At 42.1% G+C, this 72,089-nt stretch overlaps 2 protein-coding genes across 4 annotated transcripts; one reads left to right on the top strand and one right to left on the bottom strand.

Moving 5' to 3' along the window:
• Window positions 1-34,288: 34,288 nt before the first annotated feature.
• Window positions 34,289-69,811, bottom strand: rnaset2 (ribonuclease T2). 3 transcript variants are annotated; one of them, XM_067236001.1, is made up of 10 exons: window positions 69,497-69,811; window positions 63,222-63,335; window positions 63,019-63,073; window positions 56,817-56,866; window positions 56,438-56,495; window positions 45,365-45,429; window positions 38,074-38,187; window positions 37,925-37,970; window positions 37,370-37,444; window positions 34,291-35,415 (listed from the first exon to the last, which is right to left on the bottom strand). In XM_067236001.1, exons 2-10 carry the CDS (start codon window positions 63,290-63,292, stop codon window positions 35,227-35,229), a joined length of 723 nt encoding a protein of 240 aa, XP_067092102.1. In that variant the 5' UTR covers window positions 63,293-63,335; window positions 69,497-69,811; the 3' UTR covers window positions 34,291-35,226. The 3 variants fall into 3 exon arrangements, with proteins under 3 accessions (XP_067092103.1, XP_067092102.1, XP_067092104.1); XM_067236002.1 differs by lacking the exons at window positions 63,019-63,073; window positions 63,222-63,335; window positions 69,497-69,811 and adding an exon at window positions 56,982-59,599 and having other exon boundaries at window positions 34,289-35,415; XM_067236003.1 differs by lacking the exons at window positions 63,019-63,073; window positions 63,222-63,335 and having other exon boundaries at window positions 69,497-69,810.
• Window positions 57,762-58,496, top strand: LOC136943249 (uncharacterized). The gene has a single exon (XM_067236510.1). The coding sequence runs from the start codon at window positions 57,762-57,764 to the stop codon at window positions 58,494-58,496; it is 735 nt and encodes a 244-aa protein (XP_067092611.1).
• Window positions 69,812-72,089: the final 2,278 nt, after the last annotated feature.

Raw genomic sequence — 72,089 nt, 5'->3', positions numbered from 1 at the left:
TAAGTGTTTGTTACGTTCCATTATGACTGCAGATATCTCTCACACAAGGTCTGTTGGTCATATGATGGGCTAGTAAGCAACAGGGTCATGCATCATTACTGTACCCTGCAGAAGTAAGTTGCAGTTAACAATAACATAACCCATGCCACATAACCCTGCATCCCTGTGCTGAGGGCCTAAACTTTAAGGGCATCTCTGAACAGTATACAAGACAAACAAAACAAACAATGACATCAATACATAAATGCTGCAATGACAGCAAAAAAATACAATATGGTGACAACAAAACAAAAAAGAGGAACAGGAACATGGAGAAGGCATACATTTGAATTAATTGAGACAGTGAGGTAGTGCTCCATGCAATACATAAGTGGTGTGTTACCGTGAAACTTTGTGACTTATACTAAATGGTGATGGGATGGAGAACGAGTACAACTACTTTAAGGTGTAATAATCTTGTAATGGCGGGCTCAGTGGGTACATGCGTTGATAGTTTCCCCAATGCCGCTGCAAGCCGTCCATCGTCATCTTCAGTCTCTCATTCTCGCGAGTCAGCACCTGGTTCCGGTGCTGAAATGCCATCACCTCATCTCTCTGACGCTTTTTCTTGTAGCGACGCCTCAACTGTTGAAGTGCCCGTCCTCTCCTTCTTGCAATATTGAAATGTTGTGATATCTTCTTGGACACTCGTCTCTGGAGGCTCTTAAACTTAGCCAGTGACACGTCTACAATCCGCCGTGTGGTCTCAGCGGTCCAGGGTCCGGTGAGCAGCTTGTCAGCTTGTCGTGTCTTCATCCGTGTCTCCATCTGGAATTCTCGTCCCGTTGGATCCTCTGCTTCAACTTCCATGCTCTGGACTCCTGGAGGTGGTGGTTGGTCATTGGATCGTAGCCTGGTGGTTCCTGGGTCATCGAGCCGCTGGATCCAGTGTGATGGTCCTGGTGAACTGAAAGGTGGTGGCCACACCGGGGCTTGGACCAGTAGGGCTGGTGGAGATGGGTCTCTGCCGGCGGTCTGGGTTGTTGGTCATTCAGCCGGTTGGGATCGTCTTCCATGTTCATCTTCACGTAGACCCAATCTCCAGGTGCAACCATCTGCAGGTTCTCTGGAATCTCTGCTTCCCTTTCCTTGGTGACACCTTTCACCTGTTGAAAACACTACCTTACGTATCTGTGTTAAGAGCAGTAGGTAGCTATGCAGCTCCCTTTCAAATTTTTCGTGGGGAGGACCCTTGATGGGTCCTCTCAAGTAAGGAACTGGAAGCGGTCTTCCAGTTGCCCTTTCATGCGGTGTTAGAAATGTTAGGCGGTTAGTGCTCGAGCGCATTGCCATTAGTGCCAGCGGTAAAGCCTGTACCCAGTTTAACTTGCCATCAGCCATAATCTTTGCTAGCTTGGTTTTCAAGATACCGTTGGCTCTCTCGACTGTTCCTTGTGACTGGGGATGATAGACACAGCCAAACCGTTGTCTGATTCCTAACATTTTCACTGCCAATTTGAATGTTTCAGCCACGAAATGTGGTCCATTGTCTGAGCTTATGCTATCCGGGATTCCGAATCTTGGAAAGACCTCTCTACACAGGAACTTGGCTACTGATCGGGAGTCTGGTCCTGCAGTTGGCACTGCCTCTACCCATCTACTGAACCGACAGATTACTACCAAGATGTATCTTAGTCTTCCTATACGTTGCGTCATGTCTACATAATCTATCATCAGATGTCTAAATGGTCCGTCTGGCGTTGGAATGTGTGAAATGGGAGCAGAAAATGTTTTCCTAACATTATAATGTGCACATTATTTGCATTCGTGTAATACTCTGTCAACTGTGGCTGCTAAATAAGGAGACCACCACACAGCTTGAAGGCGACGTATAATCTCCCCCCTGGCGCAATGATCACTACCATGCGCAATCCTTATAGCAGAATGCAACAATGCACTAGGCAAGACGAAATGTCCATGACTGCTCCTCCATAGACCCTTGTTGGGACCGTCTTGAGTGTTTTGTATGGCCCCTCGTTTCAACCATATGTCTTTTCCTGAGGGCTGACGCGGTCTTGTGCCAGCACAAGAGAAGATAAGGTTGTTAATGGGGCGGGGTCGTCAGCCACCTGTATGGGTCCCATTATTGCCCCTGTCCCTGTTGCTGCCTGTCTGGCTGCCTCATCGGCCATGTTGTTACCTCGGGCAATGAGAGTGTTCGTTTTTTGGTGGGCTGGGCATTTAACAATGGCCAGGGCTGTTGGAACATGCATGGCGTCTAACAGTTGTGAAATAGACTGTCCGTGGCTGATCACGGTACCATCGGCTCTGTGGAAGCCTCTCTGCTTCCATATGTTACCATACACATGACATACACCGTACGCATATGCAGAGTCAGTATAGACATTAAGACTCTTACCTCTTGCCAGCTGACATGCCGCTGCAAGAGCCTTTATCTCAGCCAGTTGGGCTGAACACGGTTGGTAAATTTTTACAGTTTGGATTATCTCAAAAGTGTCGTCATCTTTGAGCTGCACAATGCCGTAGCCAGCATGGTTACCTACTGCATCTCTATAGCAAGATCCATCCACAAACAATGTGAGGTCTGCTGCGATAGGCTCATTGTGGAGGTCCTCACGTGCACGCATGAAAACATCCGTGACATGAACACAATCGTGTGGTGTTCCCTCCACAGGTAACACCATCTTAGTTGCTGGGTTGACTGTGTCACATCTCTGTATGGTAAGTTCTGGGGCCGACAGTATCACCTCGTAGCCAGTCCTTCTGGCTTGTGTCAACACAAAGCGTGGGCTAGTGAGTAAGGCATATAGTTGAAGGGATGTATATAAAATTACTGGGTGTCCCATCGTTAATGTTGAAGCTTTCTTGAAAGCAAAAACAGCGGCTGCCAGTCCCTGATAGCAGGGTGGCAGTCCTGCCTCTACATTGTCTAGTTTTGTACTGTAATAGGCTAGTGGTTGTTTCCGTATGGGCGTGTCCTGTAACAATACAGCAGTAGCATATCCAGAGCGTTCCGCCACATACAGGTGAAATGGTTTTGAGTAGTCGGGATTGCCAAGGGCGGGGGCGGACTGCATGTCACTCTTAAGAGCCAAAAAAGCTCCCTCCGCCTCGTCGGTCCACTGCAATATAGCAGTATTACTATTCTGCCCTGCAGCCCTAATAAGGGCACGCAAAGGTGCAGTTTTGAGGGCATAATCACAAATCCATGGTCTGCTATATCCCGCCATTCCCAACAGGGTAAGCATTTGCCCTACCGTCTGAGGCTTCGGAGCTTTGGCTACCGCCTTAATCTGTGACAGAGCTATCTGTCTCTTATCTCCACTAAGCCGCCTGCCCAGATAATCGACTGTCGTCTGACAAAACTGCAACTTACTTTTACTGACCTTATGACCTCCAGCCAGCTGTTTTAACACTGTGACAGAGTCTCTCTCACACTGCTCCTTTGAACAGCTGCATACCAGGATATCATCTACATACTGAAGTACGGTACTATCAACCTGAAGATTCTGCAGGTCCTGGGCCAACACTCGATTAAACACAGCTGGGCTGTCCAAATATCCCTGGGGCAAGCGAGTGTACGTATGTCATTTGCTTGCCTCCATAGGTGAAAGCGAACAGGTATCTAGAGTCTGGATCTATGGGAATCGAGAAGAACGATCAATGACGGTGTACCATTTAGTACCCGGTGGAATGTTAGAGAGTAGTGTATGTGGATCTGGAACAATCGCCTTTGGAGTGTCTACAATGGAGTTAATAGCACGCAGATCATGAACCAATCGATAATCATTTGAGTGTGGCTTTTTTATTGGAAAGATGGGTGTGTTACAGGAGCTTTTAGTTTCTATAAGGACTCCTGCGTCCACTAAGCCCTTAATGGTCGGCCTAATCCCGTCTATGGCGTGTTGTCGGAGTGGATATTGTCTCTGGTAGGGCAATCTTACTCCCTTCTTTAGGTTTATGTGTATGGGCACTGCTGACTTTATGTAACCTACATCTGTTTTATGTTTTGACCATAATGTTGGAGGTACCTGTCCTAACAAATCCTCATGTTCTGAAAGTAAGCATTGTTTGGTTGGTGGTTGTACATTTAATATCACTGTCTCTGCTATCCCTACGTTGTAATTTTTTGCTGAAATCCTATAAAAGCGTGCGTCAGGGGATATGTGTATGTACTTATTGTTTGTGGGCCTCCAGTCTAACACCTGTAAAGCTGCTTTTATCATTGGTCCTAACTCTCTAGATCTATGTCCGTTGGCGGTCATTAGTGTGATGTGGGGCGCAGAATCTTGTATCTGATACCATTCTTGTAACTCTGGCGGGAGTGTTACAGTTGCGGCAGCTCCTTCGGGGCCTACAAATATATCCTGACTGATGATAGAATGTAGTTTTTTATTGATCAGTTCCTCCCAGCAGTTAGCATAGTCTGTTTGGTCTTGATGTTCGTCATAGAGGAGAGTGCAGTGGAGCGGCATTTGTTGTGGTATTGGTTTCCCTACTAGTGCTTGGATCCATGGCTCCCATTCTTCCCATGACTGGATCAGTGAAGATTCTTGAGGGGCCAACTGTAGCCAGTACGCTAGTGGTGGTGTCTGGCTGTGGGTATCTTGTGATGTTACATTCATTAGGGGACTTAAGGCATGCTGCAGGTCCTTTTCAACCGTCAGTGGCATCATCTGGTCTGCTGAGGGATCTTCTTGGAACTCCACTTGCAGGCCGCTTTGGGTGCACACGATATTGGCTTTTAATATGCAGTAAGTGGTATCACTTGTGTTTTCCCAGAAAAGCCTACAGTTCGGATGGATGAATTTGAGAGGGGGAGATTGAAGCCATTTTTTCCAATGCATGAGTACGTCGCTCCTGTGTCCACCATGAAGGCATGTTCTCGTCCTTGCACTGTAACTGGTATGGTGGGTACTTCTCGTGGTTGTAATGAGATGACTGCCGACATTTTTTCCCCCTCAGGCTTCTCTGGGCACCTCTATTGCCAGTCTGCCGCAGGCCCCACAGGTGGGTTTGTTGGACAGTCTTGATGGTAATGTCCTTGTTGTCCACATCCCCAGCACTTCCGTGCATTTTGTGGCTGATTGTTCGTCAGATTGGGGTTGGACTGTGTTTGTCCATCTTGCTGTGGGGGTTGGCCTGTCCTCCTCCCCCACGGGGTTTCCCACCACGTTGCGAAGGTCCTCCCTTTCCCCTCCAGGGTTGATCTGAGGAGCCAATGTGCACATGAATTGACGGCAGGGTGAGAGTTGGGGGGAGAACTGGTGCTGCCTGCACTGGTCCTGGTGGAGCAGGAGACTGGGGTGATGGCTGGAACATTACTGGGGCCTGGGGTGTCGGTTTCTCAGGAACCAGGGCCTGTGCTGTTATCACTGGGGCTTGTGTCTTGGCCTTGTCTTTTGCTTACACAGTTCTCCCAGCTGTAGTTGTGTTAGCTTGTTGACAAGTTGTTTGTTCAGTTCCTCTGCCTCCCGTTTTTCTTTTCTGCAGTTATCAACATGGTGGACTATGTGTTCTGAGAACAACGGCCAGTCCATTTTCATCAGGCCCACCACACCGTCCAGACGCTTTTGTACGTCTTGTGGCATTGCCTTCTTTGCCATCAGCATAAACAGTCTCTGTGTCGTGTTGTTGGTGTTCCAGGCAGCCCCAGTCTCGTCTCTCCATCTGCGTTGGAAAACATGCAGGAACTTTGATGGGCATTCGTCGTCTTTCAGTATTTCGCCATCCAGCTTGGAGGGATCCATCTTCTCTGGGTAGTGTTTCCTTAGCTCTGCCCACACTTGATTGCGGTGACCTCCGAACCCTACGCTGTCCGCTTGGTTTCCGGTCACCACTCTTGGCAGTTGTGCATTTTGGAAAATTTCTTCCGTTATCTGTTTTCCGGCCATGTGCATCAGCAGAGCCTTTATATCTCACAGAGCCAATGTCACCCCTGCTGTGCTCTCTTCCAATGCTGTTATCCATTTGTTAGCTCCATCAGTGAGTGTAGGCAGTCTCCCTGCCAGGCCTATCATGTCCATGAATGACCATGGTACGTACAAGGGATGTTGTCCAGCTCCTTTCACCACCAGGGGGCATTGCTGGGATAGATCGTCTGGATCCTCTGTTGTCCTCCCATCTAGGTGGTCAGTTAGGCTGGATCTTCTCCCAAGTCTTCCTCCGTCTCTTACCCACTGTTGTGGTTGTTCTTGGTGTGTGTGTCGCCTGCGTCGTTGTCCTTCGTCCGGAGCCCTCTCCATTTCCGCAGCCTGCTGTTGTCTAGCTTCAGTTCTTCCATGTTGCGGAGTGATGAGGCCTTCCAGGACTTAGGTGCAGGGCCCTCCTGTCGCTGAGCTGATGCCATGAGCTGTGGGGATCCTCGTTCGATCTGACTTCAGGTTCGACTTAGGTGTGGACCTCATAACATCGGGAAGTTGTATTTTTGTTGTTAGATTGTGTATTTCACTCTCCATCTTGCTTATTTTTTCTTTCCAGTCTTCACATTTCTGATTGAGGTTGTCCCACTCTTTGTGCTCGCTGCTTCTTTGTTTGGGGCGTGCCCCTGATCAGTGATGAGTTGCTTGTGGAGATGCTGTGTTTGTGTCCTCACACTCTTTTTGTTGGATTTCTCGACGGTCATGATGCCTTCACCTTCTCAGTTCATCTTCGATGGAATCTTTTCTTATTACTTCTTCCAGGTAATTCAGTCTGTCCACCAGGTGCGCCACGTCTGCCTTTGCTGCAGTTTTCTCTTGGTACTCCAGTCTGTCTCGAATGTCTTGTGACTGTTCACTGCTGCATGTCGACATCCTGTCCTCTTGCTCCATGCCAGCCTTGTCCGACTCTCTCCTGCTTGGTATCATCGCTTCTCTGGGCCCGGTGTGGATTTCTGGTAATTCTGATAATTCTGGTATTGTGTCCAGAGTGAAAGTAAAATCTCCATGTAGTTGTCCAGACCTCTTTCCTCCCTCGGGGCCTGTGTTCAGGACTGGATACAGTCCTGTTCTGAATGGATTCTTACTGTCCAAATATGGGGGTGGCTCAGGGGGCCACACTGGTGCCGTGGGGCTCTGTCCCGGTACTCCCTCTGTTCCTGCCACTGTTAGATAGGCTTTTTTCTCTGTTTTCTCTTGTATTTTCCTCGCTCTTTTAGTCATCTGGCGTCTACATCCTTCTCTCCTAAACCAATTCAACACTTCTCTTTCCCTTGTTTTCTTGCCTAATCTCTTGTCGCTGTGGTCTTCAGATTTATGATGTTTGATGTTGACCTCCATTTCCTCACAACATGCAAGATCAAAGGATCCTTCTTTCGGCCACATGCCATCTTTTCATAAAATGTTGAATTGACTTTTTGTCCTCTGGGTGGCGTTGTATTATTACCTCCATTGGAACCACCTGGCTGTCCATAGCTCCTCCCCTGTTTTTCCCGTGAATGATCCCCATGCAAGTTTGTTGTATTCTGCTGGCCAAGGACCTGGGAGGCTCCAGTTGGCAGTCCGTCTCCCCAACTTTCTTGATCTTTACCAAATAGCTCATTTACTGTCTCAGCTAGCTCCCTGGAGCTAGGGTGGTTTCCACACCAGTCTCTTTATCTATCGCTTAGGGAGGTCTGGTAGTACAATCCTACCACCCTATCCTTACTTAGCCCACTGGGAACAACGGTAATACTGAGTGAAGGATATGTGACTGGCTTGTCCCACACTACTAGTGTGTGCCATACTGGCACTTTTAAACGGAAGTCACTTGGATAGTGGCTACTGTGGTCTGCTCCAACCTGGGCCAGACCTGTAGAGTTAGTCAATTGTGTTACTGTTAAGACACGTCCGGGAAAAATTCTCTTCTAGGGCAGAATTTGTTACTAGGCAATCTGCCAAGTTTTTAAGTTTAACAGCTAAGCGTTCTGTCAATTCTCAGATATTCCAAATGTGTGTTATTTTTATTATTATTATTATTATCAAAAATACTACTGTCTGTATGCATTAATCAAGGTAGAATAAGTAAGAAGTAGTATTTTATATCACTGTTATCAGTATGCCAATTTTTAAAATGTCACACCGTATTCAAAACTGGAACTCTAGGATCCTTAAAGTGTTCGACAATAACTTTACTTGTTCATTCAGTTCTGTGTGTACTTTACTATAATCACAGTCCCCTGATACTTCCGATTGCTGTCAGTATTACACACAATCTCTAGTGCCTTTCTTCCTGTCTGACTATGGAGCCGCTTCCTGCTTCTTACACACACAACATTGCTCCTAGTTGTGAAAGCAGTCGTTCTCTTATCTTTTACAGGTGGCGCTACTCCCCGCCAAGCCCGCGTCTTTCGTTCGGTAACTTCAAACACAACTCAGCGAGTAACAAGGAATAGCGAGTCACAGAGAGAGGGTGCGAAAGTGTGTGACAGGGATCGAGAATGAATGTTTGTGTGTGTGTGCGTGAATGAGAGTGAGTGTTTGTGGAAGTATGTGTACGTGAGATGGACGTTAGTTTAAATATGGGTAAGAGTGTTTGTGGACGTGTGTACGTGAGTGTGTAACTGGGATGTGTACGTGAGATGGACGTTAGTTTAACCCTTGTGTTATCTTCGGGTCGTTCTGACCCATCAGTCATTGTGACCCACCGTCGTATTGCGACAACTTTACCGCATACAAAAACAAAAACAAGTGAAGCATTTTCTTTTAACCGTTGGGCTGTCTCAGACCCCCCACATTGCGAAGGTTAAAATAAAATTATTTTTATTTGTTTTTGTATTGGGTAAAATTGGGTAAACACAACGATGGTTCGTTATGAACCTTTGGGTTATGTGACCCGAAGGCAGCACAAGGGTTAAATATGTGTAAGAGTGTTTGTGGACGTGTGTGTACGTGAGTGTGTAACTGGGAATGAGTGGGTGGGTGTGAAAGTGTTTGTGGATATATGCGTGTGTGCGCGTGTGTGTGTGACTGGGAATGAGTGTGTGTGTGTTTTTGTGTGTGTGAGAGAAGAAGAGAGAGAGAGAAATAGAGACAGGGTGGGGGTTTTTGAAACGGGAAGAAAAGACAAAGAGTGAGAGGATGTGAATGTGTGTGTGTTTTCAGTGGTTATGTGTGTGTGATGAGAATGTGCGTGTGTGTGTGAGTGCGATGCGTGTTTTGTGGATGTATGTATGTGTGAGTATATGGAACTGGGAGTGAGTGTGTGTGTGTGCGTGAGGGAGTGAAAATGAGACAGACAGAATGTGAGTGTACGTGTTCGAGAGGGAGAGACAGGATGTGTGTGTGTGTGTGTCTGAGAGGGAGAGAGAAAAAGAGTCTATGAGATATGATCCGCTGATGCTTCTGAATATCACAATTTTTCCTAATCACTTATAACTGTTTCTAACCATCCACAAATATCAATGATTCAGGGATATGTTCAACCAACAACTTTGCATGTCTCACAACTTAGGATCCAAGAAAATCATGAAACATTGGAGTTGAGCTTGCCATCGGCTTACAAAACAGTTTTTTATTTATTTATCTTTATCTATAACTATGTGGTTTTCTGTCTGGGGCAGAATAAGTGTGGCTATTTACTTATATATTTTTTCGGGCCTCTTTCCATAACAACCCCACTTTATTCCTGGTTGGAGTGCCCAGGTTATTAGTGGTTCATTTCTCTGTCAAGCCTTACGGGCTCACAGAGATGTACAGGCTTTTCTTTTTTGTATTTTTTAGTTTTTTTTTTTAATCACCCGCTGCCTAAACGACAACCAGGCTGCGCTTGTCTCTGCCGGCCACGTCTATCACGTTTTAGGTGAAGGCGCGGAGTTCCAGGAGCAATACGCAGGTCTGGCTATCGCCCAGCCCAGCAGACAATTTGAAGCCTCTTGTCTTTCCTTACTCTACCACATTTAATGTTAATGTTCCTGGTGCATGTGCAGACTTCGCTGTTTTGTTTTTCTCTATTTACAGTAAATTACCGTCCTTTATATGTCTAATATCTACTCATTCTGATACAAAAGCATATTCACAAGCATTAAGTTCTGGCCAATGATGTTATCTATCGCTATTCCAGCGACGCGCGCAAATGTTATCTTATTTGACAAAGTACTTTAACTCTCTTTCAACCAAGAGAATCTGCCGGCTTATAGAGCTAAACTCGCTCTGGAAGGGCATCAAATGTACACCCGTACAAATAACTCCTGCCCTTTGCTGCCTGTCGAAGACCCCACGACACGCGCAATATCAGATGTCTTCCTTTGATAAACTGTCTCAGGAGACCATCTATACCATGTCTTCCTTTGATAAACTGTCTCAGGAGACCATCTATACCATGTCTTCCTTTGATAAACTGTCTCAGGAGACCATCTATACCATGTCTTCCTTTGATAAACTGTCTCAGGAGACCATCTATACCATGTCTTCCTTTGATAAACTGTCTCAGGAGACGATCTATACCATGTATAATTTCACACATTCAAACACACGACACACCCAATATTAGATGTCTTCCTTTGATAAACTGTCTCAGGAAACCCACTATATCACATATGTCTCACACATTCAAACACACGACACACCCGATATTAGATGTCTTCCTTTGATAAACTGTCTCAGGAGACCATCTATACCACATATCAAACCGAAAGCACACTATATATATATGCACTAACGCAAGCGCCAAATCAAGCCCATAGCAAAAGTTAGACAGACAAGGAACCAGCAGATTATAGTTGAACGTGACATAGCAGTGCAAGACATACAAAATACATACAACATACAGTATATTTGCAACAAACCTGGGTTTCAGTGCTCTGATAGTTTTATTACTTTAAATAAAAGAAATTGGTTCTTTTGAAGAAGAGATTGCACCAGTTTACCTGGCCTGCAGGGTGGGCTCACACCTCGGAAACACACAGAATTTAAGCAGATGTATATAAAAAACTCTGCTTACCTTATAAATTTGTTTGGCCAAGGTGTGTTCCAAGGTGCTCTCCTCCCACAGGCCCGTGGTGGATCTCTCAAACTTCTCCTGGTTGTAGCTCGCCAATTTGATGAAACAAAAGTTCTGTACATCTTCAGTCAATTCTCAAAATTTAAAAACGGCACTGGAACTCAGCAGGGTTGATGCAAAGTGTTTTATTGGTTCTCAGGTAACAAAGATTCCCAATAGAACGTGAGCCTGATCCCGGGATCAGACTGAAGTTTTCTCCGGACAATTTAACTTATATAGTCTTCTCCCCATTGTATGTTAATATGGTACGATATTTGTTGGTTTCGTAGACATTAGGTTATCTTACAAAGCGGATCCCTTGTCTCAGGGGATTCAAAACAGGTACTTTCCTACATAGACAATTCTTCCAATTAGGCTCTTTCTGACCTTGAACAGCCAGCTGCATTAGGCTTCTGGGCGAAAGGCCACAAATATGTCTCATAAGTCATAGCTGTGCGTCCTGGTCCTTTATGAAAGCATACACATGCTCCTCTCCCCCACTCTTCCTTTAATTATTTAAACCTTATTTTTGGGCTTCATGTCTCCTACTATTGTTTAGGAATAACAATAATCAGCAAACAGCTTTGCATCTGGTTTCCTATAATATAACTTGTAATAATATGGTTTCCAATAATATAGCATATACCAAAGAGTGATTACAAATATCTTTAAGTCCATAATCATTAACCATCTTCATAATTACAACAGTATTGATGTTTTTTTCCACAACAGTCCGTCAAGCTTAGCCTTACTGCCCCGTAACGCATAATAGATAGGGAAACTATTTTTTTATTTTTATTATCAACTTGTAATGTAAAGAAAATTATATTTTAGTCTGATTAGCGTAGTTGCTAGCTCAGCTAGTTGACCACATGGTGAGCTGCAGCCATTTTAAGGTGAAATTTACCACCCCGTAACATACCACCCCGTAATAAAGGGAGTGGTAGAGTGGTTCTTGTTGCCATTTAAATGTGAAAATTCATTGTTTATATAATTTATATCACATATATATATATTATATATTATAATAGTTTATCATAAAGAATAATGACATTCAATAATTTGCAGATTATCATGGCTCCACTAAGTAATGCAGAAAGACAAAGACGATTCCGTGCCCGCCGGGACGCAGATCAAGAGAGGAGGCAGATGTACCTAGAGAGTGAGCAGCAGAGATAGAGACGAGATGTAGAAGGAGGGAGGAAGAAGTTAGTTAAAGACTTAAATGAAAGAGACCAGAGACAGCTAAGAAAGAAGTGGAGGGAACAGAATAGAAGAAAAAAGCAGAAAAAGGCAATATTGGGGGTTTCAATACCCCTCCTGTATGTATGTTTCTCTTTGAATTACTTCTGATGACTTAACTTGAGAAAAGATGAGTTCTGAGTGGTTAAATGTTTACTTGATCACTTGATTATTTTAATTGATGTTCCAGTGTGGTCATCAACTGTTGATGAATTAAAGACAATGAGATTGTCTTGTCGAATTGATTGTCGAATTCTTGAATGTATGCCTACAGTCCTGGGGTCTCATTTATAAAACTGTGCGTGGGATTCTTACTAAAAGTGTACATACGCCCAAAAGCCTAAAATGGCGTACGCTCAGAAAAATTCAGATTTATAAAACCGTGCGTACGCACACCTGTACGCAGTGTTCCCTTTATAAATCACAGATTACCCACAAGTGTGCATACGTGAATCAGCATTGTACTCCGCCCTGAACACGCCCATTTTTAACCATAAATAGTCAATGCAAAGCACCTCATGAATGCTAATCTAGTATCTCATCATGACCATGGGATGCGATTGTTCTTTACGGTGAATCATAGCGCATGACAACTTCTCAGACACTGTTAGCCTATTGGTGGAGCCCGAAAACTCTGAAAATGTGGTGGCCGGTAGATCACCAATTACAAAAACTGTGCGAGTGGCGTCAACTGTGCCAGTGATACCGCGAGTCGAGATACAATTTGAAAACAAAAGCGTTTTGTTATGAACAGTAATCTATTAAAGTCTGGACTGATGACGTGGAGTGTAGCGATTGCACGGGAGCTTAACGACTGTATTTCCAGTTTTTGACATATGATTATATATGCACAGTATTAAATAAATATATTTAGTTATACACTGTATTATGCAGTTATTTAAAGGTAGGATATGTGATGTTATCTGCATTCCATGCAGTCGGGCATTTCCCCCGAGTTGATTGTACAAGGTGTTTATGGAACAATTATCACTCAGTACAAGCTAAAATAATACTGCTGGATTAAATCTTCATGATAATGATGAAACCGAGTGAAAAAAGTGTGTGAGGAAAACAAAATATATAAATATTACGAGTAATCGTTCTTCCCACATTTACTTTCTGCAGTCTGACGGTCAGGCAGTCTGCAGTACGGTCATCTGCGTCGCCAATTCCAACTGTTTCCAAAATGTGCGTAGGCCTACGGGAGGGTCAGAGTTTGCGTGGAGGACCGCACATTCTCCCGTCAAGTTTGTTTTTTATAAATCACAACCTTTGCGTGGAAAGTGGCGTACGCACATTTTCAGCCCCGTTTTGTGCGTACGCAAGCTTTATAAATGAGACCCCTGTTGACTAGCATATTTGCATTTTTAAGCGTTGTTTTAATAAATACCTTTTATATATAATTTGGATATTGCATTATTAAGTCATCCCATGTTGACATGTATACTCAAAATTAATAATGTTTTTGGTAAAAACACAATAAATGACATAGGAATAGTGAAAGTCAACCACCCCGTAACATGACTTACCAGCCTGTAACATGACTTACCACCCCATAACATTTCTAACAGTCTTTTTTATTTAAAAAACATTGAAAGGCAATGAAATGCCTTATAAATAAATGTGGTATGTGGATCAATTAATCACTGATTCTTGAGATAAGGGACAAAAGTACTTTTGAAAAGTGACAAACAAAAAATCAATACTACATTAATTTGAATTGGATATCTTCATAAACACGGGTCTCATCTATCATACAATGAAAAGGAACAGGTTTCTTATTTAGCCATTTTTTATAAAAATTGACATTTACTCACTGAGTAACTTGACATTTGTCAACTCCGTCTGACACATGAAAATATGTTTTTTTTTGTGTTTTATCAATTCAACAACACTGTAAAGTCTTTAAGTGTGTAGAAATGGTGTGCCTTAGCAAGGTTAAGTGATAAATTGCATTGTATACACTTTTAATATTATTTTACATTGTTTTGGAATTAGCTACTTTAAATTACCTTCATTTAGTTTACAAATGTTTTCATTTTTAATACATACAATCAGTGGTTTTGTGCACACAAGACACTGATGCATGTAGATAAGTTGGTGTTTTAATGTATGAACACACTCAATTGAACAAAAGAAACTCTTTTTTTTTTATAAAAATGAAAAACCTCCATCTTACGGTGTTGACACACAATTGACGGTGCTGACACACAATTGACGGTGTTGACAAACTAATCAAGAAACAAACTGATTAAAGACATTTACCTAGTTTTGACATGACAAAGGGAGAGAGTATCAAGGGAAAGTGTATCAAACTTAAAACAAAGAGTACCTGATGACAGAATCTTTAAGGCACACATGAAAATGTCAAAATGTTCCTGGTATCAAAAGAAGAAAGCAAATGTATCTGGAGACACATTTGCATCTAGATTTGAATTAAACTGTAAATTTTACAACTGATTTGCAAGAGGATACAATAGGCTGAGAACTAACTAAGAAAGGTATGTAATAGCGTTAACAGTGTACACATGTTGAAGTGTAACAGGATCCAGAATTCTCCCAATGTATTTCCTGACTCCTTCCAAAGGCTCACTGAAAATATGAAAAGTGAACAATTAGACTCATAATGTCAGTATTTCTGTAAATCTAAATTGGTTGAAATGTCTGTAATTCCAGCTCAGACAGGTAATTCATCTTTTTTTCTACAGGGCCTCAGGCAGGTAAGTTCTATGATGTGCTTCAATGGGCTCTATGCACGCTAGACTGTTAAGTCACGTCCGTCTTTCGAAAAGCCAAATAATACGGTTCAGAGTGTTCCGGTTTACTTCCTAGTTACTGTTTGTTGATAGCGAGATAGCGTCGTAGCAGCCATGATTAAAAATAAAAGTGTATACCAGAAACAACTAGAGAGTATACAATTTCTGGGGAAATTGTAGGGTGTGCTTGCTTGCGTCGGTTGCACAGGGGTCTGTATATTTTATATAAAAATGCATCGGGCTATACTATTTATAAAGATTACATAGATTTAAAAGCATCTTTTTTTTGCTGCTCATTTACAACTCAAAATACGAGTGAAGTGTAGAATGAAATATGATGTCTTCTCATTTCCCCTGCAAGAGGCAGCTGACAGGCTGAATCAAAACGAATACATTTGGCAGACCGGTGTAAAAATTGACCTAATCTCTATGACTTAAACGTCCTTTTAAGTTGTCCCTTCTCGTGATATTTTCAGGCATTTAGCCTACTCATATTGCATTCATTCATTAATAAAGAACCCCCTTTGAAGATTATTCTACGACTTTACCGGCAGAAGATAGAATCGCGATTCAAACAGTACCATCTGCTAACAGAAAATATGCCCCCAAAAACGTAAATAAGCTTGACATTTATTTAGTGGAAAATCGCTCATTCATAAAAAGCTCACTGGTAGCGATCATTGTCAGTAACAACGCAAAATGCGATATAGCCCTGTGTGGAGAAGCTGCCCCGGTAAATTCTACTACTACAGTACAGTACTAGACTACTGCTGTGTTCGTCTTGGTAGCGATTGCGTTGGTTGAATTCGATTTAACGTTCCGTTGTACGGTTTAGGCTGAAATTAATTATTTTCATGAACAGATTGACAAAGTTTAGGCTGTGGCAATGAAGTTCAGGTTAGTAGTCAGATTGTTTCAACTATTGAAAGACTTTTGAGTAAGGGGAGTGCCGAACATGTTCTGTCGCCGTTTGACTTGAACAGCTGAGGAGTTTTTGTTAGCTACTCACACTATTGTCTCGGGTAGGCTACAGCGTTGCAGTGAGCTACACTGGTTTGAAACCACAGGTAATGGTAATTTCACCAACAAATCGTTTACTAATGTCAGAATAAATCATACAACGAAAATGTATATGTGAGGAATGTTTTTTTTAACGATTGAAAACAGATACATCATAGACCACTGTAGTATGTGTTGCCCGGGCAACACAGGCTATAGTTAGCCTAGCTATCCCCCAAGTTAACAGATGCGAAACGAATGTTCTGCCAAAGGTAGTCACGCGTGTTTTCGTGACGTTAGTGACGCAGTGACGTTAGTAACGTCAGTGACTGTGGCTAGCAAATTAGCCACCGTTAGCTTCACTTTTCGCCACAAAAACCTCACTTAAGCCTAAACCATGCAACGGAACGTAAATTCCAATAGATGCAACTCAATCGCTACCAAGACGAAACTTTTGACACCTACGTTGTCTATGTAGGCCAAATATTGGCTGAGTTTTAGGGGGGCAAAAAGAATAATAATAATATATATGTGAGAGAACAAAGGTTGTGCTCTCGCCGAAGGCTTGAGCACACCCAAATAAAGCAGTACCATGAGCACTGCTGTGTGCCGGAGTGTACTGCGTCGTCAACATACAACGGCACTCTTAGTTTTCATTCATTTCCAAGCGATGAATCTCTGAGGAGACTGTGGCTGGTTAAAGTTCGTCGCGAACGTTATCAAGTGACTTCACACAGTAAGGTATGCAGCCTGCACTTTACTCCTCATGATCTATCAGAGGCAAAGTCAGAAGGTGGGAAGAGACGGCTCACGAAAGGAGCTGTTCCATTATTATTTAAATGGAACAACTTTGAAGTCCCCCCATCGAGACCCAGTGTATGGGACCGGGTGGAAAGACAGCCGCAGCTGGAGCCCACTGTGCCGTCTCCAGAACCCATGGAGTGCGCTGTTGTCGCAGACCACGACTACTGCTCTGTCCCTGAACCTGCAGGCCTGGACATGGCAGCGGTTAAAAACGAGGAACTCCAAAAAGAGATCGAGCTGTTACACAGAGTGTTGAAGGAACTGAAAATTCAGGCCACCTTCGGGTTACAGAGGTTTGCGGGATCCGACGACGACATTCGTTTCTACACAAGGTAAGTGGTATGTTTCATGACAGCAGTTAGTTGCAGTACTGTAGTTGAAACTAAACCTACAAACAATGTTATGCTATAGTCAAAGCAGCCCCTCTTTAGTAGTTATGGCAACATTTCTTGGCTGACGACTGTGGTGTTTGTTGTTGCTTGTAGATAGGGCTATGAGAGCGAGTATGGTGGGGAGATAACATACACGCACACATGGAGTTAGTGAAAAAGACAAAGAGAAGGACAAGAAGTGAGAGTAGGCTATAGGAAGGCTAGAGAAAAAGGAGATGTGGATGTAGAGTAATCTCTGTAAATCTGTTTGGTATCTATTCTCTGTAAAGTCTGTACGCTTTGTCTGTGTTTTCTTCTCATAGATTTGCCAGTTACCGGCATTTTATGATGTTTTGGGGACTGATTGAGCCATCAGTGCACAAAAAGATCCGAACGTCAAGGGTCCGAGCTGCTGAGAGGAGAAATGAACCAGTCTCAGTGGTCCGTCCTGCACACACGGTTTGTATTTGCATGTTTAGTTGGTGCATGTAGTTCTTTAACCCTGGTAACATTCTACATTGCCTTAACAAACATATTGTTTTATCTCAACAGTCATTACAACCCATAGACGAGCTGTTCCTCTTCCTGATGTACCTAGCGGCTGGCCTTCAAGAGAGGGACTTGGCCAACAGATTCGCAATACACCAGTCCACCGTAAGCCGCATCTTGTCCTCATGGACAAACTACCTCTACACACTCCTGGGCTCGGTGTGTATCTGGATGGAAAAATAGGATGTAAAAGCTCACCTCCCTGAAAAGTTCAAAGAATTCCCGGATACACAAGTAATTGTGGACTGCACAGAGCTCAAATGCCAGACACCATCTTCTCCTCTCCTCCAGAGTGAGATGTACTCGTCGTACAAATCTCACTGCACCATGAAGGGACTGATTGGGATGGCCCCTCATGGTGCAGTGACCTTTGTTTCCTCACTCTATGAGGGGTCTGTGAGCAACAAAGAGCTTTTTAGACGTTCAGGCTTAGCTGATCTCCTTACTGATGACATGGGCGTCATGGTTGACAAAGGCTTTCTGATATCAGATGTGGTCAAGTGCAAGGTCTACTGCCCCCCTTTTCTGCAGAAACGGAGCCAGATGCCGGCAGAATGCGTCCTCCAGACAAAAAATAGCACGTCTCAGAGTGCACGTTGAAAGAGTAATAAGGAGAGTGAAGGAGAACAAGTTATTTGACTCAGTCATACCACTGTCAATTGCTGGGAGCGTCAATGAAATGTATACTGTTGCTTGTTTGCTTGTGAACTACCAAAACAAACCCCTTGTCAGGGCATGGGCTAAATAAGAAGGGTCCCAACTGAAATGTTCTGTCCTGGAAGATCTCTTGTTACCATTTGTTAACCAATTTCTTGTTACTAATATTATCACACAGAGCCTTTTGTAAATATACGTATTTATTTTTAACAGTTGTTAATTGATGGCTTGTTGATTTCATATTGTAAATTAAACATCAATCTTACACATTACGTCTCATTGAGAGGTACTTTTGCATATAAACACCAAAGTAAAATGTATCACACTTTTGTCTGATTGAACTTCTTCATCTACATGTAATCGCTGTACAAAGAAATCATCTTCAGCCCAAACAAAAAAATCACACCAAGCAAGTCCTGTTATAAGAAGCTGTCCTTGCACTTGCCAAAAGTACACATGGCTTTTCCTTAGCTTGAAACTTCCATTTGACATCAACAAATACTTATAAATACACTCCACGTAACTTTTTACATTTGGACATTTAATTTCCACTAAACCGAATGATGGGGTTGCAGTGGGATTGTAAACAAGCCCATCTGGTGAAGTACCTAGCCATGGAACCTGTGGATGGATGACTAGTCCACAAGGTGAGTAATTGACATTTGTGCTGTTTGCATACTGTTTAGCTGCCTCGAATTCCATGTCCGATCCCCTCTTCATGTCTGCAGTCTGCCTGGTGCCATGAATCATTCTCTCGGCAAGAGATTCTGAGGTACTGTGGCCGCGCACATGACACACCTCCCTAAACCTTGATGACGTTATTCTTTGCTCTCGTAGCATGTGCCATTCCTGAGAAGAGCTCTGATCACGTGTGGAGACTTCAATTCTATGTGCCATCTCCATGGACACAGTCAGGCTTTGCAAATGCAACTGCTCCTCCTCTGTGCATACCCACACACACTCTGTTGGTGAAAGTTTGTGCGCCTCCAGGGGAAGATTGGGAGAGGGTGGAGCATTCGGATATCACACAATGTTTTTGGAGAGGAGTTTGGGCTGTTGATAGGATAAAACACTTCCTCTCTGCACCGGTCCAAACTCTGACTCTGCTAGTGTTTTGGTCGCACTCATACCCATTGTTGTCACCATTGGCCTATCTTGTAGATCTAGTCCACTGTATGCCTCTGTCACATGCAGCACAGACAGGTCAGGAAGTGGGCCAACCATCCCTCTCATCAGAGTACTCCTTTGAAGAAAACATAGCATTCAAATGTATATAACATGACACTATAAAATGTGAGGCAGCCACAACATATTTTTTACACTGTTTTACGGGTAAATGTGATGTAATTAAGCAATTTTGAATCTTGAACATTTACCGTAAGCCGTCTTAACACATCCGGCCTTGCACAGGCTTTGTAACCACCATCTTGCCAACTGGTCCTGGTTTTATACCCTGAGAAATAAGCAACAAATTAGGTGTTAATGACAAGTCTTCATTGTAAAATGTTTCACCTTCATCTGCATTGTAAAATCTGAGATTATGAAATTTACAGCTGTCCGTGGTTTGTGCCATTGTTGCTCCTCTTCTGTACAGCTTTGAACCGGTGGAACCACTGGCACACTGAGCTGGGAGAAGTGGGCTGTCTGGAACAGCAGAGCAACTGTGTGGTTGCACATGGCAGTACCAGCCACACATGAGCACCTGCACATCACCAAGATGACAGGCACTGTATCTTGGAGAACAATCTGTTGATAGATCATTTTCAGTCAGTACATATGAATATATTTGGCTTACAAACAAACTGTTGGCATGAGATGAAGCACCCTCCTTAAATGGTGTGTTCAAATAGAGACTTGTGGTCACAACAAGTACCCTGAAGACATACACTCCTATTTACCTTAAATGTACAAATCTTGAACTTAAATAGGGTGACCAGACGTCCTCTTTTACCCGGACATGTGCTCTTTTTGAGACCTAAAAAATTGATTCCAAAATCGTCCAGGATTTTGCCTCGTCGGATATTTGTTATCTGGTCACCCTAACTTAAACCTCTACGAACAGCTGAGCTTGAACGTCTCACAACAGTTGAACTCGAACCAATATACTACCAATGACACCCTACTTTCACTGTATGAGGTTTTTCGTGCTTCCTCATCGACCTGAAGCACGAAGCCCGCACAACTACCTCTCCTGTCGCCCTGTCTTTATTTGACACTATGAATTACACACACACAGATTACAGCAGAGTACTTCAAGTAACGTTACAATCATGTATAGGCTATATCGAATTATATACTTAAACATGTTAAATCATAAATTCTTAACTTAGCTGAAAAAATATTCACCTCACAGATACTAACGATACTATCGCTGAGGTAACGCAATGTTTACATTAGCCTACAACTAGCTAACGCTAGCTAGTTAACCGTGACGATACAAAAATACAAGAATGACAGACTCACCTTCGTATTCATGAATGTAGGAGGAGGCGTACATTTTAAACCCCTTCTCCATTTTGCTACTGGGTGCCTTTGATGATGATTTAGTCAGGCGATGGACGTCATTAATTGTCAGTTTTGGCAGCTCCGTCAGACATCTGGTATAAAACCGCGCCATTGTTTCAAAGTAGTTGGAGCGCCGGAAGTAAGTGAACCGTATTATTTGGCATTGTCGTGAACGTTCTACTTACGTGCATAGAGCCCATTTAAGTAAATATAGAGTTGTATCTGTCATTGCTGCCTTCAGTGTAGAGCAAAGCATTACATATTATATAATCATTTGTCTAACCTGCGGGACTTGGGCATTAGACAAGAGTTGTTGAACATGTCTACGCTCTATGAAGTCCATAACATCAGGGGTTATGGCATAGAGCTCCCTGGTCCGGCTCGCTTGGAGGGGACAAGCTGTCCCTGTCAGTTTCAAAAGGACATCTTTCACTGGACAGAAACAGACATCCCTCCTCCCATGTTTTGGGTGAAAATGGGCAGTAGGACCACAAGGATGCATAAACTCAACTTTCACGTCTTGGTTTTCTATATCTACATCAATGGACTTTCCTAACCACCAGTGATCATCGTACACTACTGCCTGCCAATCCCCTGTCTCAATGCTGTTGATATTTATATCAACAATAGCACCCTCAGGACCTTTCAATGGACCTTCCAGCCACCCTCAAGCACTGCGCTGACCAGCTGTCTCCGGTGTTTACCTACATCTTTAACACCTCCCTTGAGACATGCCATGTGCCAGCCTGTCTCAAGTCCTCCACCATCATCCCTGTGCCCAAAAAGCCAAGGCCAACAGGACATAATGACTACAGACCCGTCGCCCTGACCTCTGTGGTAATGAAGTCTTTCGAGCGCCTGGTGCTGGCACACCTTAAATACATCACTGACCCTCTACTGGACCCCCTGCAGCCTACAGAGCCAACAGGTCTGTGGACGATGCAGTTAACATGGCCTTCCACTTCACCCTACAGCACCTGGACTCCCCAGCATCCTATGCCAGGATCCTGTTTGTGGACTTCAGCTCTGCCTTCAATACCAGTCATCCGTCCGTCAAACTCCTGAAGTTTGCGGACGACACCACCCTTATTGGGCTCATCTCTGGTGGAGACGAGTCTGATTATAGGTGGGAAGCGGCCAACCTGGTGACCTGGTGCAGCCAGAACAACTTAGAGCTCAATGCTCTTAAGACAATGGAGATGGTTGTGGACTTCAGGAGGAACACAGCCCCACTCACCCCCATCACCCTGTGTGACTCCCCAGTCAACACTGTGGAGTCCTTCCGCTTCCTGGGCACTATCCTCTCCCAGGACCTCAAGTGGGAACTGAACATCAGCTCCCTCATCAAGAAAGCACAACAGAGGATGTACTTCCTTCGGCAGCTGAAGAAGTTCAACCTGCCAAAGACAATGATGGTGCACTTCTACTCAGCCATCATTGAGTCCATCCTCACCTCCTCCATCATCGTCTGGTACGCTGCTGCCACTGCCAAGGACAAGAGCAGACTGCAGCGTATCATCCGCACTGCTGAGAAGGTGATTGGCTGCAATCTGCCTACCCTCGAGGACCTGCACACCTCGAGGACCCTGAGGCGAGCGAGGAAGATTGTGGCCGACTCCTCCCACCCTGGACACTCCCTGTTTCAGTCACTCCCCTCCGGCAGAAGGCTGCGGTCCATCAGGACCAATACCTCACGCCACAAAAACAGTTTCTTCCCTTCCGCTGTTGGCCTCTTCAACAAGGCCAAGGGACCACACTGACTCTAATGACTTCTTGCTTAAAACACACTGCTTTTTGCACTGCATTACAATAATGGTGTACATTTGTATTTTTTTTAATATTTGTATTTTTATATTGTAATTTACTGTAATTATTATATCTGTAATATTGTAATTAACACTTAGTACTGCTAGTTTATGTACCCTTAGTATAGATAGTACACATATTAACATTTTAGGTATATGTTTATTGTATGCACCTCCCTGCCAAAGCAAATTCCTTGTCTGTGCAAACTTTCATGGCGAATAAATCCCATTCTGATTCTCCTCTTCCATTTCATCCACCAAATCTTCCATATCATCGACCGAATCCCCTGCTTCTCCCAACTCGTTTTCCATCTCCTCCATCAACATGGCCAATGGACGGCTCTTCCTGGCCCTTGCATCAGTCTGCTGCTCCTCTGAGCAGTCTCTTATACAAAGAGTAGCTGGGGAAAAGCATTGGCAATCCAATGGCTCACTGCAAAAACATGATAGCTGTCTGTGGCAGAAGCAATTTTGATGTGGGATTACCTGGTGTATTTGTCTTGTTGATGGAACCTGTTTGAGGTGTTGTGAAACAAGTGTGTCATATAGCTCCAAGTTCTCTTCCAAAATTTGATACAGTTTAACACCATTCAAACTGTTAGAGATCTTCTCAAAGAAATCTTTACCATCCACAACATCATTCCCCCGCAGAAGCAAGGAGTCTGCAGTTCTCTTTACTGTTCCTCCAATGCCGTCGGGGGCACCTTTTCCGTGGGATGTTGGGAAATAATTCCATGTGGTCCTGCTGAAGCCCAGAGTGGGTGGTACTTCAGACATGAGGTAGAAGTTCTTCTTATTCTTATACTGCTTACTGGGGCCATCTGACCAGAAGTGCACAGTAGTAACTGATGGATATTTAGTCCGTATATCTCTAAGGACAGGATCCATGTGAGTCCAGATTGCTGCTGCATCTTGTCTCTTAGACTCTGACACTGAGCAAAATGTCCCCTTTTCACCCTTGGTGTAATACATTCCAGTATGAAGAGTTAACTGAGGTAAGTTCTGGCCAAAATGGCAAGCCTGAATTTCAGAAGCATATTTACACTTCCAGGATTCTGAAAAATCAACATGAACAATTACTGTGTTCTCACTGCATGTTTTAATCAATTCTCTGTGTGCTTCTGCCTGATTGTGAACAAGGCACACGTGTTGTTGTCTCACTTCTAAGTTTCTCCTCATACAGATGAAGCAACTCTGAAAGACTCCCACTATGCAAGTTGAGTTTCATGTTGAAGTGGATCCCACTGGCTGTTTGGTCTTTAACTCGCTCCCACTGCCTCCATTGAACACTGATTCCACTTATCTCTGGAGCCAGAACTGTATGCTTGGTTTTGCACCGTAACAGGTGCGAAGAAGGCAGGCCTCAGTTGCTGGAGTGCAACAAACTAATTGAAAACTATTCTCCAGTTTGGTTGACTTTAAAGCACCCGATGACCTCAGAACCTGAAGCATCAAGTCTGCATTCTCATGATTCTCACGACACAGACATGTACTTCTGTCGGATGCCTTAGGTGGTGTTACATAGAAGGGCCTGAGAGTACAGAAGGATGAGTAACTGAGCTTCATACTCAGGTTCTTCTTGAGAAAGTCACTATGGAGGTTCAGCATTGAGTCTGTTAAAATCATCCTTTGATGTTTTATCTTGTTCCTGGTGATGGTGTCTGTTTTATCAGTTGTCATGCGAGATGAGTTTACAATGAACTCCTTAACAGTCTGGCTTATACGTTGGAGATATGTTGCCTTCTTATGTGTCGTCTGTTTTTTGTCACTCATTAACTTATAGCTAACACCAAACTGGCGAAGCATATGAAGAAGCCGATACTTCTTTAAAACCTTGCCTGATAATGCCAGTTGTCTGTGACCTGATTTTTCAACGGCTCGTCTCTGTGCCACAGGTGTTGTATTATTCCTTCTCAGCTCTTGGCAGAGAACATTGTGGAAAAGAAGAGATCTCTTAATGTTGGGGTTCCGAAGTTGGCTTCCCGTTAGCATCCTCTCTGTTTCTGTTCGTGGAGAATCTACAATAGTTTTATCTTTTTGTTTGACATTTGACTTTTCTATTTGAGCCTTCTTTTTCCGCCATTTCTGCTTTCTTAGTTTGTGTTGCTCTTTAGTTAATTTCTTAACCTTTTCTTTCATTACTTTTATCTCCCTTGCATGTCTTTTCCTGGTTTTTCTCCTCTCCCTCTCAGCTGCAAGGGCACGCCTGCTTGAAGTAGGCTCCTCAACAGTCTGGTCCAGAGGACTTTCTGGTGGGGTGTCTATTTAACTGACAGTTTTTGTCTAGCCATGTCTGCCTACACTACAGATAAAAACAATACTTTTTATTAAAGTTATTACTTGGCATTTGGGTATATTAAGATATTTTAAGTCAATCAACATGTATACTTATATCATATTATCATGTTATGTAGTTGTTATACATTACTTAATAAGTATTTCGGAGCACTTTTCCACTCCGTCAGCTTACATGTCAACTCCGTCAGCTTACATGTCAACACCGTCAGACAAAATATCTGACAAGAGTTGACGTCTGACGGAGTTGACAAAACAACATTTTTTTTCAACTTAATCATGTCTAGTAAATGGTAGCCATTTTGATTTTCCTCAGTTGCTAGCAGCCACTAAACTAAACCAGAATACCAACTTTTATTTCAAAATTCTTGATTGAAATCATACCTACTTTGAAGACAGTGTTGACACATAAAAGCTGTGACCACAGGGATTTCAACTTGTTTGCTGAATATAAAAAAAAAGTAAAACTTACGAGACCACGTGTTAAGCTGCTGCATCCATCAACAGAAAGAAGTCAAAGGGGGTCCTCAGGGTTAAAGCTGACCAAAATATGCCTGATTTATTTCTTTCATAGCTTTCATAATACAGTGCCGGTATTTTATAAAATGACTATGAAATAATATAAATAAATACAAAACAAAGGGTCTAAACATACACAAGTCTTTCATATCCAACTTATAAAGCCTTTTTAAATGAAATAATGTATTGTTTTTTAAGGCAAATTGCAACATTTTGATGGGGGACATGTTTTGTCCCTTATTTCAAGAATCAGTGTAATACATGCTACTTTTATTTGACGGGGAAGTAAAATAGCATATATTGTTAAAAGATTGGAGCCATTGATAGGCGAAATTCATATCTCAAGGAAAATAATCTAAATCATGAAAAACTACAATAAGATAACAAGCCTTTAACTTTCAGTATCAAATAAAGGACATTTTTCTGATAGGAATATATGACATTTTTGAAATTGTTTCATGAATTATGTTTTAAATGGTGTGTATCTTGTCCGTTACGGGGTGGTAAAAAAACCAACTGCCGGATCGTAATAAAATACATAAAAGTTTTAGGGATTTAATACCTGAGGTGGGAAAACATGTTTTTTTGGAGGTCTACTATGTCTTTCATAATGTGAGTGTCTTAAAAAACAGTTTTTCCTTGGAAAATAATTGAGGATTACAAAGTGTAAAAGGCACCCATCTCGTAGAATGACCCATTGGGCAATCCGGTGCAAAACGGTCCTAACCTGTTTGACGCCTTAAGTTTTTCTCTTCTACCGATATTTCCAAGCATTTAGCCTACTCATATTGCATTAATTCATTAAGAACCCCCTTTGAAACAAGCTATTGTAACACCATTGTCACCGGCAGTATTTCAGATGGAATCGCAATTCATACAGTACCATCTGCTGACTGAAAATATGCCCCCCAAAACGTACATAAGCTTGACATTTAGTTAGGGGGACATGGCTAATTCAAAAAAGGTTTGTTGGAAGCGATCATTGTCAGTAACAATGCCAAATTTGGTCTTAGTCTAGAGCCCTGCGTGGAGATGCTGACCCCGGTAAAATTGTGCTACGAACAAGCTAGCCTAGCTGCTGTTGCTAGCCAAACTTCACTGAGCAGCACTTGTGGTAGGTCCGTGTACCTTGTGGCCATTGGTTTTTCTAATTTGCAACCCGTGTTGACAAACGCAAAATAGGGCCGTAATATCGTTTTGTCACTTTAGTAAATCGAAAACACAAGTATAACGGCTTGTTTTTGGTTGTTTCGTTTTTTTGGAATAATGAAATAACCATATAACACAAATGGTATAACGAGCCATTAATCGTTGTTTTGATTATTCCATATCCTTTATGCTGATATCTGCAAAAGATGAAAAATAGGCTCGTAATATCGATTTGTCCATTTCGGAAGTCAGAACCAGATGATGGGGAAATGCGTGGTATCCATTGTTTTGTTTTATTTTGGAATAACGGAATAACCATATAACACAAATGGTATTACGAGCCATTTACTCGTTTGTTTGATTATTCCATATCCTTTATGCTGGTATCTGCAAAAAATCAAAAATAGCCTCGTAATAAATATCGTTTTGTCCATTTTGGATGTCAGAACCAGATTATGGGGAAAGGCTTGGTTTCCGTTGTTTTGTTTCATTTTGGAATTACGGAATATCCATAAAACACAAACGGTATAACGAGCCATTTACTCATTTGTTTGATCGGCCGTATTATGCATACTGGCACAAGTGAAAAAGAGAGAGGGGGGGAAATGTGAAACTATTGGGGGTGTTATTACTTGCGAACACCAGAGGGCAGCAACGACTAGCTTTAAAAAAAAAAATTCCTGTGATCTGCAGGCCTACAATCTTGACGACATGGCAGCAGGTTCTTTAGTAGAAGACACACACACCAAACTGAAGGCACATGTTGACCGCGTTTGCTAGTTGCTACTTAGTTAATAAATCTTTGATGAACCCAAGTTTCTTTAATATATATTAAGTTTCTTTAATATATATTAGAAACATTACAAGACGGGGCTCCAGTGTGTGTTCAAACAAGGCCAAAAGTGCCAGACGGTATCAATCACACCCGTGCAAGTAACACTCCACGCCCCAACCCTCCCTCCCCCCACCTAAATGACGCTTTCAGTTCTGTTGTACGTCTTAATGAAGTGCATTGAGGCAATCATAGTAAGAAAGTTGAGGTCATGTGGGATACCTTTGCAGTTTACATAGACACACAACTGACAGAGGCACTGTTGTGGATACTTTTTTCAAAGTTCTGATCATATTCCAAATTCAACTTCTTCAAAGTCCAAAAACAGCACGGAGCAGCAACGAGAGGGTTCCCAGGAAAATCTGATTTCCCTTTTGTCTGTGCTTCACCTTTTATATCCAACAAATTGCACCCCTGAACTTTTAAAACAGATCTATTGGCCTACTACAATTGTAAATATCCTATGACTTCTGCTCCAATTGGGCCTTGATGCAATGCCATCGAATAGTTTCTGCTGTTTCTGCCACGTTTTTGGGGACTAACCAGGGACCAAACCAGTAACTTGTGCCCAGTTCCTCTATTCTGCCCTACTACATGTGTTTTCCTACACCAGTTGCAATCAACCCTTGGTTATAGCCCTTCACCATTGCATGGTGCCATTCATTCTTCACAGGTCACACCCATCAAGTCAAAGTGAAAAGTAACTGGTCCAACTCCAACAAGGCCAAAAGTGCCAGACGGTATCAGTTGAAAAAGACAATCACACCCGTGCAAGAAACCCTCCCCAACACTCCCTCCCCCCACCTAAATTACTGCTTTCAGCTCCGTTGTACGTTTTAATGAAGTGCATTGAGGCAATCATAGTGAGCAAGTTGAGGTCATGTAGGCTACCTTTGCAGTTTACATAGACACACAACTGACACTGTTGTGGATACTTTTCTGTTCTGATCATATTCTATGTCCAAATTCAACTTTTAAAAAATCCAAAAACAGCTTAATGAAGAACTTTAATTAAGTGCATCGAGGCAATCATTGAGCAAATCGTCCCTTTTTATTTATAAAAAAACATAATATTATTTTCTCATGTAACTTTTATTCAGTTTGGATTAAATGTAGAGTTAACTTGAACAATTTCTGTTCTGCTTGTGGCGATTTGTATATCAGCCTACACTTCTGTGCTTAAAGTTAGTATACTAGCTTTAGGGGGGGGGGGGGGGGGCAGCAGTTACATTGAGGCCAGAGGTTCTGTTAGAGGGGCCAGTTACATTAAACATTATTGTTGTCATATAGTTTTCTTCACTGCAGTGCAGGCATTAACAGGCAAAAGCAGTGGCACCCCCAGAAATGTTTTTTAGGAGTGGCCAGATGGGGCCACTGAAATCCTGGGGTGGCTTTCCAAAATCACAAGCCATAACTGAATTTCAGCAATTGTATTATGCTGTTGTAGTATTTAGGTTAGTTGAAAACAGCAGCGGACTTTGGAAGGGTGACAGGATCTGAGTGTGGAGATACGTGGATTTATATGCCGGAATGTTTTATATACAGTACACAGTCATCTTTTGTGCAGGATACAGAGAGAATAGAATATAGAGACTTGTTTAAACAATTGGAAAGCGTGAGAAGGTAAAGAAGTGAGTGGAGAAAAGAGAAGCAGAAAAGTGCAACACCCTCCCATTACCATTATATCTAATTCACTCTCCTGAGTCTCATCTGTGTTGTATGTCTGCAAACTGCTATAGTATGGGCCTACACAAAAGTTATTAAGTCATTGGACTTGTGTGGGAGGGTTTGACAAGTGTGATGACTGTCTTCCTCCACAGATACCATGGGCTTGGACATGGAGTTGGACCAGTTACTTTTCACTTTGACTTGATGGGTGTGACCTGTGAAGAATGAATGGCACCATGCAATGGTGAAGGGCTATAACCAAGGGTTGATTGCAACTGGTGTTGGAAAACACATGTAGTAGGGCAGAATAGAGGAACTGGGCACAAGTTACTGCTTTGGTCCCTGGTTAGTCCCCAAAAACGTGGCAGAAACAGCAGAAACTATTCGACGGCATTGCATCAAGGCCCAATTGGAGCAGAAGTCATAGGATATTTACAATTGTAGTAGGCCAATAGATCTGTTTTAAAAGTTCAGGGGTGTAATTTGTTGGATATAAAAGGTGAAGCACAGACAAAAGGGAAATCAGATTTTCCTGGGAACCCTCTCGTTGCTGCTCCGTGCTGTTTTTGGACTTTGAAGAAGTTGAATTTGGAATATGATCAGAACTTTGAAAAAAGTATCCACAACAGTGCCTCTGTCAGTTGTGTGTCTATGTAAACTGCAAAGGTATCCCACATGACCTCAACTTTCTTACTATGATTGCCTCAATGCACTTCATTAAGACGTACAACAGAGCTGAAAGCGTAATTTAGGTGGGGGGAGGGAGGGTTGGGGCGTGGAGTGTTACTTGCACGGGTTGCACGATCTCTCAATCACCCTGGGATCTGCGACGGTGACCCCTTCATCCTCTGCCAGGAACCTTGGGGTTACCATGGACGACGAGCTCTCCCTCACGGCCCACATTGCTGCGGTCTCCCGGTCGTGTAGATTCACCCTCTACAACATCCGGAAGATCAGGAGATACCTGTCTGAGCACTCCACCCAGCTGCTAGTCCAAGCACTCGTCCTCTCCAAGTTGGACTATTGCAACTCTCTGCTCGCTGGTCTCCCAGCATGTGCAACCCGCCCTCTTCAGAGGATTCAGAACGCGGCGGCCCGCCTGGTCTACAATCTACCCAGACGCTCCCATGTTACCCCGCTCCTCATCTCTCTCCACTGGCTACCTATCATGGCCCGTATCAGATTCAAGACCCTGGTATTGACCTTCCGAGCAGTGAACGGGACTGCACCCGTCTACATCAAGTCTCTCCTGCAGCCTTACACCCCCACCCGTCACCTAAGGTCTTCTTCAGACAACCGCCTGGTGGTCCCACCGCTCAAGACCGGCCGGTCCCAACACAAGCTCTTCTCCTGTCTGGCCCCCCAGTGGTGGAATCAACTCCCCACCTCCATCAGAGACACTGACTGTCTCTCCACCTTCAAGAAAAGGCTCAAGACGCACTTGTTCCGGGAGTACAACGGTACTTAGGAACGGTTCGTTTGACCCGATGTTAGTTTCCTCAAGGATCACAATGACTCTTGCTTAGAGACTTGTTGCTCTTGTGGTTAGTGGTAACTGATTTAAAAATGTTGTTCTCGCTGTGATATATTGTTTTATTACTGTTGCTTGCTTTTTTTTTCCACAGGTACACTTGCACTTATAGCTGTTCATGTTGTTTAATTGTAACTTGTTTAACTACATGCTCTTAAGGTTCTTCCCTTTGGCACTTACTTTGGTTGATCACAATGTGTGCTTCATGTTTTGGCTACTCGCGATGTTTTTTGGCTATCTTGTTGTTATGATCAGTGACCTATGCACTTTGTAAAGCTCTCTCTTGGAAGTCGCTTTGGATAAAAGCGTCTGCTAAATGAATAAATGTAAATGTAAATGTGTGATTGATACCGTCTGGCACTTTTGGCCTTGTTTGAACACACACTGGAGCCCCGTCATGTAATGTTTCTAATATATATTAAAGAAACTTAATATATATTAAAGAAACTTGGGTTCATCAAAGATTTATTAACTAAGTAGCAACTAGCAAACGCGGTCAACATGTGCCTTCAGTTTGGTGTGTGTGTCTTCTACTAAAGAACCTGCTGCCATGTCTTCAAGATTGTAGGCCTGCAGATCACAGGATTTTTTTTTTTTAAAGCTAATCGTTGCTGCCCTCTGGTGTTCGCAAGTAATAACACCCCCAATAGTTTCACATTTTTCCCCCTCTCTCTCTTTTTCACTTGTGCCAGTATGCATAATACGGCCGATCAAACAAATGAGTAAATGGCTCGTTATACCGTTTGTGTTTTAAGGATATTCCGTAATTCCAAAATGAAACAAAACAACGGAAACCAAGCCTTTCCCCATAATCTGGTTCTGACATCCAAAATGGACAAAACGATATTACGAGGCTATTTTTCATCTTTTGCAGATACCAGCATAAAGGATATGGAATAATCAAACAAACGAGTAAATGCCTCGTAATACCATTTGTGTTATATGGTTATTCCGTTATTCCAAAATAAAACAAAACAACGGATACCACGCATTTCCCCATCATCTGGTTCTGACTTCCGAAATGGACAAATCGATACTACGAGCCTATTTTTCATCTTTTGCAGACATCAGCATAAAGGATATGGAATAATCAAAACAACGATTAATGGCTCGTTATACCATTTGTGTTATATGGTTATTTCATTATTCCAAAAAAAACGAAACAACCAAAACAAGCCGTTATACTTAAATGTGTGTTTGATTTACTAAAGTGACAAAACGATATTACGGCCCTATTTTACGTTTGACAACACGGGTTGCAAATTAGAAAAACCAATGGCCACAAGGTACACGGACCTTTTTTGTTCCTCATGTGAAATGAGGCATAAGTAATGAATTTCAGAATTTTGGGACAAATGGGTTGGGGCGTGGCCTGTAGCGCCACCTTCTGTCTAAAGTGGCCGATGTTTGGTATGGTAGTTACTAATGTGCTGCAATTTCAACATGCCAAATTTCACAACTGTTTACATTACTGGTCTAGGGATGCCATTGACTCCCATTAAACTAGAATAAGAATTATAATACTTACAATAACAATAGGTTTCCTCTTGGCAGAGGAACCCTAATAATAAGAATACTAACAAAAACAATATATATGAGAGAGAACAAAGGTTGTGCCCTTGTCAAAGTAAGGGTGAAATCCCCACCAGTCAAGTGTGAATTAGTGCAGCTATTAAGCAGAATAAAAAAAGGTTTTGATGTACCCGCCAAGACAGCACCGGCCCCCCCTACATTGGAAAATAAAGTCTGAACCAGAGAAGAGAAACTCTGTACAAGAACACCCTGTCCCCCTGTCGTTTTCAACTTGCAACACAACTTCCAGTCCAGCATTATGCACTTTAACCTTTCCATACCTCCACCATTCTCCTTGACCCCTGCTCCCCAGAGTTTCTGCTGTTTGAGAACATGATGCACCACTTCAGCTACAATCTGTTCTATTTAGTAGAATCTAATAACATCTGTTGATGTAATGTCTTTGTTAAATCAGTTTAATCAGCATTGTTGCAAGTTCAGTTTTTTCCCATGTAACAGTAAATGGAGGGAGGGAATTTTATATTAATATAACTTTACAAATATTGTATACTTGACTATTTTACACAAGACTACTAATCATTTCAAACAAGAGGACAGGATCACATCCACCACAAAGGTGACCATTGACAGTTTGAGCTGACAATTCACGTGCACATTTTTTATTAAATAATACTTTTTACGTCAGGAATATTTTGTATCCAGTCAACACTGACTTCAAGATCATAGATTAAATACTATTTCCTGAGATTAGCGATTTCTTTATTTTTATTTTTTAACTTTCTTTAAAAGGTAAAGGGTGTGGAAGCGGCCCACGGCCCACATTGCTGCGGTCTCCCGGTCGTGTAGATTCACCCTCTACAACATCCGGAAGATCAGGAGATACCTGTCTGAGCACTCCACCCAGCTGCTAGTCCAAGCACTCGTCCTCTCCAAGTTGGACTATTGCAACTCTCTGCTCGCTGGTCTCCCAGCATGTGCAACCCGCCCTCTTCAGAGGATTCAGAACGCGGCGGCCCGCCTGGTCTACAATCTACCCAGACGCTCCCATGTTACCCCGCTCCTCATCTCTCTCCACTGGCTACCTATCATGGCCCGTATCAGATTCAAGACCCTGGTATTGACCTTCCGAGCAGTGAACGGGACTGCACCCGTCTACATCAAGTCTCTCCTGCAGCCTTACACCCCCACCCGCCACCTACGGTCTTCTTCAGACAACCGCCTGGTGGTCCCACCGCTCAAGACCGCCCGGTCCCAACACAAGCTCTTCTCCTGTCTGGCCCCCCAGTGGTGGAATCAACTCCCCACCTCCATCAGAGACACTGACTGTCTCTCCACCTTCAAGAAAAGGCTCAAGACGCACTTGTTCCGGGAGTACAACGGTACTTAGGAACGGTTCGCTTGACCCGATGTTAGTTTCCTCAAGGATCACAATGACTCTTGCTTAGAGACTTGTTGCTCTTGTGGTTAGTGGTAACTGATTTAAATTTTTGGTTCTCACTGTGATATATTGTTTTATTACTGTTGCTTGCTTTTTCCCACAGGTACACTTGCACTTATAGCTGTTCATGTTGTTTGGTTGTGACTTGTTTAACTACATGCTCTTATGGTTCTTCCCTTTGGCACTTACTTTGGTTGTTCACAATGTGTGCTTCATGTTTTGGCTACTCGCAATGTTTTTTGGCTATCTTGTTGTTATGATCAGTGACCTATGCACTTTGTAAAGCTCTCTCTTGGAAGTCGCTTTGGATAAAAGCGTCTGCTAAATGAATAAATGTAAATGTAAATGTAAGTAGGCCTGACATTATTAGAGTAATCTGGTGATAGTTTGAGGTTTTACATACATAGAAATATTATGAAACACAATTTTCCTAACTTTGAACGGGTAGTTTCACCCGGTCCCTAATGCAATGCTACAAAGTAGCGTTTTCCGAATGTGAGACGAATGTCGAATATGAAACTAACTTCACCACATTCATAAAGGCGTTGGTTGGCGCCGAAAATGGCTGCCTAGGTAGGCTCTCCTGCCAAAATAAATTCCTTGTCTGTGCAAACTTTCATGGCGAATAAAAACCCATTCTGATTCTGATCTGTTAGCAACAGATCAGAATCAGTAGTTGCAACACCGATGTCCATATGGTTGTGGGTGGAGTTAATATTTCAAAGGAATTCTCACTATATAGGGGTAGCGTACCACCATTCAAATATGTGTATCTCTTTCAAATGTGTATCTTTTTCAAATAATTTTACACTGCCCCCTCCAAAGTTTATGGTCTGCACTTTCATGATCTGTAAAAAAGAATTAAATGACCATGAACTAGGCCTATATGCGGACCAGAATACCAGCACCTTTCACAAATGTCACAGCTGCCCCAATAAAATGTACATCAAAAGGAGTACCATAGTTATCGGTATTGGCTACTACGGTACAATATCCAGAGCATCTTCCAAAGACCCTTAAGTATTGACATTTCCATCTGCCCACTAAGAAAAAGCAGACTTGAGAGCATTAATCCTGGAAAACCATTTCTTCAACAGGGATCCATATAAATTATTTCTTTGTCTTTAAAAAAGAACTTTATTATTGGACAATTAAGTCAACCACACAGATCGAGTATAACATAGAGTCTGCCTGTGGTAGGCCCTGCCTTAAAGGTGTGCTTCCTTCTAGTGGCTAAACATGATTGAACATTCATAATACACCAATCAACTCATAATAGCAGTAGGGTCTAGACACACAATATATCTTAAAAATGAATAATCTTAAAATAAAAGTGTACTATTAAAGACAAAATCCCCAGACAGAAATCAAAATCAACAAATGTGTCACATCATAATTATCTTTTCATGTATGACTGAACTAATGACATAAACTGTTAAACTAGTGTTGCCGGTAATTAGAATAATGTAGCAGTAAGTCAATATAAATCAAACTGTAGTTGGTTGTACAAAGTACAAAGTTCTCTTCAGACTCAGCTGATTACTGGGTCATGACAGTGTTACTCGGAAAACCCTTTCACCAAGCATAGACAAGGCACTTTACCTAATTGCAAAGATGTCTGATCTGACTACCATGTTAGACATCAGTTCTGCCCTTCAGTGGTGGATAGTACACTGGCATTGTACGATCACATACACTGAAGCCTGCAGCCTTAGGGCTGTTACCCAAAATTGCCATGTCAACCTCCATTTTTTCACAGTTCTCCAGCTGGAACTCTGGGTTAAAGCAGATCTCAATCTGTCCTAGGACCTGGGTCTGGCTGCCCTGTGAGAGACGAAAAAAACACATGTTCAGAGTATAAAATTCAGTGTGTTATATGATCAACTAGAGAGGGTACAATTTCTGGGGAAATTGTGGGGTGTGCTTGTGTCGGTTGCAGATGGGTCTTTTTTTAACAGAAATTTTACAACTTATATTTCTGTATATTTTATATAAATATGCATACTTATTATTTATGAAGATTGCATAGATTTAAAAGCCTACATTTGTTGCTGCTCATTTACAATTAGCAGCCTCACATAGTTGAAAGTTCCATCAAAACTAATAAATTGGGCAATCCTGTGTAAAAATTGTCCTAACCTCTATGACTTAAACGCCCTTTAAGTTTTCCCATTCTAGTGATATATTCAAGCATTTAGCCTGCTCATATTGCATTCATTCATTAATAAAGAACCCCCTTTGAAACATGCTTATTCTAACAACGTTGTCACCGGCAGTATCTCAAATGGAGTCGCGATTTATTTGCATTTACATTGTAAGTACAGGGACATTCCCCAGAGGCAAGTAGGGTGAAGTGCCTTGCCCAAGGACACAACGTCAATTGGCATGACCGGGAATCGAACTGGCAACCTTCGGATTACTAGCCCGATTCCCTCACCGCTCAGCCACCTGACTCCTTTCAAACAGTATCATCTGCTTACCAAAAATATGACGCCAAAAAACGTAAATAATTATGCTTGACATGTATTTAGGGGAAAATGGCTCATTCAAAACAAGTTAACTGTAAGCGTTCATTGTCAGTAAGATTAGAACTCAAAATGCGACAATTTGGTTGCAGTCTAGAGCCCTGCGTGGCAAAGCCAGATGTTCTCCGTTTTGCTCCTAGATTCAGATTCAGATCTAGATTCCCCGTTAAATTGTACTATGAGCTAGCTAACTACTAGACTACTGCTGTGTGGGAATCGCAGGAGCTAACCAGTCGAAGGGCGTACAAAAATAGTGTTGATATCACAGCCTGGAAACATAACTATCTACATGTTTGGCACCAACTGTGTTGGTCCTAAACTGTGCGATTCTGTACAGCGACGCACCACACTAGCTTGAGTTTAAAAACATTGTTTAATGTGACCTTACTTACTGTACATGCAAGTCTTAAATTGCTTAAATGTATGAAGCGCTAGTCGATCAGTCCTCCTACACCACGGCACGATACTTGCTGAGCAACAGCGCACAGGAATACACTACAGTAACTAACAACGCTAAATACGTATTTAGTAGAGGAGACCTTCATGAACAGATTGACAAAGTTTAGGCTGTGGCATTGAAGTTCAGGTTTGTAGTCAGATAGTTTCACTCACCAATTGAAAAACAAATCTGGGACTTTTGATTTAAGTAAGGGGAGGGCCAAAAAATTCTGTCTCCTTTTATTTGGCTTCCTAAAGTTTAGGTTAAACCACGGTGGAATGATTTTTATTGATCATTTCTTTGTCAGTCGGCAAACGTACAAAATCAGCAGGGGATTAAAAAAAAATCCCTCACTGTAGGCCTCTCGTTAATCCAATATTTTACAGTAGGTTGCTTTTAAATGCTTAGTGTTTTGTAATGTGTATATACTCTTAATGCACATATTTGCCTACCATTCATTTTAAAGTGTATTTATTTTATTTATTCACTTTTTCTTGTTTTTTGTTTTTATAACATGCCATGTTTTCTATGATGTATTATTCATTCATGCCATGTGTGTGCTTTGTAATATGTTGGCATCTCATATTCTCCAGTCGAGTGCTCAATCGTCTCATTTCAGAGAGGTCAGGGAAGAAAAATGTAAAATTTTTCTATATTGGCCCAAATGGGAGATCTGTTTTTTTGCTTCCCTCTGGAAAATTTGTGTCAAACATAAGTGTTTGTATCCCCCCCTTTCCCCTCTGTGAAGCACATTGTGTTGCCTTCTGGTATGAAATGCACTATATAAATAAAGTTTGATTTGATTAAATTGTACCTTCCCAGGCTGAACACACTGGATCTTTGGTTGCACTTGGTAGAACTTCAATATGGCTCCCTCAATGTCATCAAACTACAAACAGAAACAAACAGATACAAGCATGGCAAACTAATTATAGCCAATTCCAAACCAATTATAGCAACATTAAATGTATTCCTCAAAAGCATTATGCTATATATATAGTCTGTGAGCACTCCGTTTATTTTTATTTTATTTTTTATTTTTACCATTTTAACACTCTTCCCTCAACATTCATTGACTTGAAACATAATGAAGTAACTTCACACCACACTACTACACCTTTAGAGTAAAGTTGTGCCAAAACATAATCACAATTTAAGCCAGTGTTCTGTATAGAATGGGGTGTCAGTTTTGAGAAAAGGATTCTACCCTGCCCTGCAAATGGTGCTGAACCTTAAGTGTTCATGTATAATGAGTCCACACTTGTCCACCTCAGCTGCTCATTCGGCCTGGAAGAATGTCTTATAATGTGGTATGTAAGAAACGTACAATTGTTAAGTAGTTAGGGTAAAAAAAAAGAAAGGTAATTACCAAGTAGTATTCCTCAGAGGGAACAATATTGAATTTTCTCAGAACTCTGAAACATAATTACATCTGATGAGTAACGGTCTAACTAATGAGTAACCAAATGGCAGAGCCTCTGGTGTGTTATCAGGTTAGACGTACACCACATGTCTCACCCATCTAGGCCCAGCTTGTGGTAGAGCTCCAGAGCTTTGCTGAAATACTTGTGCTGACTGTTCAGGGACTGTGCCCTGGCCGCACACGTTCCATGCTTGTTCCACTCATACTTCCTTTGAAAAAGCACACAACATCTTTAAGACCTAATAATTATAATGTGTTTCTATAGGAGACACTTTATCCAAAGCGACTTACAGTACAGGGGGATTTGAACCTGCGACCTCTTGATCTGCAGTCAGATGCACTACTACCACTGCAGGGCTTGAAATGAACCTTTTACTTGGTGGCACTGGTCTTCCCAACTTAAAAAAGTTAGGAGCACCAGCAAAAATTTAGGACCACCCACTGAATATTAAGGAGCACAACAACAAAAATTGTTATATTGTTATGTTAGCTCCTTGTCACGTGACAACGGAGTACAGTGACAAGGAATGACTGACGGCTAATATTAACCAAACAAGCTGTGTTCGACATCGGCTGCATGAAACGACCGGCGAGAGTTGCCGCTTGCAGTCGGGGGAGGTGTTAAAAACGGCTCAGGCGCTGTTTGCTTACTTTATCACTGAGAACTACATGGTCGCAAATTTAATTGTTAAATTGTCTTATTAGAACAGAAATGTGTCATTTTATATATTGGGCTATATTAAACTCTCTAATCTGCAGATTGATAATACAACCAGAACTCAACTAAACTTTGTCTTTCCGTTAGTGAAGAGGCAGACCAAAACACTTTCTTCAACTTAAGTAGGCTATTGCAGTCTGTCAATAAAGGCAAATAGTTAATTCAATTGTACTGTTTGGTCCTGATTTGAGCATTGGCGAAACTGAAAGTGTCAAAATAAATACAAAACAAGCGTTAAAGTTGTCATGTGCGAGTCTGGCCAATCATGAAATAGCTGTGTTGTCATTAGAACCCGTGCAGTTGCTCTTGAGAAAATGCGCTCGGCTACACAGTCGGCAGTTCTTGAATCGATCTCACGGTACTTTCATGGCATACAGTGACTTAATAGGCCATAAGGTGAACCCTGTTATCATTTCAACCCGCTCCACAGTCTGGCATCTACACAATCTTTACCTCATAAAAAAGAACGAGTCGTGCTAAGCTACCAAAAAAAACGTTTGTCGCTGTCGATTGTCGATGCGTCTATGTTTTATGCAGAACTAGTTTCTTTAGAGCATAATAGGATTTTGGTGGCAATGTTCGACACGTGATCGTTCTACACCAATAAGGTAGCTGCTTTTTGTCAACATGGATGGATATGGTTGTCAAATAGTGGATGGGACCTTGCACGTCACAGTGTTTCCTCTGTTTATTTTGCCGTGGCGGCGCGCCACAATTACATTTCTGCCGCCACGGTATCAGAAATAAGGCTGTACAAAATTTTAAGACGTCTATGTGATTGTAAGAGTGCATGTCGAAGAATAGCACGGATACGCGCTTCACACCGCAGTTGAGATTGTGCGTCTTTGAGAAGTCGTATAGCTACCCCCACAAACTTTTCTCTACCTTCTCCACCCTTCTTAACCCACCTCCCCCACCCCCTCCCTCCACCCTGACAGCAGACGACTTCTCCTCCTTCTTTGAGAAAAAAGTCGCCGACATTAGCAGTCGGTTCCCTAAACCCACCTTTCCTACCCTCTCACCCTCCATGACTGACCCAACTAAATGTCTAAACTCTTTTTCTCCCCTGTCTGAGGCAGAGATCTCTGACCTCATTCTCTCTCATCGCCCCACCTCCTGTCCCCTTGATCCTATCCCCTCCCCTCTCTTTCAAACCATCTCCCCCTCCATCATAACTTTTCTTCTCCATGTCCTAAACTCCTCTCTCACCTCTGGCACCTTCCCCTCTGCCTTCAAACAGGCTAGAGTTACCCCTCTACTCAAAAAACCCTCCCTTAACCCTGCCGTTCTCCAGAACTACAGACCGGTATCACTGTTACCCTTCCTTTCAAAAACAATTGAACGTGCTGTATCTAACCAACTGTCTAACTTTCTCTCTCAGAACAACCTGCTTGACCCCAACCAATCGGGCTTCAAGACTGGCCACTCCACAGAGACTGCCCTCCTTTCAGTCACCACTGCCCTCCAGTCTGCCAGAGCTGCTTCCAGGTCATCCGTTATCATTCTGCTGGACCTTTCTGCAGCGTTTGATACGGTTAACCACCAGATCCTGCTCGCAAGACTTTCTGAGATGGGCATCACTGGCACTGCACTCCAGTGGATCTCATCCTACCTGTCGGGAAGATCCTACCAGGTTTCCTGGGGAGGCAAACTGTCGGGCCCTCGCCAGCTCTCCACTGGTGTCCCACAGGGCTCCGTCCTTGGACCCCTCCTCTTCTCTCTGTACACCACCTCACTTGGACCAATCATCACTTCCCATGGCTTCTCCTACCACTGCTACGCTGACGACACGCAGCTGTACCTGTCGTTCCCCCCGACCGATCCGGGGATCTCAGCTAGGATTGAGGCCTGCCTCACAGACATCTCCGCCTGGATGACCGAGCACCACCTCCAGCTGAACCTCGCCAAAACAGAACTTCTCATCATCCCGGCTAAACCCTCCATCTCCCACGATCTCTCAATCACCCTGGGATCTGCGACGGTGACCCCTTCATCCTCTGCCAGGAACCTTGGGGTTACCATGGACGACGAGCTCTCCCTCACGGCCCACATTGCTGCGGTGTCCCGGTCGTGTAGATTCACCCTCTACAACATCCGGAAGATCAGGAGATACCTGTCTGAGCACTCCACCCAGCTGCTAGTCCAAGCACTCGTCCTCTCCAAGTTGGACTATTGCAACTCTCTGCTCGCTGGTCTCCCAGCATGTGCAACCCGCCCTCTTCAGAGGATTCAGAACGCGGCGGCCCGCCTGGTCTACAATCTACCCAGACGCTCCCATGTTACCCCGCTCCTCATCTCTCTCCACTGGCTACCTATCATGGCCCGTATCAGATTCAAGATCCTGGTATTGACCTTCCGAGCAGTGAACGGGACTGCACCCGTCTACATCAAGTCTCTCCTGCAGCCTTACACCCCCACCCGCCACCTACGGTCTTCTTCAGACAACCGCCTGGTGGTCCCACCGCTCAAGACCGCCCGGTCCCAACACAAGCTCTTCTCCTGTCTGGCCCCCCAGTGGTGGAATCAACTCCCCACCTCCATCAGAGACACTGACTGTCTCTCCACCTTCAAGAAAAGGCTCAAGACGCACTTGTTCCGGGAGTACAACGGTACTTAGGAACGGTTCCCTTGACCCGATGTTAGTTTCCTCAAGGATCACAATGACTCTTGCTTAGAGACTTGTTGCTCTTGTGGTTAGTGGTAACTGATTTAAATTTTTGTTCTCGCTGTGATATATTGTTTTATTACTGTTGCTGCTTTTTTCCACAGGTACACTTGCACTTATAGCTGTTCATGTTGTTTAATTGTAACTTGTTTAACTACATGCTCTTATGGTTCTTCCCTTTGGCACTTACTTTGGTTGTTCACAATGTGTGCTTCATGTTTTGGCTACTCGCGATGTTTTTTGGCTATCTTGTTGTTATGATCAGTGACCTATGCACTTTGTAAAGCTCTCTCTTGGAAGTCGCTTTGGATAAAAGCGTCTGCTAAATGAATAAATGTAAATGTAAGCTAACTTGTCAGTTCATTTAAGCCTGTTATTGTATTAGTCTATAGTTCTTGCTAATTTAAATTAAGTTAACTGGTGATCTTCGTTGTTTGTATTATTCCCCTGCTAGCTAAATTGCACATGTCTGTTGATTCGATAGCGATTGCTGCCTTTGCTTACGTTTGTATTTTCGGTGCATTACTATGCAGGGCCCCGTTCGTCGTAAGGGTTGAAGCTAAGTTAATCAATTGTCCCTTTAGCCCGCTAACATTAGCGAGATGAGTGAGAACAGCAAATATCGGTTCGTCAACGGCTGATCGGCATCCAAATCATGTGGTTAATTTCAATCAGGCTAAACTTATCAGGGAAATTGCACGTGCACGTCCTACTTCAAAAGGCAGGAAAGGTCGATCACCAAAACCGTGATTTTCTAACGGTATGATGGCGGAAAAGACGAAAGAGAGAGCGGTGATAGGCTATTCTCGCCATCCGAGCAAACTATTATAATGAGTCTGTCTCTGCGAAGACAATAAACATATTATCATGCCTAAGTCAAACACCGCCGCTGCCAGAGCAAGACAAGCAGCTTGGCAAAATTTCCGATAAGCTATAAATGCGAAAGTTTTGGGGAAATGTATAGGCTCATCTTAAGTGCCTCATTACCCCAATCAGATCACATTTCTTTAAATGTGCCTGCTGGCAGTAGGCTTAATGGAAATTTTCAGAATAAGTAGGCTAGATAAAAACAAGGCCAGAGAGTATCTAATTGATACGAATTCATAGACACTTATGAGGATATATGTAGGCTACTGAGCTTATATCATGTACTATATATGTGTATATGCATGTAGGCCTATGTGTAAATCCCTCTTTGATTTCATTGACTGGGACATGGCCAGGGAATATGATGAGTTGATTCATCAGCTGGTTAAGCGCCAAGTACACTTTTCTTACAGCAACGCATGCTGCGGCTTTGCCAATGTTTTCTGCATCGCCTATACTGTATAAAAATTTAGCCTATACCTGACGCAAAAAACCTCAAGGCTATGCAGAGTCTGAAGCACAGTTAAAGTTTATTGTCAATTTCTTCACATGCCAAGACATAAAAAGGAATCGATATGACGTTTCCCACTCTCCCACAGTGAAACATATAAAAAGCACAGGCACAACAGATAAGACAAGACATTTCCTAAAACATAGCGTTACATATTCACATACAGCAGCATAAGCTCATAACGCTTGCTGCGGCGTATGATATTTGCAATGTACGGCCCGAGAAGGTCTTGCAAATAAATGAGTCCTTGTCCGCTGAATCGATATCGCTCAAACAAGAACTCATCCGTGTGAAATAAAGGATCTTGGCAATCGCGAAGAACTCTATTGGTATGGAAAGCTAATCGAACTAAAATATAGCTCCTTGGTCAACTGGGTCTCTCAAAAAGGGAGCTGCCATGTTATTTTCCGGGGGTGTGGCAAGCTTATCCAGCTACACTTACGTTAGCCTGCTCTGGAGCAGGTTAGTGCTAATTGATATGTTACTATGGTGATTTATCGAAAGTTGCTTCCACGAACCAAAAAGAGGGGCGTTTTTTATCTTAGCCTGAAAATTAGCTCGCTAAACCGCTTAGCGAGCTACGACGAATACCCCCCAGAAGTAGTTTTAATTAATACATAGTGGGTTTATTGATATTATTTGCTACAGAATGCTTAGCCTATCAAGCTCAAATGAAGCAGACAGTGTACATGCTTTCGAGTACCTTAATCGATAGGCTATAGGCTACTGACCAACGTCAATTAATAATTGGCAGCCATTTAGAATATACTTTATGAGTGGAAGGTCTCTAAGTAGCCTAACCTTATTGCTTTAGGGGAAATAGTACGAAAATATGTGCAATATTACATTAGTTATTAAACTATTACATTAACCTGGGGGAGGGGGACACAGACTTATGTCGTTGTTGTAACATTCAATTCATTCATTCTTCCACAAATGAAAACCCTGATAAACCATAAAAACAATCATTATGAAAAATATGAAATATGATATATAAAACTGTACAAAACAGAATAAGGAATAACAGATTAAGGACACTCAGTCCTCACTGTCAGTGTCAGGACAGTTATCTTCCAGTTCCTCAGTTTCTTTTGTGTTGGCACAATTACAACAACGACATAAGTCTGTGCAACACAGTCCTGCAGAAAAACATGAACATCTGCCTGTCTCACACGCACTTTTGCAGCCGTAGTGTATCACATGCAAAACACTGTCAGGGGCCGAATTTCTGTTACGTGCAAGGTCCCATCCTCTATTTGCCAAACATATCCATCCATGTTGACAAAAAGCAGCTACCTTATTGGTGTAGAACGATCACGTGTCGAACCGTGCCACCAAAATCCTATTACGCTCTGAAGAAACTAGTTCTGCATAAAACAGACGCAACGATAATCGACTGGAATTTCAGCGACAAACTTTTTTTTGGTAGCTTAGCACGACTCGTTCTTTTTTATGAGCTAAAGATTGTGTAGATGCCAGACTGTGGAGCGGGAATCATTTCCTAAAATACTTTTCGTGGTTCACCTTGCGGCCTATAAGGCCAATATATTCTTCTCCGTTTTCCAAAAAACTGACACATGGGAACACCCTCCTCTACGGGGAACGCCCTCGGAGAGCTCAACGTGCACCTCCTTAATTTTTTAACTATCCGTCGTAATTTCGGATAGTTACGGATACCCCCTTGGCTGTGATTGGTCAATATTAAGAACCGTTTGCGTCAGGGGCGGGGTTGCCGTGATAAACAGGACGATCAGAATTCTTTGACCGCCATTGCTGTAAGTTTTTACAATTCATATTTCAGCTAAACAGTGCATGTAAATCAGCATCTGAATTAAAATGTGACGAGAAATGGGCAGTGTAGTTGCTGAAAATGTGCGTATTTTATTGATGAAACGGTTAATTTGTCAATTTGTTCCGACTTCTCGATAACCTAGGTAAATAAACACTCAACGACAACTTACAAAAAACCGTTGCGCCACCTACTCTTCTGGCGGTGAAATGTTTTCAGCACCCACAGCCTACGGAGATACCATAAACGCAGTCTATCCGTCCATATCCGTCGTATCCGTAAGCCCGCCCATCCGTTAACGGAGTCGGAGAAGCATACTGCGGCCTTTAGCCTCGGTCTAACCAGCATTCACTGCTTCAAGTCAGCCAGCTGCAGCCGGCGCTGCATGAAGTTGAACACACCTCCTGCCTTGCGGGGCCTGTCCCATGACTTACATTGAAAATTAATGGTAGAAAATGTTTTGGTCCACTGGCCCCCTTGGAAAAAATCATAATAATTGAGGAAACACTGATCTGAATTAAAGTTGAGAACGTAAAGATTAAGTTTAATTGGTTATGTAACGTTGGATTCGAGCGTTTTGTAAAGAAATGAAAACAGGTCGCACCATAACGATTATTTGCACTCGCACAAATGCGCACAAATATATTTTTAGGTCACAGAGACACAATTTCGGGAGCATATGCCACCAAAATGGTCACAATTTCAAGCCCCGCACTAATTAAATAATCTGGGCTGATGGATAAGCCTGGAACAGTGATTATTTGGAGAAATTAGCAACAGACTGAAACAGGAAGTGATGGGAGTAGCAGTAACTGTTGCAGTGTAGTGGGGCATACCAAAATGAAGTAGTGGATGGTTTCAACAGGTCCGGCCAGCTTTTCATCATGTCTGGGAGTAGGTCCTGGAACAAACAACCAATCTCAGGCTATGTGTGCACACCATAACTGTATATAAAGATGGACAACATGACAGCTCCCCTAAAGTGAAGCCAAAACATATTGATCGCCCCCTGGTGGCTGGCTGCATTATAGGTCATAAGTCCCACCCCCTCCATGTTAGCGGATGGGACATAAGCCGGGGATTGAACCAGCAACCTTCTGATTACTAGCCCGATTCCCTCACCGCTCAGCCACCTGACTCCCATTAAGATTAAAAAACATACCTCCCATTAAGATTAAAAAGCATACCTTTGTTGCTGCTCATTTACACTTCAAAATTCTAAGAGTGAAGTTCAGAATGAAACAGGGTTCTCCTCATTTCCCTTATGCAAGAGGGAATGGTGATGGGCTATTGGCAGCCAACTGTTGTTGAAAAAGTGTCATCAAAACGAAGAAATTGGAAAGATTGTCCTAACCTATATTATGACTTAAACTTCCCCTGACGTTTTTTCCTTCTCATGATATTCTTAAGCATTTACTCATATCGCATTTTATTAATAAAGAACCCCCTTTGAAACAAGCTGATTCTAACAACGTTGTCACTGGCAGTCTCTTAGCTGGAATCGCAATTCAAACAGTACCATCTGCAAACTGAAAGAATTCCCCCCAAAACATAAATTGACAGCCAGTTTTGGAAAACTGGCTAATAAAACAAGTTTTCAAAGAAATACGGTGACTGTGAGATCGAGGTTCTGACAATAGAGGTGGAGGCGAGAAAATGTGTCCTGTTTGTCGGCTTGTCATCAGGTATTAGCGACAAAAGAAAGTCGGCGGAGTGGAAAACTGTCATTATTTGCGCCCTTTCTTGTTTTTAACCTGTAGCACTTTGAGATTTAGCTAAATGTAAAGTTCATTACAAATAAAATCATTATTATTATTATAGGGCTATAAATGATGTGGGTTCAGAGAACCGAACCATGACAGAAATTAAGAAGTAATGGTCCGATGTAAAACTTTAAATGAAGAAACGAGTGGTGGCGCATCATAACAGCATGGCAGCTATATGGTTAGCATGACATGCATTTCCTGAGTGATTATGTCGTTCGTTTGACACCCTCAAGTTCAACAGAAGTTATTAAGTGGTGGTGGATTAAACAGAAGGCTATAAAGCATTTCCCGTTTTGGGTTTTGGCATTTTGATGTGATCATCCACATTAATGATCAAACTTTTATTTTTATGTTTTTTGAAGAGTCAACGTCATAAACGTAGTAGTGGAAACTTTATTTTGTAATGTTAGGTGAGTTTCGGCACTTTTCAGTTAGAATTCGCCACGTTACAGAGCCAGACAAGACTTTGCGGACGGTCCGCACATTCTCACGTCTGCTCAAAACTTCCCGTGACGGCGCGCACATTCTCACGTCAAGTAAATCTTTATACATCACAAAGTGTGCGTGAAAACCAGCGTATGCAAGCTTTTTGTGCGTACGCCACGTTTATACACGAGGCCCCTGGAGAAGCCGGCTGTGCTCCATTTGGACGAGGCCGAATGTAATCGTAGTGCTCCCCTCAATTAGCCTGGCTCTGCCCTCCTGTGTACTTCCGCTCAATTTTGCTTTTGCTTTTGTACTAGGTCTGGGATTTCGGTGCATTAGTCGGTTTTCAGAAACACATTTTTTGTAAGTCCAATCAGCGAACAGAGGGAGTGGCTGAGAACGATGACGTTGATGTTGTGCATTAGTTTGAGTTGTAGTTCAGTAACGGCGGCGGAGAAAGATGCGAGCGAAGCTATTCGGTCTGTTGTGGCAACGCTGCAGAATATCCATAAGTTAAAGCCGGAGCAAGAACAATCCTTGCTGACTTTTGTTGGTGGCCATGATGTTGTGGCCATCCTCCCCACGGGGTTCGGGAAAAGTTTGATTTTCCAGATACGGCAGCTAGCTCCGTTACAGTAGTGGTGAAGGAGTTGGCTAAGGCGAACGCTAGCGATTGGTTATGGCAGATCAGAGTGGCTCTGAGCAGATCCAATAGTTTTAAACTTCAACAGAGTACCCGCCTTCAAGGAAGTTAACGCTTGACAATGGAGCAATCCCAGACCCTCTGTACAAATGAAATGTACGAGGGTCTGGTTAGGACCAGGCTACCGCTCAATGTGGGTAGGTAGAGAATAAGCTTATTACGAGTAGTTATAATACTAACTAGAGAGGGTACTATTTCTGGGGAAATTATAGGGTGTGCTTGCTTGCAGGTGGGTCTGTCCTCTAAGTTTTTCACTTCTAGTGATATTTTCAAGCATTTAGCCTACTCATATTGCATATTTCATTAAGAACACCCTTTGAAACAGCTGCGAACCCCCTTTGAAACAGCTGCGAACCCCCTTTGAAACAAGCTACTGTAACAACGTTGTCACTGGCAGTATGGAATCGCGATTCAAACAGTACCGTCTGCTAACTGAAAATATGCCCCCAAAAACGTAAATATGTTTGACATTAATGTAGGGGGAAATGGCTAATTCAAAATACGTTTGCTAGAGGCAAGCTAGCTGCTGTTGCTCCACATTTCACTGATTGTTTGAAAGCGCCGGAAATGAGAACGTTTCTTTTGACGTAAAGTTTAGCTGTGGCATTGAAGACTACTACACACTGCCAGTGGGCGAGCCGAGTCTGACTGAGGCTAACGTCAAAACCAGCTACGGTGTCACTCAAATTCCAGGTTTTACACGAATCACAAAAATATGCTGACCCGCTGGCTATCTTCGCAATCGCCATATCTTTAAAACACTGCCCTCCTTCTGATTTTTGATGTAGAATTGACCCTGGTACGAAATTAAGAAAATACTCATCAGAGTATCAGAGACAGCTGACGCAATCGTCAAGGGAGGCTGACAGGGCTCTCACGTAGCAAACCAATCAAAGTTTTTACAGCAACCTACATTAAAATCTCACCATCTGGCTGTCTTCACAATAGTCATATTGTCATAACATTACCCTCCTTCTGTTTTTTGGTGTAGAATTGACCGAACTCTTAAATTACGAAAATACTAAATTACTATGACGCTTGCATGGCTGCCGCCTAGGCAGTCTCACGGGCGACCCGCACTCCCGCAAAAATAAATAATAATAAAAATAATAATAACTAGAGAGGGTACAATTTCTGGGGAAATTGTAGGGTGTGCTTGCTTGCGTCGGTTGCACAGGGGTCCGTTTTTGAATGACATTTTTACAACTGATATTTCTGTATATTTTATATAAACATGCATACTTATTATTTATAAAGATTACATAGATTTAAAAGCATTTTTTTTGCTGCTCATTTATAACTGAAAATACGAGTGAAGTGTAGAATGAAATAGATGTCTTCTCATTTCCCCTGCAAGAGGCAGCCTCAACGTTGAATCAAAACGAATACATTTGGCAGACCGGTGTAAAAATTGACCTAATCTCTATGACTTAAACGTCATTTTAAGTTTTTCCCTTCTCATTATATTTTCAGGCATTTAGCCTACTCATTGCATTCATTCATTAATAAAGAACCCCCTTTGAAGATTATTCTACGACGTTACCCGGTAGTAGAAGATGGAATCGCGATTCAAACAGTACCATCTGCTAACTGAAAATATGCCCCCCAAAACGTAAATAAGCTTGACATTTATTTAGTGGAAAATCACTCATTCATAAAAAGCTCACTGGTAGCGATCATTGTCAGTAACAACGCAAAATGCGATATAGCCCTGTGTGGAGAATCTGCCCCGGTAAATTGTACTACCACGGTACAGTACTAGACTACTGCTGTGTTTGTCTTGGTAGCGATTGCGTTGGTTGAATTGGATTTAACGTTCCGTTGTACGGTTTAAGCTGAAATTAATTATTTTCATGAACAGATTGACAACGTTTAGGCTGTGGCAATGAAGTTCAGGTTAGTAGTTAGATAGACTTTTGATTTAAGTAAGGGGAGTGCCGAACATGTTCTGTCGCCGTTTGACTTCCTAAACAGCTGTGTAGTGTAGATGTTTTTGTAGTGTGTCTCGCGTAAGCTACAGCGTTGCAGTGAGCTACACTGGTTTGAAACCACAGGTAATGGTCATTTCACCAACAAATCGTTTTCTAATGTCAGAATAAATCCTACAACGAAAATGTATATGTGAGGAATGTTTATTTTAACGATAACAGATAACGCTACATCATAGACCACTGTAGTATGTGTTGCCCGGGCAACACAGGCTAATGTCATGATGCTAATACTTCAGTGAAATAGTAGACTACTGTTTCCGAAAGTAGATGTACTTCCTTAATAATATCAGCTTATATTGTACATTACACATCACAATTGTGTGTCATATCACAAAGTAAAATGAGTAAATAGTTATTACCCTGGCCTCTTTTCTTGTGGCGTTTCTGCAGCTGCCTTGCAGTAAAGCTATAGTTAGCCTAGCTATCCCCCAAGTTAACAGATGCGAAACGAATGTTCTGCCAAAGGTAGTCACGCATGTTTTCGTGACGTTAGTGACGCAGTGACGTTAGTAACGTCAGTGACTGTCGCTAGCAAATTAGCCACCGTTAGCTTCACTTTTCGCCACAAAAACGTAACTTAAGCCTAAACCATGCAACGGAACGTAAATTCCAATAGAAGCAACTCAATCGCTACCAAGACGAAACTTTTGACACCTACGTTGTCTATGTAGGCCAAATATTGACTGAGTTTTAGGGGGGCAAAAAGAAATAAAAAAAATAAAGAAAATAATATATATGTGAGAGAACAAAGGTTGTGCCCTTGCCGAAGGCAAAGCACACCCAACTAGAGAGGGTACAATTTCTGGGGAAATTGTAGGGTGTGCTTGCTTGCGTCGGTTGCACAGGGGTCGGTTTTTGGATGACATTTTTACAACTGATATTTCTGTATATTTTATATAAACATGCATACTTATTATTTATAAAGATTACATAGATTTAAAAGCATTTTTTGCTGCTCATTTATAACTGAAAATACGAGTGAATGAAATAGATGTCTTCTCATTTCCCCTGCAAGAAGCAGCCTCATCGTTGAATCAAAACGAAAACATTTGGCAGACCGGTGTAAAAATTGACCTAATCTCTATGACTTAAACGTCTTTTTAAGTTTTTCCCTTCTCGTGATATTTTAAGGAATTTAGCCTACTCGTATTGCATTCATTCATTATTAAAGAACCCCCTTTGAAGATTATTCTACGACGTTACCGGCAGTAGAAGATGGAATCGCGATTCAAACAGTACCATCTACTAACTGAAAATATGCCCCCAAAAACGTAAATAAGCTTGACATTTATTTAGTGGAAAATCGCTCATTCATAAAAAGCTCACTGGTAGCGATCATTGTCAGTAACAACGCCAAGTGCGATATAGCCCTGTGTGGAGAAGCTGCCCCGGTAAATTGTACTACTATGGTACAGTACTAGACTACTGCTGTGTTCGTCTTGGTAGCGATTGCGTTGGTTGAATTGGATTTAACGTTACGTTGTACGGTTTAGGCTGAAATTAATTATTTTCATGAACAGATTGACAAAGTTTAGGCTGTGGCAATGAAGTTAAGGTTAGTAGTTAGATAGACTTTTGATTTAAGTATGGGGAGTGCCAACATGTTCTGTCGCTTTGACTTCCTACAGCTGTGTAGATGTTTTTGTAGTGTCTCGCGTAGGCTACAGCGTTGCAGTGAGCAACACTGGTTTGAAACCACAGGTAATGATAATTTCACCCACAAATCGTTTACTTGTAATGTAATGTCATAATAAATCCTACAACGAAAATGTATTTGTGAGGAATGTTTATTTTAACGATTGAAAACAGATGCATCATACACCACTGTAGTATGTGTTGCCCGGGCAACAGAGGCTAATGTCATGATGCTAATACTTCAGTGACATAGTAGACTACTGTTTCCGAAAGTAGATGTACTTCCTTAATAAAATCAGCTTATATTGTACATTACACGTCACAATTGTGTGTCATATCACAAAGTAAAATTTGTAAATAGTTATCACCCTGGCCTCTTTGCTTGTGGCGTTTCTGCAGCTGCCTTGCAGTAAAGCAGTTAGCTTAGCTATCTCCCAGAAGTTAACGAGCTGCTAAACTAATGTTCTGCTAGAGGTAGTCACGCGAGTTTTCGTGACGTTAGTGACGTCAGTAGCGTCATTGACTGTGGCTAGCAAGTTAGCCACCGTTAGCTTCACTTTTCGCCACAAAAACTTAATTTCCACTTAAACCATGCAACGGAACGTAAATCCCAATAGAAGCAACTCAATCGCTACCAAGACGAAACTTTTGACACCTAGGTTGTCTATGTAGGCCAAATATTGACTGAGTTTTGGGGGGGCAAAAAGAAATAAAAAAAATTATATATATGTGAGAGAACAAAGGTTGTGCCCTTGCCGAAGGCAAAGCACACCCAATAAATATAGCTGCAAGCAGCGATTCAGGTTCCTCCGCAAAATGGCTAAATATTATAAACATGTACACTGTAGAAGATCGAGACTTGGACAACAAGAGAGCCAAACTACTTCATGTTTGGCCAACAACAATAGGCTGAACGGGGATTTGAACTCATGAGCATAAGGTCACAAGTCAGTCTCTCTAGCCTCTCTGCTACACACCAACTGCTGAGATTTTATGATTAGTAAGGGCTGAGTATTAACTTTTTATAGGATACTGAAACTCTTCTTGAGTTGATCTCTTTCCAGACACTCAGTCAATGCACAACTAACAATAGTCATGTGGGCAACTGGGCTAGGGCAGCGCTCATATTCAGCTCCTTGCGAGAATAGCCTGTGACAGTACAGCAGCCGACTCTCTGGTCCCATTAAACTACACAACATGCACAATCAGGCAGGGTGACCAACAAGATTATATTAACTAACAAACAATAACATTACAAACATCTAACTGAACGAACACAACAACTGAAATCCCTCGCACGGCTGTTGTAACCAAACTATTTTCCACAAGTATTTGCGTTTTTTGACATGCCGCACTGCATGCTGGGTACCCAAGGGTGCTGACGCTGATTATCTAGCTGTGCTCCGACTGCATGATATGAGTATTAGTTTTTGGTCAGCTTTGGGACAAAGGTTAAGAAACGGTTGACATTTCAAGGTGAAATTGCATGAAATTGCGCATGGTATTTCAGAATGATGTCTGCCTGTTTAACTAAAAGCCGTTTCTCCTGTAGCACCACGGATTGTTCGATTCGGCCAAAGTTTAAACAGCTGCAATTCAATGATCTTTTGACATATCAAGGTGAAATTGCGCATGGTACTTCAGAACGATGTCATCCTGTTTAACTAAACAGATATTCAAATTTGAGACAGGCTCAACCACTGTGGCGGGATTCAAACCTACGACCTTTTACTTAGCAGGTCACCGTCCCAGCCCATTGAGCTATTCTCAGTGTTGAATATTGTCATGTTCAGTTACTGTATGAAAAAGTAAGCTGTTTCTCCTGTGGTAAGCGTTGTTAGATTCAGCCAAGGTTGAAACAGCTCTAATTCAATCATATTTTGACATACCAAGGTGAAATTGTTTATGGTACTTCAGAGTGATGTAATCTTGAACCCTATTAGGTTTGAAAAACCATCATTCAAAATGACATTTGATTTAGTGACACAAACATATTGAGGCAATGTGGACATTTACATAAGTACACCCATTTCAGCCATTTTGTATTTGATTCAACTGTCTTAAGTAACGTTTTTAGATACATCAATGATACATATCTGTACCAAATTTCAAGTCAATTTCACCTTTGGTTCAAGAGAAGAGGAATTTTGAAGGTTTTCCCAAATTATCACAGTACAGGAAAATCCATCATGGCGGACCTTATGGGTCCTTGAGGCTTTTTTGTTCCTCATGAAAAATGAGGCATGCACACCAAGTTTCAGAAGAATTGGAGCAATGGGGTGGAAATGCCATCACTTTGAAAATCGGACTTTTGGGCGTGGCCTGTGGCGCCCCCTATGGTCCGATGTGGCCCATATTTGGTGTGGGAGTACCCACTTGGATGTAGTATCAATGTGCCAAATTAGAAAATTTATGACCAGGGACTTTTTGAGATATTGGGGCGCAAGGAGAAGAAAAATAATAATACCAACAATAACAATAGGTTCCCTCCTACCGGAGGAACCTAATAATAAGAATACCAACAATACAATAGGTTCCCTCCTACCGGAGGTACCCTAAATATATATGTGAGAGAACAAAGGTGTGGGTGTGCTCTCGCCGAAGGCTTGAGCACACCCAATGATGTGTGTAGGACTGCTAACCAGAAGAACGAAGGGGAACCTACTTCTATTTTTTGTTGTAGAGCTATGCGAGCGCCTGCTTTTCGCTAGCTGTAACACTGACAAAAATAGTGTTGCTATCACAGAAAAGCATATCAAGCTACTTAACCCTTGTTTTATCTTCGGGTCATTCTGACCCATCAGTCATTGTGACCCACTTTACCGCATACAAAAACAAAGTGAAGCATTTTCTTTTAACCCTTGGGCTGTCTCAGACCCCCCACATTGCAAAGGTTAAAAGAACCGGTTACATTTTAGAACTGGTTCCAAATTTCCAAGAACCGTGGATTCAATAAGACAAGCACAGTCCTCGATTCCTCACTTAGGTTCCTAACTTTATTAGGAAGGGTATTATACTTGGTGGTATTTTTTGGTAGATAAATTAGCTAATTTCTAAGAGGTTTCTTAGAGGCACTGCTGCTTGTTCTACCCCAGTTGAGCCTTTCACATGGCTACAGGCTGATGAGTTGATTTTACAGCTCAAAGCTTAAACCAAAAGGTTTCTAGCCTACTTCCTCTCCATTAAATGATCACTCGACAAAATGAAACGAAAATGGCAGTGGGACACAAAAAATTGAAAAATTGACTTTTTTACTAATTTGTCTGAGAGTTTTCTAAGATGTCAGAAAACAATTGAGTCTTAATGAACGTAGGAGTTAGCTAGCTGTGTGTGTTCCTATAGTAGGTTAGCTAGTTAGCTGCAGAGCTGTATCAGCAGTGTTTACGATAATTTGGTAGTTGATGGCAGCAGTCGGACACAACGCACAAATGGGGCGTCTCGCAAATAAACTTGTAGTTTAGCCTACCCCTCCCTCGTATTTATTTCCATCTCACAATTTGACATTGACTTTGCATGCTCTTTGTAGCTATATAGTGTATAGTAGCCTACAGTATAGATAATAGGCCACAAATGTTGTTTAATAAATACAGAAAGCGTGACATGTTTTTAGTTTTTCACAGAAATATAAATGGATATTCTCCTGTGGGGTTTGAGTTGTCAGCACCTGCCTGGTCGTCGGTCAGCCAACGCTGGACCTGGTCGCGAGTCTCCCGGTCCTGTCCTACATCTATAAAGTTGAACAATGGATTTTGGTGTTTTAAAAACCCACCGACACTGTATGACTATGTTTAGCCTGTGTTCTGCTCCTCTCTCTCACCAACCGTCTCTGGAGGAGTGGATCCCTCTCTGAATTGCTCCTCCCAAGGTTTCTTCCATTTTTCTCCTGTTGAGTTTTTTGGGAGTTTTTCCTTGTCTTCCTTGAGGGTTTAGGTTGGTTGAGGGGCAGTTCTATGGGCATATGTGAAGCCCTCTGTGACATGCTTGCGTGTAAAAAGGGCTATATAAATAAATTTGATTTGATTTTGATTTGTGTTTATTTGCACATCAGAATCAGAGCTAGCTAACAGAACAGTGTTTCCCCAGAGAATGTCTAATATGGGGAGAACTGCCACTCAGGAAACTTCCGGGTTCTGAACCGGTTGCAGTTCCACTCTTTACATATGAGGGCGCTAACGGTCGAGTGCAGAATGAATGGAGGTCTATGGAGCTATACCCCTCAAAATCCACCTTTCTCAGGATATAATTTTTTGTTTAGTAATTTGAATTCTGAATTCGAAAGGGGAGGCAAAAAAAATACACACTGCTGGGTGTTACATTTTTTAAGTCGCCTTTCTGTTCTAAAAAGCTTTTTAAAATGTCATTGACGTCATACACATTGTACGGCCACAGATACTGCTTCACGGCAAGCTCTGGTCACTTCCCTTTTTCTCTCGAGGCATCGACAAAACAGCTGACAGGGGAGGCTCTCCCTGTCAACACACATGCTAGAAAGAGTTTTGGTTTGCTAATGTTGTTACTAATGTTGCTAATGCTCTGACATTCTGGTTCTGCTTCGGATGCCATCAAGCGGGATCTCTGGTCCTTCACTAACCAATCAGCATTCGTTAGCAGAATGCTTGCGTGTTATGGGCAACAACAACTTACCCTGTAAGAAATCAAAAGGAAATAAGTACTCGTTCATCCAACTTTCGACCTGTAATCCATGTTGAACATGCAAAAACTACAATCAAAACTGAGATTTCTCAACGACAATCAGGTGAAAGAGACCAATTTAGCCGTTTAGCTCCATAGACTTCCATTCATTTTGCACTCGACCGCGATCACTCCCAGTGGAACTCTGGTGGAACTGCAACAAAATTTGTTATAATGGGGCTTAATAGGGAGTGGCCAGGCTCTCCTTAAAGAGGCTCTGGTTTCCCCTAGGTTGACAGCTTGGGGGGGGATTTTTGATTTATTTATTATCAACTTGACCTTCCAGGGGGGCCGGGGCGCCCCCCTAATATAATGGTAGGGGAAACACTGCAGAACATTCACCAGAAGAAAATAGAATTGGAACCAAGATTTGATAAGAACCGGATTTGAAAATCAGAATCGATAAAATTGAAACAATACACAACCCTATCAGGCGGGTGTAAGAGCGGGACCTCAATACCGCAGCTCCACCACCCGATACATTTTGGCTTCATTTTTGTACAGTGGGAGGAAGCGGAGACACGTTGTTCATCTTTATAAACAGTCTATGGTGCACACACACAAACAGGCTAGTTCAATCTTTCAGTAAGATCAACAATACAAAATGTTCAAGTTCAATTGTTAACATTAAAAGCTATGTCCACAGTTTTCCTGCTGAAGGATGATTATGGGAAGTTGCAAGCTGGCAGACTGTACCTCAATAAGACTCTCATTGAAGTGCCAAGAATTGTTACAGTCCATTCCTTTATCAGGCCTGGCACACAGACAGACATGGGTATAAACATGTTAGACAACTTGTTTCCTTCACTTAAATCATGTGACTAACTTTCCGATCTTTGTTTGTAGATTGCATAAAACCAAAATGGCAAGTGGTGACCGTCTGACTCAACACTTATTCCATACTGACCAGCAGTCTCGATCCCCCTAGTCTGTCTATATCAGCATGTACCCCACTACTAAGTACATCATGTCTGAGATGCTGACAGAAGACTTAGCCAGTAGACTTAGACTGGTGCTGGTTAGATCATAGTTGCGCTGTGTTGTGTTAAGTATGGTTTAGTTGTGCTGCTCTTACCAGAGGCCGTGCACAGTCCAGTAGCTGATATTGGGATGGCAATGCTCCATCTGTGGATAAACATTATCATCACAGTAGCTCACAATAGCACCACAGTACATATGTTACCATATCTGTCCTTTGGCTCTAATGTATACATGCAACTACAGGTAATTGCAAAGTCACCTGTAGTAATGCAAAATGTAAAAGCAAAATCCTCGAATCACAGTCTTGTAGATTCAGAAAGCATAGATACATCCATAACCAGTGTTTCCTCTATGTTGATTTTGCCGCCACGGTATCAGAAATAGGGATGTACAAAAGGCCGTCCATCAGCAGTGATTGTAAGAGTGCATGTCTTAGAATAGCACAAACACGCGCTTCACACCACGAGCGGGCACGCGTGCCACTCGGCAGAAAAGGGAGAGAAAGAAAAAAGAGACTGCCCCGGAGGATAACTAGCCAGTGGAGATTGCATGTGTGCGTCCTTGAGAACTGTAAGTCGTATAACTTATGTTGTCAGTTCATTTAAGCCTGTTATTGTATTAGTCTATAGTTCTTGCAAATTTAAATTAAGTTAACTGGTGATTTTCATTGTTTGTATTCTTCACCTGCTAGCTAAATTGCACGTGGCTGTTGATCGATAGCGATTGCTGTACGCCCTTGCTCACGTTTGTATTTTAGGTGCATTATTATGCTGAAGTAGTTACACACATTAAGATAATGTCATTAATAGTGGGTTTATTGTTATTATTTGCTACAGAATGCTTAGCCTATATGTCAAGATCAAATTAAGACAAGATCAAATTAAGTCATTAAGGCTAATGAGCTAACAAGCTAACAAGGTTTACTCGGCGCGGCTTTCTTCCTTGGAGCCCGACGCTACTGTTCCTGTTGAACTAGCCAACTCAACGCTCTTGACGGATTATCCTGGCTGGCATAAACTATTAACGTAAATTAACTATAATGTCTCACACCCACTCACATTGTCCTACATGTGTCATTTTGCTCGAAAAGTTGACTGTTAGAGAGTCGCGTGAGGAAGAACGTATACTAGTCACTTTAGATGCGACTGGCGCAGCATCACTGGCAGGGAGTCCTAGCGCGAAGGAAGACTCAAGATTAGCCGCACCGGTTTCACCTTTGCAGCATGGTGGGAGTGGGACTCCTCAGACGTTGGTGATCGGTGACTCCATCACTCGTAACATTAGATTGGAGCAACCAGCGACAGTTTACTGTGTACCTGGGGCCAGAGCTACCGACATAGAAGCTAATCTTAGGGTGCTGGCTAGCACTAGGGCTAAGGCAAAGGCCCAAGCTAAGGCACATGGCGCACGCACTGATGATAGGTATGAGAATATTGTCATTCATGTCGGCACCAATGATGTTAGGCTGAGGCAGTCAGAGGTCACGAAGGTTAATATAGCTCGGGCATGTGACCTTGCTCAAAAGATGTGTCAGCATCGAGTAATAGTCTCTGGCCCACTACCTGTTAGGGGGACTGACGAGATCTACAGCAGACTTGTCTCTCTTAACCGTTGGTTGGCTCGCTTCTGCTCAGAACAGGGTTTAGGATTTGTAGATAATTGGTCTCGTTTCTGGGCCAAACCTGGCTTGTTGAAAAGCGACGGGCTCCATCCGAGCTGGAGAGGTGCTTTTCTATTGTCTAGGAATATTGAAGCTATTTTAGAGCAGGCCTGACACTCACTAGAACAAGCCGGGCCACAGTCTCTTAGAGAGTCTGATAGGTTTATTGATGGGTATGTTGTGAGCTGTTGGGGGCCCGATAGCCTAGCTTGTAGTGTAGCCAGTGTGGTTGCTGATGTCGTTTTTCCCATTGAGACGGTGTCTGTCCCCTGCCCTTTTTCTAAATTTCGGCCTTCAATTATTAGGAATTATACCAATTTAATATGTATTCAGCCTTGCTCCCCCGTTGCTCTTCCTACTAAGTTTTCTGATGACAGTGCCGCCCAAAAACCCATACTGGAATGTTGGGCTCCTAAACATCAGATCTCTATCCACAAAGGCCGTTTTGATTAATGATCTGATGTCCGAATGCAGCCTGGACTTGATTGGACTCACCGAAACCTGGTTAAAACCTGACGAAAATTCCCCCCTGAATGAAGCATCGCCTCCGGATTTTGCGTACTCACACATCCCTCGTGTATTAAAGAAAGGTGGTGGTGTTGCTATGATATATGAAGCTAGCTTCAACCTCAGCCTAAAATCTGTAAACACCTTTAAATCATTTGAAATAATTTGCATGAAACCACCAACTACTTTAAAAAGGAATAATGATAGTACTCCTGCCCCACCTCCCTCAATTTGTATAGTTACTCTATACCGGCCCCCCGGCCCATATTCCCTCTTCCTGGAGGAATTTGCAGATTTTAGTGCTGATCTTGTGAAATATACTGATAACATCTTAATTATGGGTGATTTTAAAATTCATGTGGATGACCCAAAGGATCCGTTAAGTAAGGCCTTTACTGCTCTAATGTATTCCAGGTCTCACTCAGGTGGTTTCCAAACCTACCCATCTTCACTCGCATACATTGGATCTAGTTCTCACGCAGGGAATCAAGATTAGTGATGTGATTGTCCACCCCCACAATCCTATATTATCTGACCCACTGCCTGGTTACCTTCAAAATGGACCTCTGCCAGAGCCTTGAAGGCACTCAGAATATTTCTACTAGACGCTGCATAACCCCAAACACAGATCTGGAACTGGCTAGTATTCTACCCGCTGCACTAGAAGCACTTGACATCCCAAATAAATCATTAAATGCTAAAACGAGGAATCTGAATTTGGTTCTTCAGCTATCCCTAGACTCTGTTGCCCCACTCAAACCAAGGAAAAGAAAAGACAATAAATTGGCTCCATGGTATTCAGAGGAAACCCGCACTCTCAAGAGGTCCACTAGAAAACTAGAACATAAGTGGCGTACCACTAAATTGGAAGATTTCCGCCTGGCCTGGAAGGACAGCCAAATGGAGTACAAGCTAGTCCTCATCAGGTCCAGATCAGAATATTTCTTTAAGTTGATTAGTAAGAACAAGCACAACACTAAGTTCCTATTTGATACTGATAAAAACAAACCTGGATCCAGGTTGTCTTAGCAACTACAGGCCAATTTCAAATTTGCCATTTCTCTCCAAAATTTTTGAAAAGGCTGTGGCACAACAGCTCACTGAGCACCTCTCCTCAAATCAGCTTTATGAACCTCTCCAGTGTGGATTTCGTCTCCACCACAGCACTGAAACTGCATTAGCCAAGGTAGTCAATGATCTATTATTAGCCTTTGACGCAGGCTCTATCTCTGTCCTGGTTCTTCTAGACCTAAATGCAGCTTTTGACACTGTGGATCATGAGATTCTCCTGGAACGTATGGAGAACTATGTTGGGATTTCTGGTACGTCATTTAAGTGGTTTAGATCGTATCTATCTGATAGATCACAATATGTCCACTATGATGGCTGCTCATCCAGGAGCTCCACTGTAAAATACGGAGTACCTCAGGGTTCAGTTCTAGGCCCTCTGTTATTTTCACTCTATATGTTGCCTTTAGGAAACATAATTACAACCTCTGGGGTAAATTTTCACTGTTATGCAGATGATACTCAGCTATATATGTCTATAAAGTCTGGAGAATTTCCACATGCTATGGAAAAATGTGTTTCTGGGTTAAGAATTTGGATGACTGCAAATTTCCTTCTTAATTTGGATAAAACCGAGGTTCAAATTTTCGGTCCTAAAAAATACAGAAATAATTTATCCAATCTGACCTTAGACCTAGATGGCGTCAAAGTCTCTCAAAGCCAGCTGGTAAAAAATTTAGGAGTCACAATGGACCCAGACCTTTCGTTTGAGTACCATATTAAGCAAATTACCAGAACTGCATTTTTCCATCTACGTAATATTGCCAAAATACGAAAATTCCTCTCAAAGGATGCGGAAAAACTAATACATGCATTTGTCACGTCCCAATTGGACTACTGCAATGTGTTGTTCTCTGGCCTCCCAATTACCTACCTAAAAAATTTACAGCGGGTGCAAAATTCTGCTGCTAGACTATTGACTAGAACAAGAAAGTTTGATCACATAACATCGTCTCTTTACACTGGCTCCCTATCCAAGCCAGAGCTGACTTCAAAGTTCTACTACTAACCTACAAATCTCTGCATGGATTGGCTCCACTGTACCTCTCCGGTCTCCTTGCACCCTATTGCCCCGCAAGAACACTTAGATCTCAAGATGCAGGCTATCTGGTGGTTCCCAAAATTAAGAAAAAAACAGCTGGAGGTAGGGCGTTCTCATATAGAGCACCTCTTCTCTGGAACAAATTACCTGTCTCAATTAAGGAGGCTGATACTGTTTCGACATTCAAAATTAGGTTAAAAACTTTATTGTTTAGTCAATTCTACGATTGTTAAAGGTAAGTATGTGTATTTACTTCTATGTAAATTTGGGGTATGTGTTTGCCTGTGTGCATCACATGTAACTTTTAAATTGTAATTATAGCTTATATGTTCACATTGCCCCATCTGGATGTTACATCTAGATGTTACAAATAAAGTAAATCTGTTACTGTATATTGTCACTGTTATAGTTTCCGTTGCTGTATATTGTTACTGTTATTATTTCTGTTACTAGTTGGAGGCAACGGGGGACGGGTTGTTTTCATCCTTATTCTATAAGTATAACTTATTTTAGAGTTATTTCCCCTGGAACAGATTTCATGTTCCAACCGAGGGGGGCTGTCGCTGTCTTGGTGTGTGGGGCTGCATCAAATACCCCTTTTTTGCTCTGTTAAATTGCTGCACCAGTCCACACTTGACCGGTGGGGATCTCATTCTATTATGACTGTAACTGTTAGCTGCTCCTGGCATTCTCTAATCCCTGCTCTCCTCTCTCTGTCCCCCCCCACATACATCCCTTGTGGTGTGGGGGGTTTGAGTTGTCAGCACCTGCCTGGTCGTCGGTCGGCCAATGCTGGACCTGGTCGCGAGTCTCCCGGTCCTTTATCCTATCTATAAAGTTGAACAATGGATTTTGGTGTTTCAAAACCCATTGACACTGTATGACTATGTTTAGCCTGTGTTCTGCTCCTCTCTCTCACCAACCATCTCTGGAGGAGGGGATCCCTCTCTGAATTGCTCCTCCCAAGGTTTCTTCCATTTTTTCTCCTGTTGGGAGTTTTTCTGGGAGTTTTTCCTTGTCTTCCTTGAGGGTTTAGGTTGGTTGAGGGGCAGTTCTATGGGCGTATGTGAAGCCCTCTGTGACATGCTTGCGTGTAAAAAGGGCTATACAAATACATTTGATTTGAATTAAGCAGACAGTGTGCTTTAGACAAGTTGTTATGTCAGTTATTAATTGGCAGCATTTATGCCTTTTAGAACATACTTTATGAGTGGAAGGGGTGTCTTTAAGTGGCCTAACATTAACCTGCTCCGAAATATAGTGAACTTTGTTTCCGAATCATAACGCTATTATTCATTACTTATTTTTCAGATGAGTTTGTTAAAATATTTCTCTAAGAAAAGGAAGACGCCTGATGATGAAGATAACCAGGTAGCCTAAAGTTCACATTACTTAGCTAAGTAGCTTGAGTTTTTTCCACTCAGATGCCCACAATGCTTTTCTTTTTTTTATCTGGAGGAAACACTAGCGGTGGCTTCTACAAAATTTTACTACGTTATTACTGGTTGCCTGATAAAATATTAGACAGGTGACAGAAGCAGACAGGCAGGAGTAGTGCAGGTGGTGGATAGAGGAGGAGACAAGAGTGAAGCACAAAACCAGAGTGAAGTGCAAGTGCAGAGTGAAGCAGAAAAGCACAATGTAACAGGAGACAGGGCAGAAAGAGAGGAGAGTGGAGGAGAAGAAGATGGCGGCATTGTGTGTGAATAGAGGTGAATAAATGTTTGTTTGTGTTGCAGCGAAGTGTCAGTTCCGTTTCATACGTAAAACATTTGGCGGCGGGGATGGGGGGGTTGTTGTTCGGACAGACCTGCCCCCACTGCTAAAAAAAAAATCCTAGAAGAAACACTGATAACATTTGTACAGTTAGTGAGCTCCTGTGCAACATCATCAAAATATATATATTTTTAACTCGATAGAATTAGTCATGTGACCTGATAGTTAATCATATGAGCAGAACATCACACGATCATGGATAAGGGTTAATGGTTATGGGAAGTAAGATAAAGGAACATATACACTGCAGAAGGTGCTGGGCCAGTGGTGGGTCAGTATCAGCTTGGTCCACACGTGTCTAGAGGTAAAACAATCAAAAAGTCCAATGTCATACCCGTGATCAGCCACAGAACATAATCAAACTCTCATTTCTCCATCATAGTACGACTGAACATTGATCTCTGGTAACTCAGGTGTGTTATGCCTAGTCAAATGGATATACTCACGGAGATGTGAAAAAATAGGCTGAGGTTGTAAAACAGCAGCAAATACAGAGGAGGAGAGGTGTCAGATTCATATTCACACCAAAACACACAGGGTCACTGTTCGAGTGAGGGGGTCTGTAAAGGATTACAAGGTTCAATTAATGCATTTAAATGTGGGTAGCCTCACATCTTGCTTTGGCACAAAATATAGGCAAATAGTTGGATTTGGTTTGGCCTAGATTAAATGTTTCAAGAATTTAGCAATATACTATTTTCTACTGTACTACAGCATGGCTTGAAATTGTGTAGCACTGCAACAACGAATCGATTAAATAGATTTTCATTATCGATTCGTTGTGTCGCGTGATTATTACGCCACTCAATATGTCGCAGAGATGTTTGAGTATTTAAAAACAAAGTTTAGTTGAGCGCGGAGCAGAGGTAGAGGAAAGGCCATCGGAGAGACGTTGTTGAGTAACGTTGTTCTGAAACACATGGCGGAGGCAGAGAAATCAGTACGACCCAAGGTGTGGGAGCATTTCACACTAAATACATCGAAACAGTGTGTTAATTGACCGAGGTGAAGTTAGTTTCATATTCGACATTCGTCTCACATTCGGAAGATGATACTTTGCAGCATCACTTTAGGGACCGGGTGAAAACAACCCATACCATTTTGAAAAATGTATACTTTTATAATATTTTTAGGAATATAAAACCTCAAACAGACACCAGAGTATCTTAACAATGTCTGGTATACTTCCACAGCCTTTACTTTTTCAATTAAGTTTCAAATAAAATGACTAATCTTTGAAAATAGCTTAATCCTCGCAAATCTTAACTTTTTTCAAAATTGTGTCAACAAATCTTAAATATACACCAGATTATTCTAATCAAGTCTGGCCTACTTCCACAACCTTTCAATTTTCAATAACGTTTTAAACAAAACTCAAATAAATTGCTCATATTGGAAAATAGCATTACATCCACACTAATATTAATAACTTTTTAAAAATTGTGTGCTTGTTTGTGCACATTCTGAAGATGTTTTGCACTGTCAATTTGCACTGTCAGTTCTGTTTTTGAATAAAGGGTTGGAAGTTAATGCTTTTTTTTTTTTTTTTTTTTTTATCCAATTCATAGATTAATCAAAAAAAGAATCGACAGATTAATCGATTATTAAAATAATCGTTAGTTGCAGCCCTAACATTGTGACCCTTTTGGTCTCATATGCTCCAAAAATTGTGCATGTGCTACCTCAAAATATATTTGAGAGGATTTGTGCGAGTGCAAATAATCGCTAAGGTGCGAAGTGTTTTAATTTCTTTACACAACGCTCGCTAATTTGCCTACTGTACAGTAGGCTGGCCTGCTGTGAGCTGATAAAGTGACCGGTCTACCGTCTATCCAACGTTACAAAACCAATTAAACTAGAGATGCTCCGATCAGGTTTTTTGGTGCCGATCACCGAAATCAGTATCTGCCGATCCGATAATACCGATCACGGTTTCGACTCCCTAACCGCTCAGCCATCTGACCCCCTGAATTGACAACCATCCGTTCTATTGCAGGGAACGTGCAACATTCCAGTGTTGAAGCTCTCTCGCTTACTATAAAATGTGTAAATAATAATAAATATTAAAATAATAATAAAAATATTAATCTTTAAATAAAAATCACAACAATAGAATCACATGTGCAACATTCCACTCTCTAGGAGGCTCTCAAGAGAACTTGGAGCTTATACAGTAGCTTTCCTGTGGAAAATTAATAATACAAACTTAACTGCAACATAAACAGGCTAGAGCCAAATATCCAATATGTTTCAAGTCAGTCAGTTTCAAGTCGATTAGTCTGCATTTAGGAGGAGATAACATACAGAATAAAGATTGATGGTGCACAGGAAGTCAGCAATTAAACCAACAAAAAAAAACATGTATATCTATCTGTATAGTGTCTCACTCACTCTCACTTCACTCACTTAACGCACTCACTCACTCGGAGAGGGGGCATACTAGAGTATTCAAACCTTACTTCTGATTAAGCAGCATCACTGGCAGATTTGCCTTGATAAATATAAGCATATCAGCATTTTTAGGAGTCAACCTGTTCCTCTTCTCATCTAAAATATGTCCTGCTGTGCTGAAAAGTCGTTCGCTATCTACACTTGTACAAGGTGCGGAGAGGAAGACTCATGCTGCTTGTGCAAGAGCAGGAAAGCGGTCTTTATTGGCCTTCTAAAAAGCAGTGGCTGTCCATGACTGTTTTCGTTCGAATGCGGGTCTCACAGAGTAACGTCGCACATGTGCGATTCTGAAAATTCCAACCGACTATTTTCCGATAGACAAAAACTATGACAAATTCTATAGTATGGCTTCAAAATGTACAATTAGGAGGCTAACAAGTAACACTAGCAGGTAGTAGCATTGCTACGAGTATTATGCTAGGTAAAGGAAGCTAACTAAAGCTAGCTAGCTTCCGTTTTGGAAAATTAACTCTGGTTGAAGCGTCGGAAATATTTAGAACTCGTGCATCTAAAGGTTAAAGAATCATTTCTTACCACTAGCGGCTTGAAATGCCTATCTAAAGTTTTATTGAAACGTCTCTGATAGTAGTTCTCGCAGATTTTATGTCATCTGATCGGCCATGTTTGATCGGCCATGTTTGATCGGCCGTTTTGAGAACGCTGATCAAAACCAATAATGGGAATATCGGCCGATCAGATCGGAGCATCCCTAAATTAAACTTCATCTTTACATTCTAAACTTAAATACAGATTTCTAGAGGTTAATAATAGCCGTCAGTCACTCCTTGTAACTGCGCTCCGTCATATGACAAGGAGCTAACTAGTGCGCAAAATAAATCCAGTCTATGGTTGAAAAAGCTTGTTGGTATGAAAAGCTTGTTGGTATGAAAAGCTTGTTGAAGAATGCACTTTCGCACTAGAAAGGTAGTGCCTTAAAATAAAATGACGTTAATACCTCAAATTAATTGACTAACGATTTAGATCTATAAGGCTAGCGTGGATCTATAAAAGGTGGCGTTTGTGTTTTAATAACGTTCCTGTTATTGGGTGTGCTCACGCCTTTGGCGAGCACAATCATTGTTCTCTCGCATATATATTATTATTATTATTTTTTAAATTATTTTCCCACCCCTAAGGATCAATCAATATTTGCGCTACATAGACAACGCCAGTGTCAAAAGGTTTGTGTTGTTTGCGATTGCGTTGCTTGTATTTTTATCCAAGTTCCGTTGCACGGTTTAAGATGAAATTACGTTTTTGTGGCAAAAAGTGCCTTTTGTCGCCAAAGGGAATCAGTGCAAGCCCAACGTCACAACGTCAGCACACGTTGGCAACAACGCATAACTACGACGTGCCAGAGAATGTCTAATAAAGAGAGAACTGCCACTCTCGGGAAACTTCCGGGTTCTGAACTGGTTGCAGTTCCACTCTAGTTCCATATGAGGGCGCTAACGGTCGAGTGCAGAATGAATGGAGGTCTATGGAGTTATACCCCTCAAAATCCACTTTTCTCAGGATATAATTTTTTTCTAGTAATTTGAATTTTGAATTCGAAAGGGGAGGCAAAACAAATACACACTGCTGGGTGTTAGATTTTTTTGAAGGCGCCTTTTTGTTCTAAAAAGCCTTTTCAAATGTCATTGACGTCATACACATTGTACGACCAGAGATATTGTTTCACGGCAAGCTCTGGTCACTTCCTTTTTTCTCTCGAGCTATCGACAACACAGCTGACAGGTTAGGCTCTCCTTGTCAATACACATGCTCGAAAGAGTGTTGGGTTGCTAATGTTGTTGCTAATGTTGCTAATGCTCTGACATTCTGATTCTGCTGCGGATGCCATCAAGCGGGATCTCTGGTTGTAGTCAGTCCTTCACTAACCAATCAGCATTCGTTAGCAGAATGCTAGCGTGTTATGGGCAACAACGACTCACCCTGTAAGAAATAGAAAGGACAAATGTGCTTGTTCATTCAATTTTCGACCTATAATCCATGTTGAACATATAAAAACTACAATAAAATCTGAGATTTCTCAACGACAATCAGGTGAAAGAGACAAATTTAGCCGTTTAGCTCCATGGACTCCCATTCATTCTGCACTCGACCGCGATCACTCCCAGTGGAACTGCAACAAAATTCAGTACAATGGGGCTTAATAGGGAGTGGCCAGGCTCTCCTTAAAACAGGCTCTGGACGTGCATAGATGTACTAAGACTGTTGCGCATAGTAGGCTACTGGCAGCAACATACATTTAAGTAATTCAAGACTTGCATGTACAGTAAGTAATTTCCCATTAAATAATGTATTTAAACTCAAGCTTGTGTGGTTGAGAGCGAATATCATTCACGTCTTACTAAAACAGCGGCCACGCGAAAGGGAATGAGGAAACTGTTTCCTCAGCTAAAAAATACAATGCGGGTCACGTGAAAAAAGGATCCAAAGACTCGTAGAAAGACCAAGTCGGGAAATGAACGAATCGTTCGTTTCCTCTAGCTACCAGTACAGAGCCTATGCAGGTCACTTGAAAAATGATCCAAAGACTCGTAGAAAGACCGAGTCGGGAAATGAACGAATCATTCGTTTCTTCTAGCTGCCACTACAGAGCCTATGCAGGTCACGTGAAAAATGATCCAAAGACTCGTAGAAAAGACCGAGTCGGGAAATGAACGAATCGTTCGTTTCCTCTAGCTACCGCTACAGAGCCTATGCAGGTCACGTGAAAAAGGATCCAAAGACTCGTAGAAAGACCGAGTCGGGAAATGAACGAATCGTTCGTTTCCTCTAGCTACCAGTACAGAGCCTATGCAGGTCACGTGAAAAATGATCCAAAGACTCGTAGAAAGACCGAGTCGGGAAATGAACGAATCATTCGTTTCTTCTAGCTGCCACTACAGAGCCTATGCAGGTCACGTGAAAAATGATCCAAAGACTCGTAGAAAAGACCCGAGTAGGGAAATGAACGAATCGTTCGTTTCCTCTAGCTACCGCTACAGAGCCTATGCAGGTCACGTGAAAAATGATCCAAAGACTCGTAGAAAGACCGAGTCGGGAAATGAACGAATCGTTCCCTCTAGCGTTTCCTCTAGCTACCACTACAGAGCCTATGCAGGTCACGTGAAAAATAATCCAAAGACTCGTACCCGAAGACCGAGTCGGGTAATGAACGAATCATTTCTGTTTACTTGGACGAGCCTATGCAACAGTCCCGATGCGCGGCCACGAGAAAATGAACGAATCACTCTTTGAGAGGACTCGTTACTCCCGAGTCCTTGTAAGGATTCGTTCAAAATGAACGAATCGTTCACGAACGACACATCACTAGTCGTATTTGGCATTGTTACTGACATTGATCGCTTCCAGCTAAATTATTTTGAATTAGCCATTTCCCCCTAAATAAACGTCAAGCTTATTTACGTTTTTGGGGGGCATATTTTCAGTTAGCAGATGGTACTGTACTGTTTCAATCCTATTCTATCTAATACTGCCGGTAACAACGTTGTTACTTAGAATAGCTTGTTTCAAGGGGGTTCAGCTTGTTTCAAAGGTGGTTGTCAATGAATGAATTCAATATGAGTGGGCTAAATGCTTGAAAATATCACTACTGTAGAAGGGAAAAACTTAAGGTGACGTTTAAGTCTTATAGGTTTCATTCTACATAACATTTATTCATTTAGCAAACGCCCGTATCCAGAGCGACTTACAGTAGTACAGGGACATGCTACACTTCACTTTGTGTATTTTGAATTGTACATGAGCAGCAACAAATGTAGGCTATGCTTTTAAATCTATGCAATCTTCATAAATAATAAGGCATTTTTATATAAAATACAATATCAGTTGTAAAAATTACAGTTAATAAACGGACCCATCTGCAACCGATGCAAGCAAGCACACCCTACAACTTCCCCGGAAATTGTACCCTCTCTAGTTAGTTACTGCTTTGAGAAGTTGGAATCTGCGCCACTTTCAACCTACAACTTTCAGCGTCATACTGGAGTACATGCGTACTTGGTATTTCATCATTTCGATTTAGTATCTCAATTTCAATTTAATTATCTCAAAATGTCGATTTAGTATTTCATAATTATCACTTAGTATCATTATTTCGATCTAGTATCTCAATTGTCTTATTTTGTCTTGATTTTTTTTACTGGCGGAAATGGGAAACTTCCATAGGTATGTGCCCGCTGTGAGCTTATAAACTATAGAGCATATGTTTCACTCATGAAACGTGTGTGAGAGAGGGATGAGGAAAGAGACCAAACCTTACCTTTGTTATATTGCTCGTTGGTAACGCTCGGCTTCAGCTTGTATTGCCTTGGGCTTCAAACACTCGAGTAAAAGAAAATATCAGTAGGCTACCCTTAATCAGAATCAGACGAACCCTAACCCTACTAACGTGTCGTGAAGGTTTTCACTGAGAGATCTATAACAATTAGTTTAAATTGGGATAGCTAGATAGAAGTGTAGCCTAGCAGTACCTAAATCCGTCAATTTCGTATTCGATCAATAGGAATCCTTTCCTGTTGGAAGCCTGTACGCAATGGTAATCACGTGAACAGCACGTGATTTTTGCACAACAGAGCCAGGCCAGAGCCATAGAGCCATTTTCTATGGCTCTGACACCGTGTCCTAACTGGATGCGAGCGTCCGACTGTCGCGTCGCATCGGACGCTCTCTGTCCACACTGAACGCGTAAAATATGCACTTCTGTTACCTCACGTAATCAGAATCAGAATTCGGTTTATTCGCCATGTATGTTATACAAACACGGAATTTACTGTGGCAGGGAGGTGCAAAACACTAAACATATACAGATATTAAATTAAGTAAAAGTACAAAAGTTTAACTATTTCTAAGAACTAAACAATCTAAAAATACAATTTAAATATTAAATAAAATATATATAAAAATAAGAATAATGAGCAGCGTGAATGGTCAACATAGTGCAATCGGATACTGAGATAAAGTGGCTTATGCATACTGAATTGCCATTAGATGGACTTATAATAGTTCAATAAGTGAATGAATGTCAATGGGAGTCCTTGGCCTTGTTGAAGAGGCCAGTAGCAGATGGAAAGAAACTGTTCTTATGGCGTGAGGTTTTGGTCCCGATGGACCGCAGTCTTCTGCCAGAGGGGAGTAGCTGGAACAGGGAGTGACCAGGGTGGGAGGGGTCGGCCACAATCTTCCTCGCACGCCTCAGGGTCCTCGAGGTGTGCAGGTCCTTGAGGGTAGGCAGATTGCAGCCGATCACCTTCTAAACAAACAGCTGTGCGCTCGAGATCAGACTGGAGAAGTAACCGATCGTAAAAGATGGGTAGGTACTTGCTATCTACATACGTTTGTACATTTTAAACATGAAACACGTTTTATATTTTGATATTTCGATTTACTTTTGACTGGAAATGACATATAGTATGTATCCAACAGTAAGTAGGTAATTAGTATTGGTCATTTACCTTGAAAGGCCAGAGTTATTCAGTTAGCAAGTGTCAGTTGGAGATCTGTTTGTCACTTTGTAACCATATAACGCTACTGTAAATGTGAAGGAGTGTGGTTAGAGTAGGCTCTCCCTCCATCATTCAAATGTTAAACTTTACTCCCCAAACGACTAACATTAGACTTTGTCATAATTGTTTTCAAATAGGACCCTTTTACAGACGTCAAGAGTTGAAGAAAAAGAAAATAGCAGTTTGTTTACTCCTCCAGCAGAGAACTTCCAGCAGGACAAGGCAGTGGGTTCATCCACTCAACCAAAGACGAAAACAGCAAGGGGACTACTATAACCTTGTACAGGAATTGGCACTTGACAGCAGAAGATATCACAATTATTTTAGGATGAGCCCCGCGCAATTAGAAGAGGTGTTGTCCTATGTAGGTCAGGACCTTTGTAAACAAACAACTACCTACAGAGAGCCAATTGAGGCCAAACAAAGATTGGCTATCACATTGAGGTAAATGAAAGACATAAGCTTTAGATAAAAAGTGTTCATTTTTATTTATTCCATAGAAAATGCTTCCAGTAAATCTGGCCAATTAATAACCAACAAGAATATTCATATTAATAATTAATACATAACAAGAATAAATAACAAGAATAGGCCTACAAGAAATTCAAAGATTGTTCGAGTGGTTTAAATAGTTAGGGTTAGGGTAGGGTGAGAGAGGGGGGGGGGTATGCTTGGGAGGGGAAAACCTGGTTGTTATCCCAGTTCAGAATTGTGGTCAACAGCTGTACTTTCAGCTGGCCCTTGTTGGTGGTGACTTGCTTAAACTCGGGCAATAAACTTAGTAAAAACATTTCATCTGGGTCATCAGGTTGACTTGGTTCTTTGAGAAATGCGTAAAGGTCTTCGGTAGAGGGTAGAGAAGGTTTCTGTGCTTGTCTTGGTCTTTTGGAGCTATAGGAGTGACTCTCATTTCTCCGCTCTCACCTGTCTCTCATCCCCACAATTTCCCCTCACCCCTCTCTCCCTTTCTGCACTCTCCCCACTTTCCATATCTCCTCTTCTCTCATCTTCCACTATGATGTCTCCAGACCTTCCTCCTCCCTCCTCCTCATCTATCTCAAGGCTGCTTTTAGAACTGAAAATAGACAAACACTCATGTCAAGTGAGACACTATATTATATGCAGTATTTACTATGTTAAATTCTATCACTTTTTTTTACCAGGCCCATATTTACATAATCAAACATGAGCTCCCAGCAGGTCTATTTAGTTAGTAGTGATACAACCATAAAAACTAGAACTGCATCGCCATATTACTCTCCACTCTTCTTATCCCACTAATGTTCAGTCCTACAGAGTATTTTTATACTGTCTGTGGTATTGTTACTTTTCCTGTAAAATATCAGATTA

This window comes from Osmerus mordax, chromosome 5, assembly GCF_038355195.1.
Source record: "Osmerus mordax isolate fOsmMor3 chromosome 5, fOsmMor3.pri, whole genome shotgun sequence".
Lineage (NCBI taxonomy): Eukaryota > Metazoa > Chordata > Actinopteri > Osmeriformes > Osmeridae > Osmerus > Osmerus mordax.
The sequence above is the reverse complement of the archived record's forward strand: the minus strand, read 5'-3'. Positions and strand labels throughout refer to the sequence as shown.

Excerpts from the sequence above, each read along its gene's own strand:
- LOC136943249 (XM_067236510.1), top strand. The coding sequence starts at position 57,762 with ATGTCTCACACCCACTCACATTGTCCTACATGTGTCATTTTGCTCGAA.
- rnaset2 (XM_067236001.1), bottom strand. The coding sequence starts at position 63,292 with ATGAATCTGACACCTCTCCTCCTCTGTATTTGCTGCTGTTTTACAACC. Across the intron at positions 45,430-56,437 it reads TCAATGAGAGTCTTATTGAG|GACCTACTCCCAGACATGAT; the intron begins GTACAGTCTGCC and ends TGTTTGTTCCAG. Across the intron at positions 37,971-38,073 it reads CACAAGCTGGGCCTAGATGG|AGTTCTGAGAAAATTCAATA; the intron begins GTGAGACATGTG and ends ATTATGTTTCAG.